Below are 72,089 nucleotides of genomic sequence, written 5' to 3' on the forward strand. Positions count from 1 at the left end.
GGCCACCTGATGGTATGTGGTCACCATTACCCAATGACAATGACGCTGTAAGAAATATTAACTATTCCTTAAATCGTTAATGCGCCATCAACCTTGGGAACTAAGATATTATGTCACTTGTGCCTGTAGTTACACTGGCTCACTCACCCTTCAAACCGGAACACAACAATACTGAGTACTGTTGTTTGGCGGTAGAAAACTGATGAGTGGGTGGTACCTACCCAGACGGGCTTGCACAAAGCCCTACCACCAAGGTGATGGTAACTATTTAAAAGCAACCGAAAGAAAATTTTTGTTTATTTAGTGGTTAGCTCGCGTTCATCTCAACCAATGATTGTGTGTTTGAACCCAGGCAAACGTAACTGGAATTTCGTGTGCTTAAATTTATCTCATTCTCGGTGGGGAAAGAAAACATCGTGAGCTATGCTGAAACATGCCAATGAAATTAGACACATCCACTAACCTGCGATGGTGCAGCACGGTGGGTAAATTACAGACCTCTCCTCAAGGAGCGACGAATATTCACAAGCCGTTTCTATACTTTTTACACTACAATTATTTGTAATCAATTTCGTACACGATATAAGCTTTAAGTCTTAAATGTTTTTTGGAAATATAAAATTGACAGCTGATAGTGGATGGTCATCATCGGCCGTAGACATTGACGCCGTAAGAATAAATTACTATATTAAACCACCACTTTAGGTATTATGTCTGATGTGCCTGTATATATACTGGCTCATTCACTCTTGAAACCATCCATTAACCAACCAACCAATAACTCTTTATTAGAGTTTGGTGGTAGAATATTCGATGAATGAGTGATACTCACCCAACGGTCTTCGAGAGTTTAGACAACGCTATTGTATCAAAGATTGACTGTTGGTCTATACATAAGGCTTCAGATGCTGAGAACCTAGAACGGTTCAAATCGGGATCAGACCAATAAAAAGTTATTGGGGTTTTTCTGTCAAAAATTCTGAGTACGGAATACTCTACCCATTAAGGTTGGATGCTAAATGTTGGAAGTTTTTATATTTCTATGATTGGAGAACACGTTAAGCATGAATACCTAATTGGGATCGTGTCGATCATGATATGATCGATCATGATATCATCGATGACGTCATATCGGTTTATGAGAGAGTGCACCTGTACCTATTAGCACAAACACTTGTACAGAATTTATAGTCAACGTAGTTGGATGACATTGTTCGAGTTTGACCGCCCTACGTGTTTAAGTATAGAAGTTAAATGTGTTTAAATAGTGAAGTTCTAATTTGTATATTTAAAAATGCTACCTTCTTATGGATGTTATCTCTCGAATTCTCGCACGTTTTAGGGGTTAGTCGTTAGTTTTAGATATAAAATGTAAATATTCTTCCTTGATATTTTAGCTTGGTTCATAAAAAAATTGATCTATGATATTAAAAATAGATAGGACTTTTGCATTTATTATATTAGATAGATATCCAAATTTTCTTTATGCAGGTTTTTTTTTATTGTAGGTACAGGTTCGCGGACGAGCATATGGGCCACCTTATGGTAACTGGTCACCATCACCCATAGACAATGACGCTGTAAGAAATATTAACTATTCCTTACATCGTCAATGTGCCACCAACCTTGGGAACTAAGATGTTATGTCCCTTGTGCCTGTAGTTACACTGGCCTGCTCACCCTTCAAACCGGAACACAACAATACTGAGTACTGTTATTTGGCGGTAGAATAACTGATGAGTGGGTGGTACCTACCCAGACGGGCTTGCACAAAGCCCTACCACCAAGTACATACAAAACAAAGCTACTCGGTGGTGTACGGAAAGTCATAGTAGAAAATTATTCTTACAAAAGTCTAAATGCTCTACATTAACAGTAGAAAGCATAAATTCATTTTAGCGCCATCTATCGAACAACATGGAGTTACCTTGTTTAAGTAACGTCACATCGAAGTACGCCACCATGCGGCGCCACTATCGCATTTAAATTAAACTGTAAGTATGTAATGAGTATTGAAATGAAATATATACAAATAAAATAAATACATTAAGAAGAATTTAAATCCTCATTAAACGATTAATTAAAATTACATAAAATAAAATAATCAAATAAAGATTATAGTTAATATTAGATTAAAAACGTTCTATTGAAATTTGATCTTTACACATATTTAAATAAAGTATTAAACATACAATAAACTTTGTTATACCAGCAGAAGTTATAAAAAGCAAATGCTATCTGAATCTAAAATTAATTTGGAAAATATCAAGTAAATGTATCATAAAAATCTATTATTTTCTTAATTAATAATTGTCTACATCCTATTATTAATTAAAGTTATTGAATTGAGCTTTTCAGATAAATTCATAATAATAAGTAATCATTAGGTTTATTTATTCCTATAAATAACCGAAATTTAAAAAAATGTCTATATGAGTATGCGTTTGTAAATACGGGTACGTAGGTACTGTATAAATATTACTGACTAATTATTACTCTTAATATATCAACCAAGCACTTGATTTAAATTGGATTAAATGTCACAAAATTACCGTTTTTGATTAGTCAAATATTTATATTAAAAATCCATTTTTGACAAACTTACACCATAATTCAGTTGGCATAAGTTATGAGAACGCTATCAAAAAATAATCTTATATTATTTATAATATTATAATCTTAATTTTATTTGTACCTGCTTGAAAATTAAATGGTCTAAGTTTTTTGAAATGTAGTCAATTCAAATAAAGAACCTTGATTTCAAGTTAAAGTAAAAAAAAATTTTAGTAACTTACCTTAAAAAATGCTGTCCATAATCGATGATAATGTGCTTTAAATCAGATCACGTTTTATAAAAAATCAAAGGAAGAAAATTTTATCAATCGTAAAGTTTTCTGCTATAAAACTCACGAACTTCTACAACACATTCGCACCCCTCTTTTCCTAACTAATTTCGACCAATCACGAGCAGTCATTTCACGCAAAGGGCCGCGCCCACAGCCGCTGCAATACGCATGCTTCTGATGCAGCGCAATGACAGTGCACCGTCTGTCTCACTCACTCCTATAAGGGAATAAAGTGTGTGAAAGTGACAACACGAGTATTTTCCAGCACAATTACATGCAAATTTTTATTCAATTGCAAATCAAGTGTTGAATTAAGTAATTATGTATTATCTTATGGATCGTAGTCGCTTTGAGATACGGATACATTTGAAATATTAATATTCGTGTCACGATACCTAAAGTTTTCCTTATTTCTTGTTTAGTTTCTCAAACTAAATGTTATTTGTACAAAAATAAAATATTTTTCAATTAAAAAAAAATAGAATGCAAGCAGCTGAAAACGCAGTATTTGTAAAGAAAATAAATTAAATCTTCTATTTAATCACATAATATTATTTTTCAAAACACTTTCAAATATCATGCCTATTAAGAATTGGATAATTATGCAATCAATATAGACCATAAATATAGAAAAAGTAAATTATGTAATAGAGAACAAAGAAATTTCATTCTAAAATATCATAAATTATTACATATAAAAATAAATGAGCTTCTTTTTCCATTAATAATACTCTTTTAACAACTACTAAAGCTTAATCATATTTCGTATAGGTCAGCTTACCGCTTTATTATTAATAATGCAATAAAAACAAGCTGATTATTGATACCTTCCATTTCAGGACTTTATATTGAACTGCACAACCCTTGAAAATAACACTTTTATTTATATTTAGGACCAATGCAGATTAAATAAGATAAGAGATTAAAGGATGTGACTATTATAATTACGTTTGAAATGAAATTATCTGAATATTTTTGCGATTCAACTGGGAAATCCTGCTATAATTCTTATCACCATTCCACGATGTCATGTTTTGTACAGTAAGTAAGTATTTTCAATTCTTATTTGTATACAAGTATACAAATAAGAATTATATTAGTATAAGTGAAATCCTTATAATGTCAATAATAAAAGTTACTTCATTTAGGCCAAATGAATTGTTCAATATCCAAATATAAATTTAATTATATTATATTATTTAATTATATTTATTATTAATAGTTATTTAAGTGTTGCCATGGTTAAGATACTTAATGTTAGTTATAAATTAGTTTATTTTTACTACTAGTGTCATGCTTGTTAGTTTTAAAGTACATAAGTAGGTATCAATCTAATTAGATCTAAATGTTGACAATATTTACAGTCATATTAGATTAGGTACTATATATGTATTGGATTATGTAAACTAATTTAAAAGATCTAATTAGGAAATCATCCAGTTTGACAGTTAGTCCAATGAAACATTATACCTAAAACGTATCAGAAAAATCATATCCGAACAACCAGAAAAAAAGTATTAAAAAATAACCCAAGATAATTAAATACCAATAAACGGTTTTTAAATCAACAATCATCTCTCCCTTTCGTTCTTGTGGCAACAGAAAGGGACGTCTTCATTACCCTAAGTCGTAAATATCGCTGAGACAAGTCACCGTTTGAGTTATGTGTTAGAACATGTGCATGTTTTGTCGTGTGGTTTATTAAGTTGTAATAAATTTTATACCCGCGGGACGTTGTCCCGGGAACGAGGTGAGACATTATCAAAGGACTTGTCATATATTGGTTATTTATAACTATTTTATTACAAGCTATAATGTCAATTAAAACTATTATATTAAAATACTTTTTAAAACAAAGCTTTTATTTCGCAATAGTTTAAAACGATATTTATTTTGAACGTACCTATACTGTCTACCTATATAATTTTTTATTAGCATCAAATAGATAATAAAAAAATCAGATCAAGATTGTTGAAACTGAATTAGGAGATTATAAGCATACACAAAAGTACGATACTTTAAATAAAAACTTGTTATGAAAAGCTGAACTAAAATTTGACTTCGGAACATAACTCTGATTGCGCTCACAGAAGTTTTACACCACAAAGATTAATAAAAATTGCATATAATACATATAAACGTTTACTTACTGTATTTTAATCAACACGTATTAATGTAAGAATTAATGGATGCTGGTTATATAAAAACTATCGTATCGTATCATATGATGTAGAAATCAACTATATAAACTATACTTTTGTAAAATGATTTTATTTGTATGCAGGTATACATATACAGGTATAATTATAATTGCAATTATGAACTGATATTTATAGTAAAGATATATTCATAAATATTTGATTTACATATTCTGATATTCCATAACAATTGATTTTATTTGACACATTCATGGAAGCTTTTTTTACATGACGCTTTCATGTAATTCCGAAGTAAGATAATAGGTACGTATGTAATACAGTATACGTAAGGTACCTATTTATACTATTAGGTAATGCGTATTTATTTCGGGATTGTACCTACCTTATATCATTGGCACTTAATTAATTCGTAAAATATCTACATATTCAGGCAAACTCAAATAAAACATTATAGTATATATTAATTTACCTAAAATGCAATAATCTGACGAATATAACTAGGAGTAGAATTTTCCATCATGAAACTTATAATCCTTAAATACCTACCAATTTATCAAACAGATTGCAATAGGAAATTCAATTCTTAGCAGATACTAAATGTTATTCAAAAAATATAATGACTTACATTACAAGACTGTAATAACAAATAAAATTATTTACACAATTACAATACTTTATTTGACTGATGTTTTTATCATAAAAAGATCTAATATTAAATATAAACAACTGTTTTAATTCTTATATTTATAAATGCTATATTTATTTTTTTGTTTAATAAAGTTTAATAAATATATAATCGGAAGGTTATTTGATTTATAGAGCTTAAATTTTAGTTATAACTATACAACTAGAATTGGTTTTTGTGGAGTTAATAAAGTATTAGTTCTGACTGTCATGAATAGTTTTATTGTAATCTAATTATAAACCAGATATTAAATACGACGGATATCTCAGGAAATTACAGACAATTCAGCAAACAATCAAATAATCCGCAATTTCTCGTTAAACGAGGTCCAAGACTTTTAATGAAAGAATTATTTTTTTTGTTGGTCTTGTTATCGTCAGCGCTTTTAAACCACATATACTACGACCGATAAACTGTATCTTCATCTTCATAGCCTTTGTAAATTCCTATCAATCGTAAAATAATTATCTTGACTATGAAATATAATGATAAATTTCTATTGATATCGTTATCACCGGGGAAATAGAAAATTTGTCACCCGTCTAGGCGGTCGCCGGTTACACTCTTAATACTGCACACAAATAAACTTGTTTAGACTTGTGTCTTTTAGGTTCAAAGGTTATATCTGTTGACGTATATTATTGAAAACTTAAATAAAATCCTATAACATAATATTTCATTTTAATTATTGATATTAACTCATCATTGACATTTTTTATAGGTAAAGATATATCTAGGTACTAACGATAAGGTTGATAATATGTTTGCACACAAATTTGCAAATACTATTGGTGTTTAGAAAATAAGATATATTTACTTACATATTTTGGAATTGTTATAAATATGTAGATTTTTATTTTATTTACAAACTTTAAAAACATTTAACGCATCGCAAAATATAGAGTAATTAGTAGTCTTATATTCCATTCTTAGGATAATTAGCATCGTATAGAAAAGGAAAACAATTTTTGTATATGTGGTGTAAATTTTTAATTTAAATTGTATATAGTTACTAACATGAAATAAATAACACATCGTCAATCGCCTCGCATGAGCATTATTGCATAGTAGGTATGGTCCTGTTATATTTTATTATTTGGGCTATATCTAACTACGTAATTTACTTACGCATACCTTTAGCCCGAATTATAAACTGAAAACTATTCATAAAAATACGTCCAGCTTGAAAATATATTTAGAGATCGTGTATTATTTTTACATACACTTCAATATTTTATTTGATGTTTCAAACACAATACAAAATACACCATAACAATTAATCATCGACTTTCCTGGATCTAGTGCCGTTTAATTACCACAACGTAATCCTTCACATTGTCTTAGGGTGCATAAAAATAGACACATGTACATGTACATGTCATTTATTATGAGTAGCGGTTGGCAATTTTTATGCCTCACTCTTGTCACTCCCGTCACTGATGCATGGAGTGTGTCCGTCCGTTCCGACTTAGATTAAGCACTTGTAGGATATTTTAATACAGTTTTTATCATGTAAATAATTTTAAAACTATTATGACAACATACTTTGACGAGGACCTCGCTTAGTGTTCGTATTGCAGATTTGATTCGATACGACTATAATCAGTTCATAAATATTTGTTTTAAATTTATTAACAAGTTTCATACACCTCAATAAATGAAAAATAACTACACAATCAATCATAATCTGTCGTTATAGTTTAAAAATAATATATCAAATAAAATAAATTAAACCACTTACTGAAACGTAATCGTATCGATCACTAATCCATAAGAAATAAAAAAAACGTCAACACATTAAAACAAATACGAAACAGCGTTGTGATAATCGCTCGAGTGGAGCGTAGAGGTAGCGTGAGCGGGCATGTAGCCAGGTGCGCCCCGCCCCACCCCGCCCGCTTCGCTCAGCTCACCTCGGCGCGCTGCACTCGACGCTCGAACGCCGGGAAAACACCAACGGTTTTCCGCCGCGAGAACACGTAACTTTCGGAAACCTTTGACTCATACTTGCGTCTTCGAATACGATAGCCGTTTTATTAGTGTGAAGTGACGATTATATTGTGGGATGTTTGTGATTTTTGTGCGTTTTAAAGTTTGACAACGCTGACTTTGAAACTAATTAGAGTAAGTATTTTTTTATTTCAGTTCAATATTAATTGTTAAACTGATTTTGTATTAAATAAATAGTTGTCAATTGATCAAAGCGTATCGGAAATAATCTTCTAGGACGGCATGGACTTAAAATGTCAGCTACATGAGCTTAAAAGTTTAAACTAGAGCTTAGATCGTCGACCATGGGAGCAATTAAATTGTAATATGTATTAATGAGAATATTCATTTTATTTTTCAAATTGACGAATTATCTCATTGCAATTGTAGTATTAATTGATTTTATATTCGAATAATCACAATATTTATTAGACTGTTTTGAATTAGTATTTTTAAAATGAAATAGAATTAAAAATTTAAGTATTACGAATTAGCTCAATTAATTTGATAGTGTTATAAATATTAAATTGTATTACATTATAAATTATAATTGTATAGATTTATTTTTTAATATAAAGATTTATAAATGATTACGCTACAATATAAATTAAAAACGTCAGTTAAAGGCGCAATTTGACTAAAATATTCCACTTTGTAATAACAATGAGAACTAATAAAACAGCGTTTAACTAAAATTATAGACATTCCAAATCGCCTCATCAAAGGATGTCGAGGTTAAGCCAGTAAGAAAAAGTAAAAAAAAAAAAACATTCGAATCGTTCGGCCCATTTAATGTGGACCGGACGGGAGTGACAAAAATCTAAACTGAAATAACCTAACACATGTTGTCTGGGTGTCACACGAGAACAAGGGGATTAAAGCCGAATAGTAATTATATTGGAAATAACAAATAAATATATTTTATCTTAATAATAAAAATATATAAGAGTATTCACAAAGTGTTGAAAATTATAAAGGATTCTTACTTGCACTATGATATTTTATTAGTGAATTGATTGTTAATCTAAATAACAAAAATCGAATATTTTCTAAACGTTACATATTTATAAAGATATATATTTGATATGTCGATTATTTGAGTATCACTTTAATTTGTATGTATATATTCATTGACCAAAGTCACAAGTAAAGGTTAAAGAAAATGATTCTTTAGATTTCATTTAATCTTGTAAAATGATAATTCAAAAGTTAGTTACAAATAAAGTATTATTTGGGTAACCTTATTGTATTCAATTTTATTTTTATTGAACAGTATGTTATAAGTTACTTGTAATATTTTACTTAAAGTATGAATGTTGTATGGGAGAAATAGTCTCTATAATATTAATGTTATTATAAAACGGTCATCGAATAATAATTTTATATAGAGCAACTTTCTATGTAACATTCAAACAATATTTCATGTTGCAATATCATTTAAAATTAATTATCTTTAAAATATTGAAAATCATAACAATATTATGACTCGACGTTCAATAATATATCACACTTGCAATTCCTTGACTCTGAAACAAATAGAAGACGTTGACAACGTTCATAAATAAATAGAGCCAAGAAACAAATTTACAAGTGCATTAAAGTGAAAATATTATGATATTAATACGAAACAATTATTCATTTAAATAATAACTCATTTCAGCTCGTCTTCAATGAATAATAAATCTTACGGAGTCGAAAAAAAAATCGAAACACGCTCCACATAAGATGCAGCGTGAAAAATCTGCCAAATGCACAAAATTACGACGCATTTCGGCAAAATTCGCACATTTGTCATTCGTTTCGCGTACGCGACAAATAAATCGAATACACAATGACTGCTAATTTGCTCATAAAGATGTATGCACCGAGCGGAGTTCATAAATCGGCAGAAGTCACATTCGGCCTACCGCTTACACCCATAAACCTCTGTGGACACTTTTATAGCCCTACCACGTGGCGGAACCGAGATTTTTTCCTCATGTCACTTGACATGTGCACTCCGCTTTAAAATGTCTTATATTAATTTATTGTTTAGTAATAGACCCCCTAAGAATGCCAAAATTTAATATAATAGTTGTAGTTTTGCTTAATTTCAAGCAATAATCCTTATAGATTCACAGCAAGCTTATTAGTATGAAGTACAAATAAACAACGTGAACTCATGTGTGTTTCGTTGTTTTACTTAAAATTATTATTGTATAATATCTCCATTATTCTGATATGACTTACCACAAGCTTAAAATTTATATGAACATACTTAACATCAGTTATAACCATAACAAAAATAAGTTCGGCACAATCATTACATGACAATATTTAGCTTTTCAAAAATACAAAATGTATAATTTAAGATTGCTATCTGATACGGACAATATACATTCATCACTAGTAACAAGACGTCGTACTTGACCAACTAATGTGTTTCATTCTATCACAGGTCCATCAATCAAGCTCCACTCTACGAGGACAATTGAGACGGACCGCGAACATCTGTAGCACTTAACATGTCCAACTAGACAATTCAGTGTCCGACTAAGAATGACAATCTTCGAGTAAACTTCAGGGAAAAGATAGAAAGCAATCTGTTACCAATGAACGACCTAAATTATAACGCAGGAATGAGTTCCTACCAATTTGTGAATTCCCTAGCATCTTGCTACGGGAATCAAGTCCCGGGACGTACGGGGACCCCTGTAGAGCAATCTGGCCATCCAGGGCTCCCCACGCCCGGCGCAGATTACTACAATCCAAACGCAACAGCGTCATATCCAAACACATGTTACTCTCCGCCGCAAGTCGGCCATCATTATCCTCAACACCCTTACGCGACACCAGCAGCCGGGGCTCACATGCAGCCTCAGGCTATGATCGATTACACGCAACTACACCCACAAAGACTAGGCAGTGCAGCCAGTCATATGCATCAACATTCAAATCCAAGCCCTGGTGCGCTGTCACCGAATCTAATGTCCACACCACCTAGCCAAGCTGCTAGTGCAAGTTGCAAATTCGCTGACTCGACATCCACTACTGGAGTTGCATCCCCACAAGACCTCTCCACCTCGTCGGGCCCCGGACGAACGTCACCGGGCTTTGGGAGTGTTGGTCAGAACTCAGGTGGAACGACTAGTACGAAACTAGGTCTTACTACACCGATTGCTTCTCCAGTGGAACATAAGGCGAATATAAATCAGAATATTTCAAGCCCCGCCTCAAGTACATCCAGCAACGAAAGCAACGAAGCTAATAACTCGAGTCCAAGTAATACGAAGAATACAAAGTCTGCTTCCAATACGCAGGCGAATCCTCCGCAAATTTATCCGTGGATGAAACGTGTTCATCTAGGGCAAAGTAAGTAAATTTTTCAAAACACTTATTAGTTCTAAGCTATAACGGTTGCCAAGAACGATTTATTAGTTTATTGACTTCGGAAACAATTAATGATGTTAATATCCCGATTCATCCTTTTTTTACTGGTGGCGTGAAATCATTAATGGTTCTGTTTCCTCTTCTGATCAGCGTGACCACGCCTCCATTAAATCCATCCAACACTCGTGTCTAACAAGAAACTATTCATCAATTAGTAGTCAAAGTGGAGACAAAATAAATTATATATCTGTTTATAAAACATTAGCATGCATTAATGTTGGATCAATATGGCGCGCTGATGGATGATGTCCATAATAAGGCATAATGGCTTTGTTGGCGGGCGCTTACAAGTGAACACCCGAAGATTTTTTTCTTTCTGGCTTCTAATGACGGGGAAAGCGCGTCGTCACTGTGATATGTGATTTGACGGATCCTTCTGGTATTGAGCGAGAACTAGGTTCTTATTTAATCGGCTTTAAATTATGCTTGTCTTTAGATTATCTAATAATAAAGAGATATATATTATATATCTCTAGTTAGGTGTTACTTGATTAATGTAAATGACATATTTACAAAAGCTCCGTAATATTATAATAAGGTTGAAAAAATAATTTAAAAAGTAGAACACAAAGGAATACGGTAATAGGTCACGCAATGAAATTAACGTCTTAATTAACTAAACTAAGTACAAATGACGCTTTGAATTTAGCTTTAATAGATGACATAAAATTCTATATTAAAAAGTATAATTCAGAAAGAAAATAGCCAAATAATATCATAATTGTATTCATCAAATCCTTTAAAGGACACTTCTTAGTCCAGCAGTGTATTTATAAGCCGTAACTTCATATCGAATATACAACTTGTAATAAGAAACTTCTATAATTAAGATAAATATTTCAATCTTAATCGTATGACCTAAATAATGACCGCATAACGTCATATCATATTGCACGTTTTAAATTGACTTGACACATATGTACGAGTAGGTAAATGTTTTAAATGTTCGTGTCACGACAAAAAGAATACAAGAACAGATGTCCCGAACACTCTTGAATAATTGTATTGTATTCCTACGTTATTCGTTTGGACGACCTTGCGAAAAATTCCTCTAATTAGTATTTAATTGACAGGATACAAATTACAGTAAGAGTTGTCACGCGTTAAAATGTTTTGATTCGAGAAATTAATTTATATTTTAAAAATACATACATACTTTGTAAGAAGTTATAACTAACGTAATAGGTACCTAACCTATATCTGACAAGGTAGCAATGTTTGCTCCGTTATTTTAATTCCAATTATTTAACTTGTTAAGTAATAAGTACATCGAATATAGATTTAGCTATTTAAGTTATAGATTAATTTATAAACATTTATATAAATTAAATTAGAATAAATACTTTTTGATGACATTAATTGTTAGATAGTTTGGTATGCAAATAAGGGTCGCAGTGCCATGTTTAAGGGTAATAATTTAAGTGTTGCCAACACGAGTATGCGTGCCGTGCTTGAATTTCAATAGTTTTGCGATAGATAAGTATATTAAAAGCAACTCGAGGAGCTATTATTATACTTATAAACCAAATACTATGGATCTAACCATATTAATTTATTTTTGATTTAAATAAAACTGCAGTAAATTCCCTAAATTTCTTTTTGGAATTAATTCTTAACACTTCTATATAGTTCTTCAATTACTTCAAATATAACAGAATCAACTTCCTTAAATAATTGAACTAAAACTCCTCAGCCCTTATCTTCTCAGCAAAGTTTTCTTTTGTTTGGAATAGGATCAAGCTCTATCGCGCCGGTACTGTAACTCAATACATCTCAATATTTCTTCCGACAAATGTCGATTTCCACGCGTTTCATACTTTCACCGCTGATCACGAGATGAATAGAAAAATAACTTTAAACGCTAATTAATCACCTGAAAATTGATACTAACACACTTATATTGATATTAAGTAGGTAGAAAGACAAGTAAAATTATTAAGAAGAACAGTTGAATTGTCCTTAATATTAGACAAAGTCATACAAATAATCTAAAATCGAAGGTTTTTTACTAAATAACGCTTAAACGGCTTGTCGAATACATGTGACATTTGTGATAGAACTCAATTATATCGTAAAACGGGACGTAAGAAAACTTTTTTGACTAAAACTTTTCATAAAAAAGGGGTAAATTTTTATTTGCCTCTACCGAAGTAGACGAGCGTCACTTCTTTATATAACTTCTAAAAAAAATAACGAAATAAGAGTGTAACAATATAACAAACACGGTTTTTATTTTGCTCATAACTTTTATATCACAATGTATGAGTATGTGCGTGATTTGTTTGTTTGTAAATAAAAAAAAAGAAACACTCACGAACCAGTATTTTCTTAGGCAATTAAAAATAAATGTGAAACATAAGGAACTCCTTCATTTAATGTAACATTTGAACACGAAAGCGATACAATTATAGTCCTTATATTTAAAAGAACAAGAACGATAATTGCATTTTATATAACTCAAAGGTTTAAAATGCGGTAAATAAATAAAAATAGAACTAAACGCCTTTTTATCAAATTAATGACGCCATGAATATTATAAGCTTTTATCAAACCGCATTATCGCAAAAAGTGACTTTAAATTCCGAGAAACTATCAAAAGGTATTTATGTAAAGATTACTTCAAGTTCTATTTACTGATCTCAATGCAGTTTAAGTAATTATAGAGTATAATAAATGATTAGATGTTAATCGATGTAGATTGCGATCGGTATTTCAAAACGCCGAGACACATAGAATTATGGTTACTTATTCAAAAGTACTGAATTAATATTCGAGTAAAATTCAACTGAATGTCGGTAATATGATTAGTAGCAATTTATTATATCGTTCTTGATAAGCGCGTGAATTATTTTAAATTACATAATAACCTTTAATTATTATGACGGTGAATTTATTGTTTATAATTAATGTTTTTCACACATAAATATAAAATATAAGAGTTTAAAGGTATTGTTTTGCTTCTCGGTGTAAAATGAAAAAGATAAAACATTACTCTTATTTATTGTCTTTTATAATGGTAAATGAATTTAAAGAAAAAATATCTTGATTTTTGTTGCATTAATCTTAATCCGTCTTAACGTTTGCAATTACAAACAAATTAAAATGAGACATAATTTATAATTTTAGTTTTAAGACTGGTGTGGTTTATATAAACATTGTATGTACATTACTAATATTGTGAATAATGCAATTTAAGTTCTGGACTATCTTGGAGACCGTTATCAACGGGACTAGTCAATTGCGCTGAAGATACTAATCATGATGTACAAGCCTGCGTTTGAAAACATATGTACATTGACAATTATCTCATATATTCTCAAAAACAGCACAATAGTATTGAATATTAAAAACATGAAAACACATAAACATAACTACACCAAAGTAACTTACCAAGTCAACATCACGACTGGCATAAACAAAGATAAAAGATAGTAATGAAACAGCAACCTCCCCTATATTTACTATACATAGATAAGCCTTGGGATAAGCGTTAAGATAAAATGACTACAAGCGTTCTAGACCTCAGGCCCGTACTAACCGGCCACTACCGCGGCGAGCGCCAAAGCATTAAAAAAACTAACAAAACTCAACTGGTTAAAATGCATATACATGCAAAGGGTTAATATAAATAAAATTCTAAGAGTTGAATGGTCAGGAATAAATAAAAGCAAGGGATTAGTGAGGCGGCTGTGGTTGGTCGAATCGGCAGCTATGGCGGCGATGACGTTGCAAAACCTTGCGAAACTTGGGACCTGACGTGCCCATTATAATTTTATGTATAAAAGTCGTATGTAGTTGCCAATTCTAAGAACGTCATATGTTTTTTCGAATTTTTATTTATTTACATCGTACCGTCGTAAGGTAAATCGTAAAAAAATGTTTAAGATACTTTGAAGGAAAGTATTAGTGGATTATTTTTATGAGACATGCACAAAAGTAATACATATTATGATTTTGAAAATATGCATATTTGCTAATTTAAGGTATTCTTTATAAATTTATAAAATATCAAAAAATGTTTAATGCTATTCGTAATATAAATAGCTTTTGTGAATCGATTAAAAAGTATATAATTTACCTTTAATAACATTCTCGCTGAGAATATTAAATAGCGCAAATAGTATATCGTGAGACGTAATCTATAAATTATACGTATTTACTTCAACCTGAGGAAACTTATCATAATTTTAAGCACGATTTAGCTCCAAGTACCTTGATAGAAAATACATACCTTAATATATCATTAAATAATTATAAAATACATTCACTCGCTTAGTATTCACGTAAAACCGTAGAAACTATTACGTGCTAAATCATTTTAAGTACAAGGCATAATTGCACTTGCTGCATTTAACATAAAGTTCATAATGCAATAAATTGAATATATATAGCCAGTATCAGGATTCAAGTAAGCCCTTCGACTCCCTTAGGACTTTCCAACTTCAATTATTGATGGCAACTTTAGCCGCTATAAAATATAAAGGGAAACCGTTATTTTTCATGGTGTTTACTTTTAAATAACACGTAGCTTCAGTTGAACACCTTTGGTGAAAACATGTAATTTGATGTCAATTTTTATAACTAACCTGTAATGTATGCACTTTATATGACTTGCATTTATAATTTGACTGTAATCATATTTAAGAAACAAGGCGGCTACACACGCAACTGCGAGAGGCAGGTGTAATGTCATAATTTTTTAATTTAATAATAACATACAATAAATAATTCGCTATTATTTTATTAACTAGATGGCGCTTGGGATTATTTACGCATAGTATCGATCGATTATTATTTTTTTCCGCTAATTATTGTCCGAAGTTATATTAAACTCGTCATAATATCAAAATAACAATACTTGTACATAAATAATATGAAGTAATTTATGTTCTAAATTTGAAATTATTTTTGTCTTGTAAATAATATTAATACAAAGGTATATTTTTTATAAGGACAAATTATTGAAAGTTATTTTATACAATATATAATCTTTAATATGCTTACATACTCTCTGGTAGTATTTATTTAGGTCGTGACGTCATCAAAATATTATTTTAGATTTGTGTGCTTTCTAACATTTGTGAAAATTACAAAACAGTATGTGCGCTATTGGCAAAATTATATTAAGATAACTACATACCTATAATAAATTACCTTTACACATTTAAATCGCTTAAAATTTAAATAGCATGATTCTATAAAAATCTCGTACCAGATCAAAACTAGTATTGTCTAAGATGCAATTGTATAAATTCCAAAACAAACAATTGTTACTATATGTTATTAATAACAATAATTTGTAATTAATTAATCGTTAGTTTGAACACAGATTTCTGTTAGATAAGCTGTCAGATGCTATCTGTATTGTCGTTGTATGTCTACCTACTCAAACCTTGAAGAATTACAATACTACCATCAATTATAATTTGACTAAATGTCTCTTAAACTTTACATATAACACATTTAAAAAAATTACTTTATTTCTGTTTTCATTTCTTTTAACCCAATTTAAATTAGGTTATAACGTAAATTTAATAAGAATGCATGACATAAACTGATATCTATGTATTTGTTACATGTTTAATACAGTGTTAAAATAGTTAAAGTATATTTTTAATGATATTAGTGTGCGGAGGCAAGTGGGCTAACTGATGGTAAGGAAATATCAACCATTTATTCCATTACCAATGCAGTATCAACATTAGGAACTAAGATGTTTTGACCCTTGTGCCTGTAGTTATACTGGCTTACTCACCTATCAAACCGGAAACAATATAAGTATGGCTGCTTGCCGGTAGAATATGTCATGGCGATGAGTGGTTGGTATCCAGTCAGGTTTGCATAAAGCCTTTCCGTCAAATTACGTATGCGTATTAAACGTTGAATAGATGTGAGTTAAAATCATGAATAATACAGAACATAAATGTCTTATGATAATTTCTATGATAATGATAATCTTTTGATTTGGATTACGACGCTGAACTCGACAGACACCACCCAGCTGCAGAAGTTATTACTGAGCACTAGTTATCGCACATGAGGTGCAATCTTTTCTCTTAGTATAAACTGAGCGGAATGCGCTCTAGTATGACCTAAGAAACTACAGGCAACAACTTTGGATGACTCCCGAGGTATGGAAGTGTCAACTTCTAGACTCATTGAGTCTATTAAGAGATAATTCTCTTATTATTAGTGGCTAGCTATGTAAACTAAACAATTAAAATATCGATAGACATTTTTCATAACGCAAAGTTTTTACTCACAAAAAACGAATAGAGCGCCGTACAGACGTAGAAAAACATTGTAAGCCCTCGGCCTTATTGATAACTTCGATATTTGCCTCGATATCTAACCACCAAAGCAAAATGAATGTTTTATGTATATCGTGAAAGGTTTCCATTTACAAACACAAGCTCTATCTAGTTTTCAGTCATTTGCATTCCAGATCTCATCAATGAGATAAATAAATACCAACTGCTTCAAATATCAAGTCTAGTTATTCTGCCAATATTTTGATTCCGAGGTTCGATTTGAAGCATAACTTAGTTGATAAAGCATCAGTGATGTAAGTAATGTCTGATGCTTCCTAAAGGGCAATAGTATCTTTAAGGTCTTTAGGCAGTTGTGATATCTATCAATAAAAAAAAATTGACATATGCCTTTCGTATATTCTAAACAATGAAGCATAGTACGACACAAATTAGATGTAGCATCGGAAAATGAAATGAAATTGCTGTCGATTTATAAAACCAATAGAAATAGCTCCCTATTGCGCCATTTGACGCTATACGTCGCTATAGATTCTCACGTCAGCTCAACCCGAGAAAACAAGTGCATGTAAATCGACGTATCAAATTAACGAATATATTAGGTTATATGATATTACAAGATATTTCGTTTGTGTAAAAATCATATTCACATAAGAAATAAATGTTGATAATTTGGGATAGCATACTTAATACGGATGTGATCGGTTTTACGAATTTTGCCGATGCTACATCTAAGTTGTGTCGTACTATATCTGAATATTATACAAACTCCTTTAAATAATTCATACTTTTATACAAGAAATGAATACGGAGATCACAATGAAATTATAATCAATATTTTTAAATTATTCTTATAATTGAAATAATTCAACAAGATAAAGGTTAGATTACGAAATGATGCAAGCAGCGTGCGGGATCCCTTATTAATATTACTATTAACAAAATACAGAAAGTTACATTTAATTAATATTTACAAGATGTATAATGAAAGCCGTGTTCGCGTTTTAATTTCATTTCAATAACCCGTGTCGACGCACAGACACTGATTAAGTTCCCCATAAGGGTTCGCTTATAAACGTACACATACATACATACGTATATACATACATGCGCAAACGCAATATTGCGTACTCGGAATTAGCATAGGCATCCTACGTCGTTACTCAAGCGACCGGTTCAGACACACTGAGTTATGAATTTTGAATATTTATAATTATTTTCTGTTTTATATACAATTATCTGACTCTATTTGTTTTAGTTGAAATGTGTATCGTTTAATGAAAAATATAATTTTAATTACGAAATGATTGATTAAACGGTTTTATTTTAAAACATTCACAGTTTACATCTATGTCAATGACATTCATAAATGTATTTCAAGCGAACGAAACAGTTTGATTTAATTAATGTTTTTTGTTAAAAAAAGATACACATTCAATTTTATAATGTCTATTTTCAATTACAGGTATAATATAAATTAATTTAATTGAACGCTCATATATTTCATAAAAAATCATTGACAAACCTTCATAGTTCTCTCTATAGTTTATTTATAATAAAATGATTATGCTAACGTAATATTAAATTATAAATTCAATTCACTAAAATAATATTAATATGCTATCCGAATGTTTACTAAATACTTTGAAATAATCTTAAGATCTTATGCATTTCAAAAAATGTAAAGTCATATTTATACGACTCTTAAAATAATAAAAAGCTTTAAAAACACATGGGAAAATGTTTAGAGCGCTGTCACCCAACGCCCATATATTAAGATCCGCTACATTGATAGTGTAAATTAGCCAGAACCGTGCAATGTGTGTAAGAATCTGAGTCGGCTGCAGTGGAGATGTTCTCGTTGCAAAGGTCATGATAGTAATTTTAACACTGGTTGTAGCGTCTATTTAAATATATGAAAATATCTTAATACATCTTCCTACGAGTTACATGTGATACTAATGTCACAGGGTTGTATGTACATGATGTCTGCTAAGCGATTAACAGCCTTACTTATAAATGTTGAGCGGCTGTTTAGTTAAACGCTTACTCTTTCTGTCATCGTTGATTTAACATTTGATAGAAGAAGACACAAACCCTTTTTAAACAAGTTTAGTAAAAATTAATATATTAAGTTATTATTTTATGTACACTCAATAGGACATCAAACATAACGCAATAGATTTTAGCCCAAAAAGAAAACGGAATATTAATAATTCTAGAAAGTGCCTTACAGGCAGAAAACTACATCCTTGTTATAGGCCTGTATGGTCATAATGTTGTTTCGAGATTAATCTTAAGGACATAAACAAAACTCAACTCACGCATCATTTTCCATCTATCTCCTGTATATATATAAATTTATACTAAAATTCGGACAGCGCCATCAAATGCTCAAGAACAGCTATTTTATCACATAGATTGATTTTGCGCAAGGGGTATTGATAAATTAGGTGCGTGGTTATCATAATTTGAGTAGCATGTATAATTCAATTTAGTTCTTTATTATTTTTCATGTTTTTTAAAGTATTCAAAATGAAAACTTACAAATAATTTGCGATTAAAGATATAAGAAATAAAACCAAGGGACTTCATGAAAGCTCCATGGTTAACAAAATCTTTATCTTACATCTCACTGTCATGCGAATAAAATCACAATCATCAGTACCTATTTCGTAATGTTTTTGTTCAATCAGTTGGTTTTTAATATTTTAAAAAAATTAGACCATTAATAGCAAACAGCTGTCTTTATACGGTTTCAAGACATTTTTAAGTTGGCTGATAAATATAAGTCTAATAAAATGTAATTTCTCAAAATATGGTTCATATAAATTTTAGTTATCCAAACTTACTATTTCTTACCAACACAATTTCCGAATATAAATTGGCTTTAAATGATATTTAGCACTCGTTCTCTATAACCGCTATTCCAAAAAAAAAATGTAGAATGTACACACGCTTCTGATACGAGTGTGACATCTTCATTGAATGTACAAAAAAAACCGAAATAATACAGTTATTGCTGTCAAAGTTGATATAATAGTAACACTGCAATTGTTTTCAAGTCCATAAATATCTCTTAACAAAGAATTTGCGGTTTAGTCAAAAGCTGAACTGTCTGATAAAATTTTTTTTTTCATCTCGAAACCGCCTTTCCTGCGGCGATTCGATGCCTATAAATATTAATACAATCAAATGTTTTGACGTGGACCTTTTTTAAGCTTTTATCTTCTTTCGCTTATTTTTTTGTAAGGATCGATTTCGTTTTTATTTCGTGTTAATTTGGGCAACGAAGTCAGTCTTTTAACAGATCGTAAAGTACAGTCTCAGGGCGCGGCGCCAGGTGCGTATCGGGGGTTTGGCAAGGTATTCAAGGAAAATTATTAAAATTGCAAGAAACGCGATATCTTGTTTGAATATTTTATTTTTACCATATTATTAATTTTTCATAACAATTTTTGCACGAGCCATGTTTAATTTCATCGTTATAAATTATAACCTTATAAATATTTATCACATATTTACCTGTGGCATTTTGAATAAACAATTATATAAAATGGCTGCGCCGTATAAGTCTTTAAAACAATCGTAGCATATTTACAGAGGTCTGGACATCAGCAACAATATTTAGATGAACTTTTAAAACCAAGCATCGGGTTACAAACCCTAGGACGCATTTTAAATTATTTATATTTACGAGCTCAGATTATTTCAAATTAGCATAACGGCGATTACTCACACTATATCATTAATTCTTAAATAAAAACATAAATCTCTACGCCGACTCTAAAGACTGTAGAACAAACACCCACAATTTTAACAATGATACAATCAAAACTAGACTTTAACGTGTAAGGAATAAGCGTGACGTGAGCTTATTTTATCATTGCAGGTTCGGTTTCGACAAGATCTGATCAAAGTATCTAAAATGGTCACAGTTAGTGGGTTAACCACTTTAAATTGTCATCTGTCTGATTTATTTCTGTGTCTTTTGCGGTCAACATATTTTTGTGAGCGTCCTGTCTTTAATTTCGAATTTCTTTCACGTTCCGTCTTGTTTATGTTTTGAACGAAGTGATCTTAAACTGTAATAGTTTGAGCACATTTTGCACTTATGTAATTTACGTATTAGACATATTTTGGCCACCGCCTATTTACAATTTCGCCAGGGGCGTATTCAGTCAAACGCTCGTAAACTATAATCATTTGCGGACCATAAATAATTGCGTAGTCCGGACCAGCTTTTTGTCGGTCGCGATGCGCCCGCGCAGGTAATATAGTCATAAATTTCCATAACCGCCACTCGATCTTATCAAACACGATTTTAATTTGATTTCGGAACCACACGTGTTGAGGTCGTTTCTTCACGAGTTACGATGGTAGGTATAACTAATAAACATACGCTTTAGTAGCACATAATAAATTTATGAAAATATCGCATAAAACATCGTTATGGTTGTTTTATACTAATTTTATGGCTGTTTTTATTGATTTTAAATGACTATTAAAATATTTTCACTTTATTACAAATTGATGAATATCGTTGTTTAATAACCTTTGAGTAGCATTTAAAAATTCTTCTTTTGAGTTATTGGATCAATTTCGTAATCAAATACAAACCGACCATCACAATGACCTTACTATATAAACCATTAAATCAGCACTCGCTTCTCTATATTAATAAAAAATATATTAACTCTTAAGAGTGAGTAGTAATGGATTAAAGGTTGAAGATCATTCAAACATTAGCCTAATTCACATGATATTAAAAGTGCACCACGATTTATTGTCAAATGTAATCAATAACAGCGAGAATCGAATCGTTTTGTAATGACATGTCGTAATAAAATACATCACGCCTTTTAAACTATAATGTGCGACAGACTATACATCATTTGGAATAACGATAGCATAACGATAATCGCTATTAAAAATAAAATAGTTTTTACATAAATGTTTTTGTGACTAAAACAATGATAATGATAATGTATTTGGAATAGCTTGCTTTAATAAATGGCTTACAAATAGAACAGATAGAATACAATGTGTTGAATAAAAAATATATATTAACATATTATTATTTAAAAATTCAAGTGCGAAATGAAAAAAAAATTATCAAACGATAACGAATAAATTGTCAAACTCGAATTTCGAATAACAAAATATTTTATTATTGTAATCGAGTAGAACTTCATACATCATATTAATCGTTGAAAAGTCCGATTCTTACATTGATACACACTGGCCACTGGCCCAAAATAAGTACTGAGCGCTTACGAAACGACGATTTACAACCCACAGTGCCTATTATCTAGTATCAGACTATAATCCATTTATCACCGCTTTTGTTTACGATCCTCGCGTATCATCGACTATTAATTATGATGCGTTTTTCACTTTCGAACTTTGACGTGCTCGCTGTGTGACAGACCTCAGATAAGAATGTTAATGTTATTTGATACCGTCTGTGCCTAATACCATAACAATACAATGAAAATAACAATTTATTTCAAGGTGTTAAGATCCGTTTTGAGTTTTCATTGCTACCATAAGACGATAATCGATTTTGAGTTGTACGAAGTCGAGTTAGAGTCGAATGTTGAATTGTGAGGAATAAGTTTGGAACACCTTAAAAGCAGAATCGAGAATTTTGATGAATGCGGTTATAATTGTTTCTGTATCGATTATGCCATTGATAAATATTTCTACTATTGCTCGTTTTATTAATGACGTGGAAACGGAAGAGCTGGGCGATGCCCTAACGACACGAACGTCACAATTAATATCGGAGCTGTCAAAACAGCTGTCATCAGCCCTGTACGTCTGCTTTACAGCTTGATGTAATTAAATTCGTCATATTAATTTACTTTCAACGTATTTAATGTCTTCTGTGTTTGAACCGTGACCGTAACTTTTTATCATATTTAAGCAAAATTGTTAACGAAATATTATGACAAGTAGGTTAGTATACCATACTTTTTAATAACATTGATATTTTTATATTTAGCATTATGTTACTATTGTTGACTTCTTATTCTTTCCGAATCCTTTTTACGTATACTTATAAACCAAATTATATATGATTTTTGTTTTACAACAATCCTATCAAAAATATATTCTTATGCCTCTCAACGAGCAAATAGCTAAGAAAATCGATATCGCCTTTAGTTCAATTTCTCTAAAATTAACGGCACCGTATAAACCAGCGACGCAACGAACCGAACTGGAATTTAAATAGTCTGAAGACGACTTTAGCGCCGCAGTGTCGATCAACTGGAATCCCTCGATAGACACCTACACTGGACAACGTAAATTCAAACTTAATTCAATAATTATACAGTTTAAAATCTAATAAAACTGTTTTGATGATAAGATTTGCATTATATGGCACAAAAAAATATTACATTTAAAAAATTAAAACATCTATTTTTTATTTTATGAAGTAAATATGTTATTTTTAACTAATGATACGTTCAGAGTTAAATACATAGCCTTATAGAAACCTTAGGAGACCTACATATTTTAGGTCTGCTACTATAAATCAGCCTACCTAAAGAATAACATAAACTTTGGTTATGTCAAATATACTGACCGTCAAAAACGAATATACTTTTGTTCACCAGTCATATCTGATCTTCCTTTATTTCTAAGTATTCACCTTGTAATCAGTATGAATACGAACTAAATTTCTATAACATTCGCAACCTTCACCCATTCCCCTTTGAACATGTAGGCGCATCGACGCAAGACCAAAATTGCTATATTGGAAAAGCCCACACGTTTCTTAGACATTCCTGCGAAAGGTCAGGAGTCAGGATAGGGCTCGACAGCATGTGACGGAGGTCGACATGCCCACTTCATTAATTCCTGAACGTTTGATCAATATTATTTGAACTGTTACACTTATCGAGTCCTTAATGTCCTTAACTTGAAATTTCAAGAGTAAGATTGTTGACGATAAATTTTTTGGGCATATCCCAAAGAAGCCAATTTAACGAAATTACATAAACTACCAATATACAGTATAATCTCTTATATTTTACATATGTATATGTTATTGATTGTATCAAATACGTCAATAAATATACAAATTAAAGTAAAACTCAGTCTAGCTAATAGATGTTAATTCAAAGTTGTAAACAAAGGAATCGACAGCGCAATTGTGAAGTTACAAGTCTACAACTACCCCGCGGTGGGGGAACCGCCTTCTACGAAACAAAACGACAGATATTAATGGTTATATGGAAAAAATATTGTTGCGTTTGCTTTCCCCGGCTTTTAAAGCGCAATAAACAATGTGCAATTAAAACGCCAATATCAGATTGATGGTTTGATTAATAGTTGTTTAGTTTGTGATTAGAATTTGTGAGCGGTTTCCTGCTTTGTACTAAAATATGAAAAATAAGTTGCCCTCACGCATTTCATACCAAATTTTGAAAGGTCATACTAATTATTGGAGGTGTAACTTTTATATACGATCCTCTTACTGTCTTTTTTCAACACGAGAAAAATAAAGTTTCATATATGGCTCTTTCCTTGTCGAGCGCAAGTAAAAAGCTTGTTAATTCTAAAGAAAAAATACGCCTATATCACGGATCAGTTTTTGTTAAATATAAAAACACAGAACAAATACATTTTCATATCAGAATTAAAACTAACATTTTAATTTATTTTGAATAACTATTGTTTTGGGCCAGTTTAATAAAATTATATATGTTAAGTCTGGTCGGAATTATTATAATACAATTGAAATGATAGGTATTCAAAACATATTTATTAGCTATTTATATATAGTTTATAATTGAGATTTCAGAAAAACCTAAATTTCTTAAAAAAATAATTTCGTTCCAATTTTAAGCTCCAGTCTAAATCAATTATGTTAAGGCAACAATTTATTAAGAATTAAGCACATTATATAAGATGTATAATTTATTTGAAAATTTCATTTCTAATTAAAGATGTTAAAAAACATTACATATGAGATTTTAATTCGAGACCAACGATTAAAAACTATAATCCATTGGAGAATACGGCTTCATAGACTAAGCTATACTATATCTAGATATGCATGTTTCCGCAAAGCGCTCAGCAACCCAATTAAAATGGCGGCGATAGCTTGTCATATTGTAATTGGTTAATTATTATCATGGAATGGGAGGGGCGGCCTTGTTCTATCTAGCTCCAGGTAGTGGAGGATACTACATAAGGCTTTAATAAAGCCTGTGCATAATTCTATCTTTAATTATAATTTTATAGTATGAATTACGATATGAGATCTCGCGAAGTTGATTTTATGCGGGATTATATTTTTTCCATACCTATATTTATCGATGAGTAAAAAGTAGCGAAACACGTTATGTCCGATAGTTTAGTTTTTACATGTAATTACGAATCTAATTAGCTCTGCTTATACATGGTATAATTTAATAAACAATAATTATGATAATGTTAATGTAAAGAAAGCTAAAAAAAGCAATAGCAATGATTTATTTAATCAATAAAAAAATCGTTGATTTCAATTGTACTTAGTCTTACTGTGGTTTTTAGTAGAGTTGTAACACAAGGCGGATGTTAGATTTTTTTTTTATTTAACTCACCCCAGTAATAATAACAATAGTAATTAGTTACACTAATACTTAACCAATCCACTAGCTAAGCTCATGAAGTCTGCCTTAGATAAACGACTTTACAAGTCCACCTAGTTATACTTAATTTTAATAAGATCAAGGATAGTCTCTACATCTTATTAAATACGCAACAGAATTTAATGCGATTTTTATAAATGATCACAGTAATTTGAATGAAATGTTTATCACTACATAGTATATTCGCTTTCTCTAATCTTTACAACTACGCAACGGATTTTGATGAGGTTCTTTCACTAAATAGAGTGATTCGAGATATAGCTTTTTGTATATTTATAATACTTGGACAAGTTAGTAAAGAAACACTGATAATTTTAAAAGATTCTAATTTGATGTCGTAAATTAACAAATTCAGTAGTATATTTGGTATCAATATTGTACCGTGTAAGCCGGGGCGATTACAGAAAATCCGAGAATTTCAACATTCCTTCCCGAAAGAAATTTGGATGGTTACGAACACATATAGTGAGAGATAGTGTTGGCAGTTACAAGGCGTCGAGGACTTGGACCAGCTCCTCGATGTACTGGCTTACTGCGTAGAAATGGACTGAGTCGAGATGGCCCAGTGGTTAGAACGAGTGCATCTTAACCGATGATTGCGGGTTCAAACCCAGGCAAGCACCGCTGATTCATGTGCTTAATTTGTCTTTATAATTCATCTCGTGCTCAGCGGTGAAGGAAAACATCGTTTTCTCTTTTACGAAAAATGAATTTTTACGGTGCTCTTAACATTTATAATTTTTCAGTCGTCCGTAAAATTTCCTTTGGCCTACCTGCGAACAAATGTAAACTATTATCAATATGAAGGAAATAATCTTAAGCGGCATGTATATGCGTATCAAAAATTATAAAAGTATTTCTGATTATTTGTAATGAACAATAATCAAAAAATTCACCTTCAGTTTACATTATAAAATATAGTTTATATACAGATAGCTAAAGTCAAAACATATTCAAACAGAGTTGAAATCTGCGAGAAACATGTCTAAATACTGACGTTTGAAGATCAGTTTGTTTTGAAACGTCGTACGCGACGATTGCAAGCCACTCGTTTCACGTCACGTTGAAACGCCCCCGATTTTACGAAATTACTAACATACCGTTATATTCAACTAATATTAGGAAATAATCTGACTTACCTCAGTAAACATCAAACAATTTTAGTATTTATTAGAATCGAATAAAGATAGATTTCGGGTGTAATATTTTTAATGTATGTCACACTGTATTTTATAGCAGATTAATTTTGTTTGTAATTCGAAAGCAATAGCGTAGTGTTATAATTTTAATATATAGTATTTTGTGAAAATAAAATTATTCAACAGCTTTTAATAGCGTAACCAAATTTTTTATATAACCTGACTGTCATTTTATTAAAGTAAGAGAGATACTTATAGAATTAGTAGGAACTAACTTTTATTAAAAGTAGATAAACTAAAAACAAAATCGTTTAGATATTTAACTGAAGCTTTACTTAGAATTCTTGGAAACTAAAGTATATTTTTTTTCTCACTCTAGTTTCAAGACGAAAACTATTTCCGTTAGTTTAACCAATACTATTAAACGTAAAACTAAAACGTATTCTCAGAAACGTCTTCGAATCGTATCAACTTTTTTGTTTTAATTGTTTTGGCAGTACCGCGTCTCTGTCTCGATGAAGAGAGGCGCGGGTGCGCCCCGTCACTTAACAGCGTCTGCGCAAAGCACGTCGGATTTATTTAATCCACTCGCTAAGATGAAAAGTCTTATAAACTAGATGCGATACACCGTAATCGCTTTATTAATCATTTGTAATTCAATATCATTAAAATCATAACTCGATATTATTATTGGGGATAGCGAATGTTCGATTACTAATTGCAAATTTTATAAAACATCTTTGATAGATATATTTTTTAAATTAAGAGAACCCACATGTTTCGTGTAATATAAACTTTACATATTTTTCTGAAGTTAATATACCAAAGCGATCTTCGAACATAAACCATCTCTTTCCCCGCAGTTGGCTCATCAGTCGGCCAACAAATTAGTCGGTGTCACTACGATAATATACAGTAAGCGGCGTGGTGTACTCCGCTGGCTGCAACACGTCGCATAAATCGCTCAACACTGACGAGTAATGTTTTGTATGGAGATTTCTTTCGACGAAACCGCGGCTGCCGTGTAGTAGCCTTTATCTAGTCGTAAATTAACCCATGAAATTGATAAACGCGAGCAAGTTCTTTCTTTCTCCAGCCGCCGACATATCGACATAATTATTCTATTCGAATTTATTACTACACAGGTGCCAAACCTGCGTGGGGTTGCTGATAAAGATTGGTAGATATGTCTACAAATATATTTTGTACATATTTATAAAAGACAATGACCTCTCTTGATACTTCTAACATATCTACACATATAATGACATGCTTAGTTGGTTGGATAAACGATTAGTCTATTTAAGTATAACAGCGCTCCGGTAGCAGTCGTAAAATTTGTATCAAGACATTTTAATTTACCTATCACTTAGATTTCGTAGGATTATACTTTAATATTAAAACAAGTGTGATGAAATAATTATATTATAATTTATTGTTTAAATAAAACGTATTTCATAGAATAATTCCAAGCCAATAAATTAAATAAACTATCAAAATTACTCGCAAATATAACTTTAACTTACTACATAAATATTTAGTCATTCGTATATTTATAACCGATCGTATTTTTTATAAAGTATCTCGAGATTAGTTAAGACACATCGTATCTATTATGATATCATAATCTATTCTTGGACTATTATAGCGCACGTTTACATTCGCGAAGACTTAATACTCCATACTAAAACGTAGGTACATTTGTAGTACTCACATTATTTAAAATACAATAGTACCATTTAATGTATTATTGTCGCATGTTGGAATGCAAGCGTACTTTAACATTACTCCAGCTACACTGCCCTGTTACAAATTCACCGCAAGTGGTATTCTAAAACAATATGGCTCTAACTGAAATTAAACAAAGACTTTTTTGTGACAACTATAAATCACATTAGTGCAAAAAAATCGCAAATGTGTTCAGACCATGCGATTTTCCGACACACAAGGTCACTTCTATTGTAATCGCTTTTTGTCAATACTAGTATTCAGATGTCCGGAGAAAGGACTTTCTTTAGATAGTGAGAATAATTGATCTACTAATGGACATTTACGTGCCTATTATGCTTTTACTTTCCTTGAAAGAGAGTAATAATGACGTGAAAAAATTAAAGATTTGCATGGAGCCGACCCACCAGGCAGGTAGTGTCTTGTAATCGGTCGATTTGTCTTATTGTCGGAGATGTCGTTTGTTTGTGTTCAGTGACCGCGACTGTGCTCGAGATAAAAGTAATAAATTACGAGGAACGGAAGGTGTTTGTAATGGTCGCCGCCAGAGGTGTGGCTCTTAACATTAAACGATGCACTTTTGGTATTTCGAAACGATTACCGATATTATTTTAATTGAATTAAAAAATATGACATTTTAAGCAATTATTACTATATAAGTAGAGGCTGCAAGTAACACCAATAAGCTACTATCAGGGCGGATTGAAAAATATCATGCTGAGAACCGGTTCGATTGTCTTGAATGCACAATCTAATATAACTTACCAATTTTATATCGCATATAAAGTAACTTGAATTTTAACGTCAAAAGATTAACATATTTACTGAAAAATTCACATATGTTTGAAATAATTAGACGTTTATATCCAAAGTAGAACAATTGATTTCAATCGCAATAAATATGTTACGAATAATTTTTACCGACGGTTATGGTGTAGGCATAAAACAATTGTCATTCGTTACTTTAAGCGCGACGAAATATATGCAAATTTTATTTACACTATTCAGCATTTCATAAAATATCGATAATTGACATCTATACTGGTGCATGGTAGCAAACGTAGATTTTTTTTATTATAAAGATGTATTATGGGACAGCAAAACGGTGCACCAACGCCAATAGACTCTAACGCTGTAAGAAATATTAACCATTCCTTACCTAGCAATATGTTGTCCTTGGGTACTAAGATATTATATCTCTTGTACTTATAATTACAATTTCTGAAACCCTGAAAACACAATAATAGTAAGTATTGTTCTTTGACGCGATATTAACCAACCAAGTAAATTAATAAAACTAATTTTCTTTAACATAAATAGCTGCATCTATAAATGTTGCGTAGAATTTATACAATAAAGAAATAAAGAGAGCAAACAGTGTTTAACTAAGCAAATAATGTAAATTATATAGCCATAAATTTGTATGTTCATAAATATACGACTTATAAACGATCGAATTAAATCTTTTGCGCTTTACTATATCTGAATTATATCCAGTACTGATATAAATTAAATTTAAAAATCGAATACGCTGATAACCGCCCAAGTTCATTGCCTCTATAAAATGACCGTCAATTTATATAATTATCTTTTATATTCAAACAAAATACGTAAAAAAAAAATAATAATTTATTTCAACGACGTAGGCGTAAATTATACTAATGAAACGTATATAAATATTAAATATATCAACGGCGTTACACTTTCGAGATAAGAAAGAGATCTATAGCAGTTATATATCACGTTTTAGGGGTTTTGATATTTAATGTCGTATAATCAATTACCATATCTATTTCCTTGAACGTTAGACTTAAGTTATAAATAAAATTCAATACCTACGAGACTCGTTCGACCAGATTTATTATAAAATTAATATTCAATTAGCTTTCCGCACATGATGCCCTGACTGGGCGTGCGTATTATTAAGTTTAATTTATAGCATCATTTACGAACGATATTTTTAAATTATTACCGGTTTTTCGTCCATGGTAATTGTGGACACGACCAATTTGAGAAGCGTCCGAAATATTTTCGACGGTTTTTTTTTAATTAAACATTAAATAAGTATATACAATTTAATCTCAACATAGGATGTGGTTTAAAATCGATCGATGATATTTTAAACATGTTTTTGGTTCATAGTGTTTTCGGTAATTGATAATCATTATGATATTTATCAATAATAATATTATTATTATTTATCTATGAGTTATGATATTTATTATTGAACTTTGTAAAGTACATCAAGATTATACACACGTTTGAAATGCACCTTAACTTGATATTCAGCTTACTTATAATCTACAGAGACTTGTATGGCATCTTGCACTGGATAGAATAACTATGAACAACAAATAGTATGATAAGTTACAATTATTATTACCTACATTTATAATATATTTTGTCTACTGTACATCACTTACCCTTAGATGATATATATTATAAAACAGCTGGAAAGAAAATAGACGAAATTGTACCTACATGCTTAGAGATGCAAGTGTTAAATTAACATTTCAAAGACGAGACGCTAATTCTCAAAAAAAAACATCAATAATTAATCTATATAGATATAAGATTTCATACAGAGCACAAGATAGCTACTGGTAAAGAGATCGTTAAATATTATAAACATAAGTTTGAACATTACGCATTTACGCAATCTTTTTATTTCCACTCAGGGGCTTAGGAGACCACCCGAGAGAAGATTCTATATATAGATTAATAGAGAACTTTGAGATGAAATTGTTTTGTCTTCGATATCAACGATTCGATATAAATGTACATTCGTACGAAGCAGAAGTTCCCAAACATTTTTATCGCGTGTTAGTAGGAAGTAAAGTTTTAGAGGAGGGCGTTTAGTATACAATTTAAAATTAAGTCGGTATGGCCACTTAGAAATAGACCATCGGAAAGCTCCAATAGGAATTTATCAACGGCGCCGTCTGCGCCCGCGCACAGATTTATTGCGCGTTATGTAAATGTGTACAAGATATTAGCGTCCCTAATATTTCTACGTCGTGATTAGTTCACCACGAACTTGAGAAATTCGCTCTTAATGCTGAGTTTGTACATTCGAATCCCGATCAGATACCGCTTGATTCACATTTATGTAACCCACTTACCATTCGGCCATTTGTATTATTATCCGGTTAAATTATATAAACGATTGTCAACGTTTATTTTCTTACAAGCTTTGAGTAAAGCGACTTCGCGAGCGTTCAAAGTAGTGATAAATTGTATACGAATAAAACCGGATTCAACTACGGGATTCTAACTAACCTTTAACAATACCTGGTATTAAATAACACCATTGCTCTCTTACTTCTGAGTACTGTGAAGGCGATTATAATATTAATATATCATAATCGCCTTCACATTACTATAATTGTCTCATAATATATAAATGACTGTAACTGTTTTTCATACGCTCTTTAAAGAAATTAATAACCCCAAAGAGTGAGTTTCAGGAGATTTTTCAACACTATCAGTCACCCGCGGTTTCGCTCGCATTTTGGGGTATTGGTTATCATGTGCCAGGCAAAAAAGTAGCCTATGCCCTTTTTTGGAGTTCAAGTTTGCTTCATATCAAATTTTATCAAATTCTGTTCAGCGGTTCGGTCGTGAAAGAGCGACGTACAGACAGAGTTTCTATCACATTTACAATATTAATATAGATAATAAATAATATTAAGTGATTCCAGTCATTTTTGTCTCACGCTGATGTTAATAACTGAAGGCAACGAGCCAAATGATAAGTGGCGACGAACAGAAAATGACGTTTGAAATAACATGATTCGGTTCAGCGGACGATGACAACATGTAGGGCAATGTTTAAAGAAATGTAGTAAGTATAACTAGTCAATGCCAGTAGGTTCCCGAGCATTTATCTAGAGAAGGTGACAGTGACATTTGTGTATTCTCTGACTTATAAACTTTCCATCGAAAAACTGGTGAAGATGTGTTAAGACAAATCAAGAGGTAAAAACAACAAAACCTAGGGCTGCGAAAATATTGAAATGGTCTCGGTACTGTAGCGGATCGGCTCGGAAAGTCTTCTTTCTAGGAATTCTCAATAGCGTTTAGAAGTTTAAAAATGGTAGTCCTACACTGCTATATACCGGAATTCAAATATATCCATTGCCCGCTCTATAGACTTGTGGATGTGAGTGCATATACATATGTATATTGGCACGCACACTTGTGCACTTACTACATCCAGATTAGGTGATCTGTCCTTAATATTAAACAGCGAGGCAAATATACATTCACAGCGACTTCTTAACTTACACGGATTGCAGGTTCTTTCTCGATTGTGGCTTGAATATCAGAATGAAATATACAACACATGTTACATACGTGAACTGTTTACAAATGAATGAAATTACTAATATCATTATGAGTCAATAACTTCTTTCATTTTAATTCATATATAAAAATATAATCCCAAACGTACATTCGTCTAAGATATATGACATAATTAATGAATTTAAAAGACGGTTCGCTAAAATTGGAAAAATCGCTCGTTTATATATAAAAGATGGTAAATTGGCTTTAGGCTACCTCTTTGTAGTAGAAAACAAAATTTGAAATACGTATTTTTAATCCAAACCATGTTTTTATAACTGAAAATCCATGCTATCTTATTTATATTTCATACACTATCAATAAATATGTATCAACAATAAAAGGTTCTGATAACTTAACATTTTTGAAATAGTATAACAACTAGAATATTTCGTACAATTTTTTTCACGTATCCAATTTACTTTTAAGAATTACAGCAACCATGTGGTACAGATAAAACAAAAAAGCTATGTTAAGAATTGGACGAATAAAAGTCGAGGCACGATGCGGGTAGCGTTTTAAGTATACCCGCGATAGGTAGGCGACAAGTTAAAATAATTACTCGCCGACTAACTCGCGATAGTGGCGGGCTTAAAACAGGACTTTATCGTGAATACCTTAAATATCATTTCATACCCACCTGAGCTATCTTTGCGATTATTCACGCCGGGATTAGTAGCCAGACGGTGTAACCTTTACGGAATTAGTGAGGACTATGATTAATTATATTAAATAGCTCAAAGTCGGCGCACCTTTTTAGTTTCCCAATAAGCGTAATTAATAAAATAAACAAATACTAAATAAATCGTTGTATTTAAGCTACCGGACTGATATTGGGTAAAATTTTATATCTCTATCTCTTTTCAATTGTATTAATATTTGTGAGAAAGTCATTAACATTTTACAATTTTAGAATTTAAGTGACCGTTTACTTGAATTCGAAATATAAAATTTCCGCATGATGAAAGCACAAACGGATGCACAATGTGTAAAATTATTGTGTTTCTCTATCTATAATAGTACGAGGCAATTTTGCGTTCTATTGCAATTCTATTATATGTATTTAGAATAGTATCCTAAATGAAAAATAGTTTTATCCGCTATGGAAAAAATCGAATTTAGATTAATGTATCAGAAACATGCTTCGCTAAATCTTGAATAATTTGATGCATACAACCGCATCGATGAGGGCGTCGAAACTGAGTGGGCGGACTCTATACCGTACTCACTGGGAACAACCTAACGCCATTCGGCATTGTTTCACTCTAATGAATAAAAAAATCTTTGTTAACCTATCGGTACTTAATTGGCGATAAGATTTATGTATATTAAATAGATTTTTTTTAACCGAAATCAAAATGTTCTTTACTCAAGTAGGCTTTTGCAAGTAGGTACTTTTGAATCGTCATTTAAGGTACATACCTATAGTTCCTTAAATGACGATTCAAAAGTGCTTGCAAGGTAAGCTACCGACGGTTTGGACTTTAAATTTTACCGAGAAGGGCAAACAATAAACTCAGTAGTTACTCCTTTTCAACATTTAATAATACAAAGTTATATTTGGTAGAACTTCATACAATTTATCTATGACTATAAATCAACATATACTTACTTAATATATTTTGAAGTACTGTACACATCAATGGCACCGAATTGAAAATATTTTTTAATTCGATTAAGTTCTTACTAGTATTTTTAAACGGACACTATACAAGAGAAGTTACATTTAAAATACCATTTAGAATATAGATTTCACAAAGAAAAATCGACAAGAATCCTATGTATGAAGCCTATTTTATAAAATCTTATTTTTTAATTTTTTTAATTTATTGGTAAATATTGAATTTTGAATGTCTAAGTGAACTCTTTGTTGGCGTCAATGTATGAACGAATACGACCTCTTTAATCAGGTGGCATGTTTATATCTGTTCATTTTTGTATAATTGAATATATAGTACTTGTATATTTTTTTTAATTCACGTAGATAATTGAATAGGTTTTATAATATAAAAACTTTTTACTCAACTTCCGGCACGGTGATAAGGATTTTTTTAACTGGCTTATTAACATTAAAAAAAAACTTGTTCTATTTTAATTGCTCTTTAAGCAAACAAGTTAAACACATTAATCTACATACAAATTAGATACACTTTGATTTACACCTATTACTTTTTTTTCATAATTTTTTGTACGAAAATCGTTCGCAACATATTCCAATATTTTATTGTTGTCTCTGTTTACAATAAAACGCACTGTTTTTATCCTTAGGACAACTTCTGAACAAAGTTTTGAGTATATATTTTCCTAGCCATTTTTTTTTCTTTTTTTATAATACGAAGGCAAAAGGTAGGGCTCATCACCGCCCACAGCCATTGACGAATATAGATTATGAAATACCTATCCCTTACATCGTCAATTTTCTACCAACTGGAAAACAAAAGCCTATAAAATGCCTTGTGTTTACTCTGGCTCATTCCGATTAAGCTAAAACACAACAATACTAAAAACTGCTTTTAAAAAGTACAATATTTTTTCATTGGTTGCTACTCACCCCAACTTGCTTGTATTAAGCCTTACCAAGTTAAACTTGCATATAAATAATCTACATGTATTATTTGAAGGAAGTTAAAGTTAAGCTATGCTATTAACAATAACTTAACATCTACGTAACTGTATGTGTTCGATTCGATACTTTATGATGGTCATTAGCATGTACGGAATCAGTGACACCGTAATTGGTAATAACTTTTCTAACCCTAGGTATTATAGAGAATTTAATAATCGGTATAAAAAAAACAACAAAATTTTCCTGCTTAGGTTTAGCTCAAAATTCAGAACACTAGACTGGATCTAAATTTAAAAATTCACCCGCTATTCATGATTAATGTGTCTGTTTGAATTGAATATTGCGGGATGACCTGTTTGACGATGCACCGACTGCTTGTAATGGGCAGATGTTATAAATAAGTTTGTTCTACGGTTGCATGGTAACAACTTTTTGTTCTTCAAAACGTTGGATATATCACGGTTGTTCAGGTGCTTTATGTTTTTTTTTTTTCCTTATTTCATGTATTTATTCGTACCATCAAAAAGTGTACATAGAATAATTTTATCGTATAATATATCGTAAGTCTAGAATAATTATGCAAATTTAAACAATATATTGTATCACTGAATATGCATTCAAACAGATATACAACAATAAAGTACGTACATATAGTTCCTTTAATTATCAACGCTTAGAAGTTAATGTATGATTTTATAGAGAATTGAAAATAATTTTATTGGAAACGATATTCGTTGAATTCTATCCAGGATTAATTAAATTTGATTATATACATATATAGATTATAATGTAATTACATATACATAGTCCCGAGTTTCCCTTCTTGGGTGTTTGCCGGGGTTCTTTTCCGTAAGAATTTTATAGAGCTAAAGATTTTAATTTTATTATATACAAATACATTTGCATCATTTCTTTATCATTCATTTTTAATTAATCTTCTGCAGTAAAATAACTAAATTGACCAAATTTCCATTGTCTTCTCGCCGCTCATATTACTGTTCAAACTCTCCGTAGAAACTACCTGTGTTTTCTACTCTATTACGAGTTATTTGACATTAATATTTTTAGGATTTCTTATATTTTCTCACAATCCTTTACTGCTCAAAATGAATTATCTACATAATTTAAACGTATGAATTGTAGTAGGATAACCTGGTTGGTGGGTTTGTTGTTGTGTGTAACTACAAGCTCAAGGATGTTAATTCTTAGATCCTAATATTTCTTACATACGATAATCTATATGGGAGGTGGTGACCACTAAACATCAGGTGGCCTATTTGCCCGTAACTAAAAAACTGTATTCAATCTCGTTTAAAAGCTAGCATTAATTATTAACGTTTTTTTATTATGTCATATGAATCAGGAATATATCATCACTAAATATCATATTCAGTTAAATTAATGAAAACTCTTACACGTTTCCCTTCGCTATGGCTTCACAAATGATAATAATCGCTCTTAAGAACAATAGGAATATTCGAATTTTAATTATTTCATTACACGTTCGAATTAATTTCTGATAAATGATAGATATGCGTAAATTAGTTTAGAAACGGTATTGTATATATATTTATTATAAAAGTAACTCTGTGACCCTTTTACGGCCAAACTACAAAACCGAATATGATTACAGTCCAAACTTGAACTCAAAGGAAGAAAATGCACTACATATTTATATACTCGTATATAGCTTAAATTTAATAACCGACACCTAAATCCGGTAAATACAGCCGGTAATAATTGCAGACATTTTCTTAAACTCTATTATGTTATTTTTGTTTTTAGTTTTGCATTAAAGTAATGATTTACTTCTTTGGAGAAGTATAATCAAATTGAATGCATTATATTTATGTGAATATGATGTCCTTGCCGGTTGCGGGCAATCTTAAGGGAGAATACCTAACCTACGCAGGACATAGAACGGCCGGAAAGTGTTAAGTTAAAAGAGTAAGGCTTTACGTACTACACAAGGCTCGGGAATGTACACATATTTAACTTCTAAGCTCTAGATTGTACTGTGAATTATTCTATAGAAAAACCCAATATATTTTTATCGGTCTTTTTGTATCCACCAACCAGGCATCATGTACTTAAAGTATAATCATGTAACTAGTTCAAACTAGAAAAACTGGATAGCATACATACACAAACACACCAACACCAATAGGAATTGGTTTCTGTATACAATGTTGTTAATTTCATACGAGTATAATAAACAAGGGGCATACTTCTTTAGTACCGAGGGAGTTAAGTCTTACGAATATCACTGGAAGGAACTATTACGTAACAAGTAAGTCTGCAATATTCTCAGCGGTAAGGATTGGGACTATCATAAAAATATGTAAAACCTTCTTGGTTCAATAAAGATATTATTTTTATTGTCAACTATTACTCGGAAGCCACATCATCTGCAGCACTTATCTTTCTCGTGATCATAGAATTGACCAGAGCTATAAAAATAACATGTGACACTTTTATTACATATATTCTGTTTTCATCTAGATGTCATTAGTCATGTCCACTTTGATGTTTTATCGCTAAACATTTTTATGTTGGCATATCTAGAGGCCTCGTTAAGTATCTACGTTGATGGAAAGATATACGTTCGATGGGAAAAAAATATTCGAAATGGTTTCTTTAATCATTTTTCATGTTCAGATTTAGAGGTATGCTGTTGTAGAAGTTTATTATGACTCAACTATGAAAATTGATTTCGTTTTTTTTTTTAATTCATACAGGCTTAGGCGTTTCTCTTAACATCTAGGAAAAGATATATTTCAATTTTAATGGAATAAATATTGAAAGGAAAATAATGAAAACTTGCAATCATTTGTAATGTAAGGTTTAATAAAGTAAACCTTGCACTAAATGTCAAATGGATACATAATTAATTCTTGGAAAAATAATTAGTAATCAATATCATGGCACTTAATGATGATCTGGAAAACATTATAAATAAATCTCTATTAAGTATGGGTTAAATTACAAATTAACTTAAGATGCTAATTTATTTATATCACTTGGTATATTACGAATAATTAACTAAAAAAAGAAAAAACAAAAAAATAATCGTCAAATATAAAGTGCATATTATATTGTTTCATTTAAAAAAAGGATCAGGCATATTTGATGTTACAATAAAATTTTAGCAGCATCCAAAAAAAACGTATTAAACCAAAATCGTCTCCAGACAGAAGCTATTTTAGTTTTCAAATTTCTCATCCATAGGTATTACGATGTCATTCGTTTAAAATTCGACCATGCAATATGTCTAGACTCAGAAAATCGAATATAAATTTTTTTTGACCTAGAATTACCTACGCTAGGTAAAAGAGGATAAATTTTGATACTAAGTATTGTACAGAACATACAATATATATGGATTTAAATTACATTATTATTATATGTGTGTATTATTATATATTATACACATATACTGTGTAGTTTCTCGTGGATTTGTTCGTATTAAATTCGCATTGCATTTTATATCAATTGAGATAAAACAGATTTTTTTTGTTCAAATGGCTGAGTGATGTCTCAGAAAGGTTATCATATTTATATAATTGCTAATATTTTTAGAAAACAAAGTAAACGTTAAAGGGAAGCAGTAATTATAATATACTTTAATTATAAATAAATTAAGGAATTAATTTATCAATTTGAGTACTTACTTTCACCTTAAAAAATTATATATTACAATTAAATGCCATTCACAAATTTCACATAGATTACGTATAACAAAATAATAATTAAAGTACTTTCTAATTAAAATTACAATTTTACATTGAACAATTAAAAGCTTTTTCCAAATATATTTAATATTCACTATTAAAAATATTTGGAAAATATACTGATACCAAAATTATTCAACGGGGGAACATTTTTGTAAAAAACACTAAATACTTTAAATTAAGAAATTTAAATTGCTGCAATATCAGTTCTTACTCAATTATTAGTTCATAATCTTGCTAGCGTTCGTGTAAAGGAATTATTAATCCACGTAATACACAAGTAATCTCCCATATTATATGAATACTACTTGTATTAATAAAATCAACTAACTAAAAAGCTATTTGACAGCGCGGCGTATCCACTGTTAGCGGAGTTTGAACGTCACAATAGGTATCTAATGACACCGCGAACCTTGATGTATTGCGAAATAATGTATCAGGCCGTTCGCTTGTCACGATGACATATAGAGTATACCTGTTCTGAAATATTTTTCTCCATTTATAGTCATCTGCACTTCCTAATCATATCTAATTCAAATTAGTTTTTTAATGTAAGCATTTCATCAATATTATCATATTTTTGAATTCACATTGAAATTCATATGCCCTCGTATTGTGTCCATTCGTTTCGTCTCTGTACAAGGATTATGTTAAAATAATGCTGCCAGTCAGTTGTTTGTGCATCAGACTGTCACTAACATTTCAATCACGAAGGGTTTTTGCTGCAACATCACTTGTTGTACTTCGGACGACATCGAATATTTATAGTTTTTAAACATCTTTATCGACGCGAGTTTGACATCTCGAACGGAATAAGGGAGAATATTGAACGCGTGTGCTGTATTTATTACCATCGCCTTTCTTTTATGTATTGATCGTTCCGATTCTATTAATAATTTCTGTTTCTGTATTTTATAACGTTCATTTTAACTGATAGCAAATTTCTTAAGTGACGGGAATTGTCAATAGAGTTGATAAATAAACAAACGGTTAATAGTCGCTTATTTTGAAAGCGATTCATTAGCGAGCGAGGCTGCTTAAAGAAATGTAACAAATGACACAGTTTAATTTGGAAGACAGAGTCAGACAGGCCGCGTATCGATCAAGACTGGACTGGCGGCGGTCCAAGCCGACCAAGTGGTGGGCTGCACCGCCGACATACCGTGACAGGTGCGCCGCACGGCATGCAACCCATGACTCGGCCGTCTGTTCACACCGCTGTCTATGTCTTTCCCAATTTAACATTATCATTAGAAATGAAAATTATATCCATTAAAGCAATATCATCGCGCACTAAATGTTATCGATAGCATATTGTTTCTTATGTAAAATTTAACTATATGCGCTTTACAAACATATAAACATGACGATAAAATAAAACCTTTACATAACAATAAATCAAAATATAATAAAACGAAGAACATTATATAAATTATTAACAGAAATCTCGCTTTGAATCGTGCGCATTGCCGCAAGCTGTACATCACAATCGAGCAAGCGTGGCAAGGCACGAAGTCGATCGAGCCAACTATTCATTGGCGCTCAAACGGGCATTCAGCTCTAAATATTAGCGGTCCTTATTTTAAAGTACTATTGTGAATAATTATATCTTATAGCAATGAAAGTAGATTTGTGATACGAAATATTAATAAAAACTTGTTTCCTTTTCCAGGTACAGTAAATGCAAATGGTGAAACAAAACGTCAGCGGACTTCGTACACTCGGTATCAGACGCTGGAACTCGAGAAGGAATTCCACTTTAACAGATATCTGACGCGGAGAAGGCGGATCGAGATAGCGCACGCGCTGTGCCTCACCGAGCGCCAGATCAAAATCTGGTTCCAGAACCGGCGCATGAAGTGGAAGAAGGAACACAAGATGGCGTCGATGAATATCGTGCCTTACCATATGAATCCGTATGGTCATCCCTACCAATTCGATCTTCACCCGAGCCAATTCGCTCACTTGTCAGCATAGGATCAGTGGAATTTTTCGAATAGTGGATAACTGATTTATTAAATTAATATTAGTCGACCGTACATTGAACGGAGTTGTGTGTAACATCTTCATAATGATATGAGATGTTACAGTAACTAGACTAGATCAGTTATTCGCTGTTCGAAAAATTATCAATCAAATATAGACTAATTTGTTGAAGTTGTTGTTGTGACATTCAGTGACGTTTTAAATAAAAGTGCTTCTGCTGTAAGACGTGCGAGAGAGAATCCAGGAGACAGTCAAGACCAAACAGGACAATCAACTACATTCAATCTTGAACTATCTGTATTTACATAACTGGTAAAAAACATACATTTCTATACATTGAATAATATGTAGCTACGTTTATTGTTAAATTAAAATCAACAAAACTATGTCAAATTGTTGATTTAGAAAGAATTTTGCCTAGTCATAAGCTATAATTTGATCTGCATACTATTCCTAAAATTGTAAGATAAAAACGAATAATAAATATTAGTGTAAATTGTGATGGCTAGTTAGATTTAAGCTAAGGCATGTTTGTTAGATTCGAACTTTAAAAAAATCATCTATAAAAATATTCAAGGAACATTTAATATACAAATTCTATGATTATAAATAAGCCGTCACCCCAAAATAACAAATTCGGAAATGTACAGGGATAAGATAAAATTTGGCGAATACAAAAATGTAATATTGAATACGCATGATTTTTACTTAAAACATTTCATTACTCTAAATAGCAAGGAGTAAAGTTATTTTCTAGATTAGCGAGGGCTTGTAAAAACGCTGTGAACTTAAAAACAGGATATAAGCTCAGTTGATATCTGTGAATAGGTAGCTATTTGATCTTAAATTGTAAATATTAAAACTGTCACTAGTAGGTATCTGAAAAAGTTTAATATATTCATTATAGTGTCAACTTTTTCGATGAACTGTTTTATGTTCCTGTTCTTAGTTGTATATAACAAATAATACAAATATGATAACAAAAACATGTTTAATAGCATTATTATTTAGATTATCTATGAATAGAATTAAATGTCCACCAACGATACCAATTTAATAATTCATATGACTATTGCGTACTTTAAAATCTTTAATGTCGTATTTGTAAAATGTACTTAAATTGTAGTTAGTGTGTAAAGAGTTTTAATTTCTTCTTTAAAATATTCTAATGTTACTTTCATTCTTTTATTATCCACTTCCATTCAACTTCGTACATACTTGCTTAGTTTTGTTACTTTTATATAAATGTCGTGGTCAGCTGTGATATTTTGTTAAATTTTATTGATAAGTGGAACAAACTTTTTTGTTTCATATTTTACATCAATCGTTTAGCGTTCGTGATTCTTTTTTATCTGGTTTTCTGATCTGTTTAATTTGTTGCTTTATTTCTTGTTTGTAAATAGTAGATATGTCACTTAGTGTAACCGAATTTATAAAAATTCAAATATCTCAAAGCAATCGTTGTTTCTCTCGTAAACTTTTCTACACTGAAAATTGTATTGTGCAATAGGATGTGCCCTAATTTTCGACTTTTCTCTATTATTTCCTATTTTTGTATAATATTATTTATTTACTTGCGTTATTTCTTTATAATTAATAAATATAAATATCTTTATCGTTCATTCCAATTAAAATGAGAGCTCTAGGGAAGTATGCTACATGATCATTTAAATTATTGTATTGTATGAATAAAGTGTATTAAATTTGAAAAATTGGTGAAGATGATAAAATAAATTATGAAGATAGACATGAGTTTCATTTTATTAACATTTCACATTATAAAACTTTAAAATTGAATTATGTTACTAATTCGAAAGCACTTGTTGTACAATGACTAGATGATATTTTATGGATTTAGAATTACAGTTTTTGTATGTAATTCTAAATCCATAAATATGAATAAAGATTATCATTACTTTGAATTACAAAATTGATACTTATATTCTTGTTTTATACCGAAGCCAAGCTTTAGATGGTTGGTTCTAAGCTAGGATCAAACAACTACTAAGGTTTTTATTTACAATTTCAAGTTTCTATAGAAATCCTTTATGTTTTATGCAAGACCAATATAGTGAGACTAAGAAATTGTATTCGAAGATCGATATACCAAGTTCATTTGAAACATTTGCTGCAACCGCCAGTTCGACGCCTTCGTATCGAGTGATGATAAATGATAGAAGCAATGACAACCTGCGAAGGGGTGCCAGCGTACCACGTGCCAACAAAGAGTCGAAAAATGTGAAGGTTGCCTTAGTTTGTAGGTCGCGGGCGCGTATCGGGGCCTAAACCAATAAATCATTCCGTCCGATTATTTTGCATCATACAGTTACTACCATGAAGTAAACTGCCATGAAGTTGTTAAGTTTGAAATTAAATCGTTTACATGTTTGAAGACACACAAATGCGCACATACACACACGTGCAAACTGATAGGAATTGAAATATTTAAATTACGAATCATGCTTTCGTGATTGTCTCGGATTTTCTCCGTAACACAGAAGATTGCAAGCGATTTGCATCATTTAACACTCTTTATTATAAATCGTGTCTTCTTTTACGAATCACGTATTACCACTGAATATACATAGTATAATAAAACTGAAATGTAATGTAAAATAAAAGACTAACTGTCTTTTACGGTTCACGTTTCCGGAATGTTAACGTTTTGATATTTAAATGTTATTTGACGTAAGTTTCCTTTTACTTAATTATGTAAATACATTAAAATATTTTAACATATACTGTTCAAAGAAAATATAATGAAATAATAATACAGTGAATAATTTTCAAGCAAGTAGGTATTTCAAATTAAATATAGATACTATATATGTGTTATTGTATGAACTGAGATCTAAGCTATGTCCTTTATCTATATATAAAGCGAAAAGATTAATCAGAGGGCCAATTCTAATTATTTATATCAGCTAGTAGACGATCAGATACGATACGATTATATTCCGAAACAATTCAGACCGAACCGAATAATTATGATCGTTGAATATTATATGTAAACCATAATTAGTTAGTAGACTTGCGATGCGATAATGATCGAATTAAGATCAACGAGACTACTAGTTCATGTAACTAAACAGGCTGATCCACTGTTTGAATTTAAAACTTGAATACCTAATCATTTTCAATTGGTGATCCTGCAAAAATTCAAACGTCCATACAATATTCTGTTCTCATAATTATACACAATTAAATCATACAATTCTATATATATAAGTTTTTATTTATATAAATGGATGTTATAATTGTTAACGACATAATAAATACATTTTGAAAACGTATCGTACGTGGCGTTTGGGATCCACGAAATCGATAATTACTCGTAACTCATAACAATCGATTATCCATCGATCGATCGATTTATATATCGAGTATTTCGAGTCATAATATAGAAAACGAGCATGCGTCAAGCTAAATATAAATATATTTTTTAAGTGCGTTTTTGAATTCGATGTGACATTTCACAGGATATACACAATACTCCAACGTCATAAGTGCTACGGTATGGTGTTGAAAATGTTGATTCTACTATGTGACTTGGTCTTGGAGTAGAGACCGCAATTAGGTGATAGATGTAGACTTGGTAGGGTTGTATGCAAGCTTGTCGGGTGGCGGCGCATGGGTGTTGTAAGTTATAGTCAATATTTCTTATGTGGGCGATGTGACCATATACCTTCGGGTAGCTTTCTCGGTCGCCTGCTCTTCTCATCAAAAATATTTTTGACTGTATTTCATCCACGTGGACTGATGTAAATGTATATCCAATTTCTCAATAATTATTAAAGGACGTGCGGAAGGATTTAGGTGGAATTATCTTAATAAAATGGGCTAAAAAATTCACCTACCAATAGTATTATAATGTTAGCCATTCTTATCATTAGCAATTCGCCTCCAATCTTTGAAGTGCAGTTGATGTCCCTTGTACGTGTAGTGTACTGGCTCACTCACACTTTAAACCGGAACACAACAGTATGGTATTGCTTCTTAGCAGTAAAATATCTAATGTGTGGGTAGTGCCTACCCAGATGAAATCCCAAGTAAATTTAATAATAAAAATAAGAATGAAGTTTTCTTATATAATATTTTTACTCTTAGCAATACAAACCTTTTAAATCACAAACAAAATCATCTATCGGTGCCTAAACTCTGTTAATATTTGATGAAACTAAAAACGCTGTACATAATATTATTGACTGTAAGTATAAGAATGCCGAGCTATAAAAAAAGCAAAGAGATTTCGTTGCATGACACATTTTGTAAAATGAGTAAGAAATGAAGCGAAGATAATCTTCACTTTTATGTAAACGCTACTGAAGAGGAGTTTACTAGTAGAAATACGAAGGACGATGAATTTGACACATGAAAATCTGTTAAGCGGAATGTACTTTTATATCTTTAAGATAATTGATAATCGAGATGGCCCAGTGGTTAGAACGCGTGCATCTTAACCGATGATTGCGGATTCAAACCCAGGCAAGCACCGCTGTTTCATGTGCTTAATTTATCTTTATAATTCATCTCGTGCTTAGCGGTGAAGGAAAACATCGTGAGGAAACCTGCATGTGTCTAATTTCATAGAAATTCTGCCACATGTGTATTCCATATACCCGCATTGGAATAAGGTGGTGGAATATGTTCCAAACCCTCCCCTTAATGGAAGAGGAGGCCTTATCCCAGCAGTGGGAAATTTACAGGCTGTTACTTTACTTTTTACTTTTATATTTTTGTGTAACTATGAATGTAGAAAAACGATGTCTTGAGAACATTATTATGGTAATGTTTGTATGAGTTGATTATTTCTATATTTAGTTGTAATACACATTCCGAGCTGTAACTTCATACTTCTAACTTCATATAAAACTGTCTCAGCTGATTTATAAATCGATGAATCAAACGTGTTCTTTTTGTTTCGTCAATTTGAATTGAATGAAATACATAACATACGTTTTTATAAAATATTACTCGCAAAGACGCATCCTGGTTAGTTTTATTGAAGAAATAGATATAGTATTGATGTTTTTTTAAAAGCAACTGGTACCGAAGCTAAGCGATACGTATCGTACTGTGTCACATTACAATGAGTAATATTATTAATGTCGGCCTGTCCGATCGCGGTTACGATGGCAAGATACCTTACATTAAGGAGAACTCGTGTGTCGCGAATCATTTTTCATCTGATGCCCACTGTGTCGTGTACGCCGTGTATGACATTGTTTTGACGACCGATAAGATACTATTTAAGGTACAAATCACAAATCATTTTCGGAAAACAATTTCTCTTATTACCTAGAAAAGATTAAGTTTTTGTAAGAGTTAATTTACGTTTTTATTAAGGCATAATTTTTGCAAAATTAATGTTAATATATTTTGAGTATTAATAATATTTTTTTCACGTTACCAAAAAGTTTACGTTCCTTACTTATTGATAATATTATTTTATTAAATTCAAAATTATTAAAAACGAAGTAAAGCGTGTGAAAAAAAATTCAATTTCATAGATTTTTTTTTTTTGATTATTTTAAGCAACTAACATCAAAATATTTAATATCTATAGCTACATAATTATCTATTAATTAATGACATTGAGAAATTTGATAATTTGCCAAATCTCCATAATATATGGGAAATAACGTCACTACGAGACATTTTTGTTATTAATAAAAGCAAACTCCTTGGTAATTAAATACGTATTATTGGACTAAGGACCGGATTTTCTAGATTTTAATCTCCCAAATTTTAATTTATTTAATCATTATATAATAATAATTAAATTGTTATAGGTATTTAAATAACTACAATCAGAATTTGAAACACAAATTATCTGAACTACGTATTAATTTTTTTGTAAGAATCTGTTTTTTTTATTTATTTTTAAGTGTATATAATAGCTTACTTGATGGCAGGGCTTTGTGCAAGACCATCTGGGTAGGTACCACCCACTCATCAGTTATTCTACCGCCAAATAACAGTACTCAGTATTGTTGTGTTCCGATTTGAAGGGTGAGTGAGCCAGTGTAACTACAGGCACAAGGGACATAACATCTTAGTTCCCAAGGTTGGTGGCACATTGACGATGTAAGGAATAGTTAATATTTCTTACAGCGTCATTGTGTATGGGTGATGGTGACCACTTACAATCAGGTGGCTCATATGTTCGTCCGCCAACCTATAATATAAAAAAAGCTAGCAGACTTTTTATGATAATGATATCTTATTAATTACGAGTAGAAAATTATAAAAGCCTTTATACTACTAGTACTCTGTTGGTTACTCTGTAGTATGATAAGGGTGTTCCCTTATTACTACAAATTTATGTTCTATATTCCTACAAGCCAAATATTATAAAAATAAAAAATGTAGTTTCATCTAAAAATTAAAATTTGACATATAAAAAAAATCAAATTTTAGAGCGACATCTAGCATTTTTAATTTAAACTGAAATGACAATTTAAATGACCCCGAGAAGTTAACAAACCTGAGGATAGAGTAATATGAGAGTTCAAAATGTTCCGATAGATGGCGTTCAAAAATCCTATTACTTGTTAAACTCTAATAAGAATTATACAATAAAAATATGCTTTACTTTTTAAAAATATACTTTTTATTCTAATCGATTGAGGGATTTTTTTTAATGAAAATAAATTTTACTGTCAACAGTACAGAGGCGCTTTAGAAGTCTAAGAAGATTATTTAGTCCTTCGTGTTGGAATTTCCGTCGTAGCACGTACTAGTTCCTTCTATCCGATGCAAGATGGCGTTGGGTGTAGGGAATTTGTTGGTAAAGCAGTTCGTATAGGATTTTCGATGACATTGACTAAGCTTTGAGAAAGCTCTACGGTAGCTTTGTAAGACGACGCGTTTCATGACTGCTTTCAGTCGATTTCTATATTTTTCCTTGTTTTAAGCCAACGACGACCTTGGCGGTTACTTCAAAAGGGTGAGTGAAATATTTCTAATATAATAGTATAATAATTTTAACTTAAATCGATTCCAGAAGCGTTGAATGTAAAAAATCGTTACATTTGTGAACGAGAAAGGTAATTACGCTTAAGTTGGCGCAGTGAAGATGCGCCCTGATTTTATTTCGGTTTGAATTGTTTGTTTTTACAAGTGATATAAGTGTTGCCTTTTCGTTTTTGTACTCAAGTTCATATAATTTTTATACTTCATATGGAGAGGTAAATTAAAAAAATTAAATTATGTATTAATACAGTGTTATGAAACAAGTGTCAAATCTTTAAAGATTAGTAAAACTAAACATTTCAAACTGTCGATACCGTTACTGCGTTATTTATTTGAATAATAATTTTGTAAATTATTTTTTGATCAGTGTTACAAAATCATTTCATTAAAATTAAATGGCAAATTTGGAATCACAAAAATCTGGGTAATTTTTTTTTGCGTTAATATGATGCTATTACCATTTTCACAAGCTATTTTTTATATTAAATCAAAGACAAATTTATATAAAAAATATTTTTTTTGTGCATAAAAAAATAATGACAAGTATTTTCAATGTGAGTACTGTTTATGTTAGAGAAAACCATAAAATAACAATTCAACTAGTGAAAAGAAATTTAAAGGCTCACTTCCAACAAAAATGCCCTCGTAAAACTAATCGTAGTAGCGCGCTTGTTAAAAGACGCGGCATAAAAACTGTTGACGTGAAATTTATACCTGACTTCCATGAATGGTGATATTTTTGTTTAAAGGTTGCCCGAAAAAAAGCAATAAAATATGGCCGCCACAAAGGCACCTCTGGTGCGCCTGCGCCGACTTGGGACTTGCGCATTTTGATTGAACGAAATTGCCGTTGTTAGGATTCGATCCTGATCGAACATATTCGAAGTTTAAATATTTTAGACTCATTAATTTGGAAAATAGTTTTTTTTTTTTTCATACAAATATATAATTATAGAAACAATATAAACGAAAGCTATTACGAACTTACTTCCATTACTATTTCGATTGGTTCATTTTAATTTTTATATTTATTCAAATTTCTACATTAGACTCAAGATATCTTTAAAATGATAAAATTGTAGTTTTACCGCGATAATTAAGTAGCTCTACGTCGGAGCTGTAAAGATTATTTAATTTTATCAATGAAATTATAAAAAATAAAAATTTATTTGAATTTGTAAACTATATACACAATTGATTTAAAACGTAAAAAACAGTCAATTTATTAATTTATAATAATTTATCTTATAAAATAAATAATTCCTTTCGGCAACTATGCAAATCGTTCATATAGCATACGATTATAGCAAATGCAATTAATTTTTTTTATAGATAAATCTTTGAATAGAAAATGATATTTTTAAGTCAATTTATCTTTTAATTAAGCAAATATGCATAATGATAAATAATACATTTTCTATAAAAAAATATCTTGATTCTTATAATGATAACAAATCCATATTTAGGTATTTCTATTTTTTAATATGGACATATGCCTCTGGTATTACAGTCAGATTCGTATTAAAGAAATATTAATATGGCACAAGATTCCGACCGCAGCTTCGCCCGTGTTTCGAATAGGGGAGGGCAGGTGGCCCTAAGTTCTGTAACCCGGGACAATATGCATGGAATTTGATGATCGGTTTAATAGTTAAGCGTAACAAACAAATAAACAAGGTTAATTTTATATTAACAATTTTAATTACTATCCTTTAAGTTTTCAACGATTGATTAAAACATATACATAATATATGCAATGAATAAAAAATCATTGATTAAATCAAAACTAGAGGGAAATAAATGTCTAGAGAGTGAAAAAACTGGAATCAAAATTAAAAACAGTATTTTTTGAAAGAAAAATATGTTTAATGTAAACTTTAGAATAGTTTTAGTACGATACGGGTTTGAAGAAAACAAGCACAACTATAAAAAATATAAACTAATTATTAATAATTCAGTAAATGCATTATTATAAATAAGAATTCAGTTCATTTTTCATTTACGACGTTCGTTACGATTATGCTTCAATGACTTAAATGCTTATAAGGATCCCGTTGATGTATATTTATTTTTATCTTGATCGATCTGAATATTTATATGCTTATACTCAGGTTATATAATTAAAGTGTATATACTTATACAATATATAAATACAAACATACACAGCAATTCTTTAGTGACTGTTCATAAAAAATAAATAATATAGTAAATCTACTATTAAAAATTAATTATATGAATTGTTTACGTCTGAGTAACATATGTATATGGATCTTAATTACATTATCATAATGAGAAAAGCAACAATTTTTTTAATTAAATATTTATAACTATTATAAATATTTTGTATAGGAAGGATATACTATACAAAAAAAATTATAATGAAGAAGACCAATATAATTTATTAATATAAAAAAAATGTATTTCCGTTTCAACTGCCATACGATGAAGGCGGATTTAAATAATAAAATTGTTTAATAAATAAATCTTTTGAATTTTTTATTCATTTACATTATTTAAATTTATTGTTAATATTTACGCAAATTTAATTTGGCTTTTGTTGAATATAATTATTTATTTATTACTTATTTTAAATTTGAAAAAACATAAAATCCTTTTTTTATTTTTAACCAATCAAAAAGGACATTTAAGTGGAAGCATATTTTTTGCAAAATCATTTGTTTGTTTATAGTATAACTCTATATAAAAAATATATATTGAACAAGTAATTAAAATCTTCAGCCCATAATATATTACACTGATTGTTTTCTGCGACTTATGTCAATGAAGTTGTAATAAACAGATAATTATGTTATTAACGCGCAATAAGTGAAGACTAGAAAACGTCCTAATTGGGACGTTTGCCTTTATTCGTTTTACGTAGTAATACGTTACCTATAATACATCATAATTACGTAGTAATACGTTTTGCGTGATTATAACATCTAGTTATCCCTTTTACTTATTGTTTTTATCAAGCTATCCTTTTACTTTTAACGAAATGTAAAAATAAACTAAAATAAACGGTCCCCGGCGCGGCGCACTTTTTTCTGTTGTTTAGTATGGATATAACATATCTGTTTATTAGAATATCATTGACTTATGTTAATATTAAAATGACAGCATCTATGTTTTTTTATTGTAACAACTTTCGATGATATAATGAACACATTATAAGATAGATATAATAAGTTATTTAATATGAGTAAGTAGTACAGCTGACTTCATCATTCATTATAAAATAGAGCGATGAGTCATGCTAAGGGAGCATATTATTGTTGATAAATTGCATTATATTAACCTTGCAACACCGCCTTAACTTTTATTATAGATTTAATTTTATAAAAAAAAATATTAGCCTGGAAAATTAATAAACAAATATAAAATAATTCCCTTTTTTAATTTAAAATATACTAATTCAATAAATAAATGATTATACATAATAATTCACTCATTCTTTTATGCTTGCATAATTTATTGCCTTATTCTGATTCTGATTAATAAAATATTATTATTGCTGGCCATGTATAAAAGATTATAACCATATTTGAAAAAAGAGAGCATTTAAAAAAGGAACACTCAATTGTTCGGCAACACGGCTCACTTTAAAGAGCCGCCTGCCAGCTTATACGAAGGGGAGCGGATTAAATTGAAATTCTTTTTAAAAATTCACCAATAGGGGGAAGGGTGAAGCAGGATTGGCCCTGCGCGTCCGAGCAGAATAATCTTTAGTTAGACTGATTGACAGGGGGCTTCGCTCTTACTAGACTTCATTCGCTCATTGACATAAAAAAGATAAACCTGTTTCAACAACACTTATATCAAATATTGAAGAGATGCTTTGAATTTATTTGTAATCCGATTGTGATGAAACTTTGTCGAGTTTTTGCGCTAATTAGCGAATTTTCCTGGCATTAAAAAGCGTAGAGACTTTTTTTACTACTTTTTTTTCTATTGACCAGTATAGCTTGCGAAGCTAATAATAATTTTGTTCGATAAAAAATCGTGTAATTAGAACGCCTTGATTTTCATGTTGTTTGGCGATCACATCTTTATTATAATCTGCGTGTTTAAGTAACTTCTGAGTTTCTTCCCAATTATTCCAGATTCTTCAAACATTCTTGGTCCGTACTGTTTTAGTACAATGCAGTTACAGATACTTATTTTAATTTATATGATATTACAGTTATCGGTAAGGAGGCAACTTGTCGTATATTGTATATGTACGAATCTCCATATTTGTAGAACAAGAGAGGGTAAATCAAACTATCTATAATAATCAAAGAACTATTGGAAGTAAAAATGTTGACTGCTCTTCTTTATACATTTACTCAAATGCAATTTATGTTACTAAAAATATTACTCAATTCCTGAGAATATAATAATTGTAGCATTTTCATTACAAGGATGAAACACTAATGACTCTCCGTACTAGACTGTATAGAATATCTCTTGTGGGGCAACGTATACGGGTTTATGTAAATCTCATAAACAGTCCAAGCCGCCTCTGTTGTATAATTAAAAAATAAATATTTAAGGGATGTTTGTGTGGAAAAATGAGTTCATAGATACACCTTAGGAATGAAGCGATTGCTTCCTACTTCAGTACGGTTAGATAAGGTTATATTCCTTATCATATTTTATCAGGTAGTAAATTTTTAGTTATTAAATCAATTACTTGCACACTTCTTGATTCAAAAAGAATTTTAAATTTGGAAACGAGCCGGTTGGTCAGCTTATTAATTTTGTAAAAATTACCTACTATATAGAAAAATGTGGTTTAAACGTATGTTTCTAATTAAACCTTAACAAAGTCCAAAAACAATTATATTGATATGAGATCGTATTGAACAAACCGCAAAAAATATTCAAAATGGTTTCTCATATAAAAAAGTTATACGCAACAAAGATAAAAAAAAATGGCGGACGAATCGAGAATACACAAAACAATGTAACAAGTAACTAAAAAAAAAAATTAGGTGGTAGGACTTTGTGCAAGTTAATCTGGGTACCACCCTTTCTAGATATGACACCGCTAAACACCAATTCTAACTTTAACATATTAGTTCCCGGTTAGTGACGCACTAGCGAAGTAAGATGGTTAATATCTCTATACCATTTCCATTTCTTTCTTTCTTTTTCTTTGAAATAAAAAATAAGGGCCTTATATCAAAATCGTTACGTCATAAAAAAGACATTAAACTTTTTTTTATTATTTTGATTTTCTACACATAATATTACGAAATCGTTAATTATGTATATAGACTTGTTTTACATCTGGTATTTATATATATTTTTTTATATTTGTATGAATAATGAGGTCTTGACAGGTATAATAATTTATTGGCTGTATTTGACATAAAACATACTATTTGTTTACTATTTCAGTCAAATACCTTAACTTTAACCTTAAAACAGCTTAATATATTATAGTTAAACATATTGTATAGACATACCGTGATATAAACAAGTTTTGTCTCGAATATGCAAGGAAACACAACATAAACCATTCATGTCATTATAGAATTTATTGCTAGTGATATAAGGACTAAAATCGTTTACACGAATTTAATAGAATAACATAGAGTAAATTTAGTTTATGCATTGTACACGGCACCATATGGTATCTTGTTAGTTGGTCATAGGCACCGGATGGACGTTTTGCGGCGCTAAAGCCATGTTTATAATGAAACAATAATTCTGCGTTTTCGTAACAAACGTTAAACTTAACATTAATAATAATTAATTATTATAGTAGCTAATCATTTTGGTATAAAATTAATATGAATGATTAATGATTTTTGGTCTCTCTTTATGAGATTATTACCCGCTGATATCGTTAGGCCAAGTACCATGAAAGTTGCCGATGTTTTAAGTTACCACAAGATGGCGCTACAGTACTATAGCTTTGTATTGTTCGATGTGCGCAGATGTTGTTCTATCTCCTTTATCAAGTCTAAAATAAATAATAACGGCTTCTACCTACATTGAAATTTCATTGAGGCATTTTATTCTTGCTTTAATTATATGTTTTATAAACAATATACACTTTAACTATTTAGAAAACGAATTAAAACATAATATACAAGTCATCAATGCATTGTATTTGTATATAGCGGTATATTTATCATAATTTTAAGTAATTTAGTTAGTAGTAAATTCAGTAACTTGAAATAAACACTTCTGTCGCTCTTTATGTCACAATTGTATACCCTCCTTTGAATCCCGTTCAAAATAAGAGGCCGTATTCTTTAGGTATTATGCGTCGGTTTTTTCGCTCAAGAAATTATTATTCAGACAGATTGCAGATATGATCAGACTCTAGTCGCTTTTTTTCATAGCCAGTTAAATTAAAACCATTATTAGATGTATATAAATATACATGTTAACTTCTAAAGTCATTATAAATATTAGCCAACATATTATCAACCGCTCAAGAAAGCTGATAAGAAATCAAATCTGTATTAAAAAGTAAATTATTGTGTCGTAAAGCTAATCGTCTTGTCTGCAAACGTCCGTCAAGCTCGCCTTTCGTGTTACATAATACACTCAAATTGTCAACGGTTAACTGTCAATTGTTTTTTGTTTATAACAGTTAGAACCTACTTGTATTTATGTAACTTAAATGTTGTGTATTACGAAATAAAATTAACTCGTAATTTTATACTATGAAAATTCATGTGTTACAATTCTTTGAGATCGTAATTTATAAAAAATGATACATATAATTATATTTATATTTATTTGCCAGTTCTGCATATATGACTATATCATTAATCTTTTTTTTTTTCAAACTTTGTATATTTGTATACTAGCTATTTGCATCGTACCACAAAATTTACTTGGCGCGAAGGTTTTATCGAATAATTTGAAGTGTCAATCATAGATTTTAAATCGTTTTATGGATCTTACACATATTTTCTAACATTTCTTTGATCGTATTATTATATAAATACATATATTATATAACACTATTGACAAGCGAGTTAGTTAGAAATAAAAAAAAATAAACTCTATTGTAATTCGGACTGGAATTTCTAGTTGTATCCAATAAATTCGTTACTAAAACTAAAAATAAATGGCAAATATTTAGTAACACAATTGTTGTTAATTATTGTAAGTTTAACAAAACTTGAAAATAATACTTAATTTATTCAAAAATCCATAAATCAAAATGCATTTTCTCAAACGTTTGTCACGTGACACAAAACGCTCCTTATTCGCCGGGCTTTTGATGAAGTCACTTTCTTGTTATCCTTACTTTTCTACTATATGTACCACAGATTAAAATACAGGAAAGTGACGTCACCGACTCCATTGCGTGCTATTTAAATATGGAATTTTAATTTGATATTTTTTGGCAAATATGTACTAGAAATAAAATATTAACTTTTACTGGGCTCCTTAACTTGTACTAAATAATATAAAATGAATTTTAAAAACCAGTCAAATAACCTATTTAGGCTGTTTATACGTACTCATATAAGAACAATTTAAATCATTAATTCAGTGCTGCTGTGCTAGACCGCTTGTTATTTAGCCATTTTGTAATGAAATTTTATTAATTTTATATAGGTAATATTGTTATCATTTGTTTAATAACTCAACATTCCTTTACCAATTTCGTATGGTATCTTTAAGAAATTATTTCTTACATTATATTTTACATAACATTATACATAACGTTATTATAAATTATTCGAGTCCTCGTTCTTTAAATTGTGTTTAAGTCAATGGGCTATCTGATGGTAAGTTGTTACCACCGGCCGGAGATTTTAGAGAGAGAGAGAGAGAGCGAGAGAGACAGATAGAGATATTTTAACAATTTTAATTGTATTATTTATCGCCAACGCATTATCCACCTTAGTAATCAAGATATTATGATCTCCAACTAAATAAAAAAAAAATCTAACTACAATTAACTCAACGCAATAAAAAAAATACAATGTAATAGAGATAATTGAGGTAACAACAAACAAATAGGTATTTTGCATAACTCATGTCCAGAAATTACTACAAAATGATTAACTCAAGTAAATTATTTTGTAAGAATTTCACATCTATTAACAGCTATTAAACATACAAAATCACTATCGACTTCACATTTTTTGATTGAATACTTTGGTTATAGAATTACTTTTGTACTAAAATAATGTCTTTGTTTCAAATGTAAGAAGCAACCGCTCAATTTATTTAAATAATTAAGAGCAAACCTTCCCGTGACTTCTTGTTAAAGGGTAGTTTAGGTAAGGCGTAGTAGGGCGTAGTCGGGTGTAGCGGGGAGGGTGTTACATAGTCTGTCGCCGGTCGCACTCCACAGCGCGCAGCTGCACGACGCCTTACGTTCGGTGAGCCAATCCTTGTTCGATTTCATTTTTATCCTAGTGTTCTATTTTCAAATTATTTTGAAACTTTTTTTTATACTTTAATTCAGTCAATTAAAATTTATGTTTGTAATTCTATGGTTACATTGTTTATATGATTTAAAAAATTACATAAGGAATTTTTAATAAAAAGCAGAAAGGAATACGTTATATTGAATATCCATGTTACATTTTTTAAGTGATTTGATCGCTGCCTTTATATAGACCCATACTTTATCTTGTCAAACTATATAAGGTATCGGGACTAGGCGCCAACTTGATTTTAAACCTAGTTTTATTTGCACACTTGATTAATGTTTAGACTAAGATTTATTTCTTAAAGCAAATTATAGATCGCATAGTAACTGTCTTATAAAAATCCAATTAAAATCTATAAAATCAAATCAATCTGCACAAAATTAAGGTTTATTGCGTATTAAAAGTGCAATTTGTTAAACAATTAAAATATAGAACGTGTAAATATCGTATGAAAAACGTAAATCTACGATATAATATCTTACGAGACAACACTTAAATTTTCTATTATATTTTTTATATTGCATTGATTTATTTTCTGCTTCTTTCATTAGTACCATTCAATTAAGATTGACCCGAGAAATAAGATGCCACACCCAAATTTTATATAATTAGTACTGAATATCTTAGTATCATTACATAATACAAAACAAAGTCGCTTACCGCTGTCTGTCCCTATGTATGCTAAGATCTTTCTATCGGTTTTTTTTAATAGATAGAGTGATCCGACCGAAAGGTTCTTGTATATTACATGGACAATATAAGAAATCACTGATAATTTTTGAATTTTCTAATGTAATGTCGTAAAATAAACACATTCTGTAATATATTTAGTATCATTATTACACCCGAGCGAAACCGGAGCGGGTTGCTAGTATATTATAAGCAGACTCAGACGATCTTTCTAAAATCTGTGATTTCGATTACTACATTTAATACAAGTTAAAATATACTAATAAGTACACGTAAGATTTTCAATATATTTCTTAATCATATCGAATAATAATGAATAAATCAAACATTACATGAATGTTTTGATGTAAAAATCTTTAGTACATTTCGTGAGATCCATAGTCAGATTAGTAACGCCTTCCGGAAACTCACAGATAATAATAAAATTGACCTACAGAATAACGATAAGATCGGCTGTTAAAAACATTACACCGGCATGTGTCTCGCATTTATAATAAAAATAATTTATGCGCTGTATACAGTTCTTTTACGAAACAAGTAACCGTTTTTTATTCCGTTACCGTACGTAATCGTAGAACAAATTAATTTTGAAAATCGAACTAAATTGGATTCCCTATTTACGCATTACAAAACAATTAGGTATGTATCTATGATACAGTAAATAAAAACTTTTTCTCATATGAAATTTTAAATTCCGAACTGGAAAATATTCTTTCAAAATTATGTTCCAAAGGAAACTTTAACATAAAAAAGTAAAAAAAATATAAATATAATTTGTATAACGACTTTGTACAGTATATAATTATCGTTAATTATAAATTCAAAAAATGTTCCAATCACAATTATTTCTCTTGGTATCATCTCAATATTTTCAATCAAGAGACATATGTTAATTTTAAATAAAAATATACTTATGTGCCGACTATTATAATACTTTAATAATCTGTTGAAATATAGTCCTTTACGTGTTAAAAATATTTTAATATCTAGGATGGTTATAAATACAAACATAAATGTCTACATTATACATACATAATCAATACTCGTGCCTAAAAGTAAGTAAAAAAAAAAAAAAAATTTTAGCATCTGAAGATAACAAGGAGTTTATACTTGGAATTAATCTATCTTACAATTCTGAATTATATTTGCATATATATGGGTTATTAAAAATCATATCATGTCCATCGAGAGACCTTCTGGCTTAGAATATGTTATGAAAGGCCTCTAGCGAACGTATTGTGTTACTTCTTTATTATATTACAACGTACCATATTATGCACATTGGGGACGTAACCAAGGAGTCTTTACTATTATATTTTTCCCGATATTATAAAGATTATAATTATTATGCTACCAAACAAAAAAGACTTGAGCATAGTTTATGACTATAGAATTTGGATATATCTGCATATGCTCGGATTAACAAATAACCATAAATAATATTAATCTGGCTAATATTCCATTAGGTTTTTCGTTGTTCGATCGTATTTCGCCGTTGATTTCGAATTTGATTAATTTTAAGTAGTTTTACTAAAAGATGGATTAACTTTTTTTTTATTTTAGTTTGAAACACAAACGATATTGGTAAAAAACTTTTCAAAATCCTACAATCTTGATATGACTTTGTTTACGTGACGGATATTGTCTTCTTGAATCGTCCCAAACTTGATTTCGTAGCTTTTGCAAGATACCTACCGCTTTATAATGAAAATTTTACTTTCTTTGTATTTAATCCTAAAAATGCTCAATAGGATTTCCATCCGGAATCCGAACCGGAATGAACATTTTGGCTGCGCCAGATGCATTACATTTCTGTAACAAACCCTAGGCCAGTTAATATGCCAATGGAAAAACCTGTATGGCATTGACAACGTAACTGGGTAGTACAGTACAGTACTAGCAATAATAGGTTTACGTCAAAATGACAAGCTTAGTTTTTCATCACATTTTTTTTTATTTAGTCTGATCCACAGCTTCGTCATGCTATAATAAAAACTGTAATAAAATTAAAAATGTTTTATATAGTACATAAACATGAATTACCTTCATAGATATACTCTTTATATATAATATTCATAGAATTATGTACCTTTATTTAAGTATGTAGAAACAAATCTTCTATTATAGTAGACTTGGTAATTACAATCCTAAAATATTTTAATATCTGAAACAAGGTCGACGGCGATCATCAATTTTATTATATCGTAAAGATATATAACATCGCCCGGCCGTTACGAGTCTATGCCTACCAAATGTGGAAGACATTCAAATCGAGAGGAATTGTATTATTTTTATTGTATTATTTACGTAAGGGGAAGGTCGGAGTCTGCGCGCCGGGGAGTTATGCTCATCGATACTGTAACCCCTATTGCGCATGTGCGGAAACCTCGGCTGATAATATTCTGATTTCTCATTTTATGAATGCTAATGCGCGGTATCAAAAAAGGCCTGACCTTTCTATGCCCTCCCTATTAGTAGCGTAATATGTATCAGCTCATCATTCTCTCATAATAATTTCATTTATTTCACGTTCTTTAATAGAAACTCAACATTTTTTTTTCGAAATACCTACTATGATCTAATCTATGTTTAATGATGTTGTAGGTTTTACTACAAAACATTCATATAAAGATTTTACGTACATATATCACAAATAAAAAACTATAGACACAAATTTATATTACTCCCTACATATTTAACTATGTACATACATATTTGTATGTAATTAGTTTCGGTTGCATGAATTTGAAATATTGTTTTTTTTTTCCTGACATAGATAAGTATTTATTTGCTATATTTTACTATTGTACTCATATCTTATTGTGTTTAAATAGAATCTATATAGCACGAAAATGTTTTCGATGTAATTCAATCGACATTCCTTCAGTAGATGACTCGCGTGACAAAATTGTATTAAAATTAATGTGTTTTATTACTCAGCAAGTTATTTTCGATGTCATTAAACTTCTGAAAATCATAAACAAACTTCTTAATATCAATACGTTGAGCTTGCGTGTCTTCGCTACTTTTATTTTGGAGACTTTTATAACGATGTTAATTTAGAGACATTGTGTCGTATCTTCATTTCTTTTTAACGACTTTTATATAAATATCACACGCATATATTTTATTTCGCATTGTCATCATTATCGATGACTACGGATTACTTATAAACACCGGTAGTGTTTGAAGTGTGGTTAAGCCGTCTGTCTTCTTTTTTTTCAAATGTCAAATTAATAATGACAAAAAGAGACAGCATTAATCTGACGATACTTAACTAAATATTCGCTGTATATTTTTTAAGTGAGGCATTAATTCCCTACTATGAAAGACTATTGTCTGATTATAAGAGATAAATAAATGATATCTATTTTATGTAATATGGGAAGGCAGACTATTAATTTACCCCCTGATGGATACCAATGTGTCATAGACATTAGCACAATAAGGATACCGTAATTTTACCGTCAACCATAAATACGAAGATGTTCTCATATATAAGACTTCAAACCGTAACCATTAATAAAATAAAAATAAAATACTTTGTAGTAGTTTAGAAATCGCACAAGGCGGTGAGGCCAAATTAAATGACTAGAAATATGATTGTGCGATACTTCTTTACATAGTATAAAACAAATTCGCTCAACGCTGTCTGTTCCTATGTATGCTAAGACCTTTAAAATTACGCAACGGATTTTGATGCGGATACTTTTCACTATCATGATTCGAGAGGAAAGTTTTTGTTAATAATACATGGACAATATAGTAAACAAATTTTGTAGTAAGTATATTTATTATCAGCATTACAACCGTGCGAAGCCGGGTTGGATAACTACTAACAAATATACCATAGCTAACAGTGCAGAGGTGGGAAATTATAAGACGTCTCATTATACTTGCTGCTGTATGAATAATTCGATATTTTTATGGACCTCATGAATATATATAATAAATTATGTACTACTTATAATATGACAGATATAATAAACAGACAGCTATCCCACAGATAATTATATTTTAATTATAGAACTGTCAGTTTGACAGGACAACTCTTCTACCGTGTTGAGCTTAACTTAAAACTCTATATTAATTAATATTACAAATGTGAAAGTAACTCTGTATGTCTGTTGCTCTTTGACGATCAAAACGCTGAGTCGAATTTCATGAAATTTGGTATGAAGCAAGCTTGAACTCCAAGAATGTACATAGGCTATTTTTTCCCTAACAACCAACACCTTAAAATCCGAGCGAGGTCGAGGGCCACTGCTAGTCGAATATAATTTTATTATTTTTTCCTTAGTTTATTAAGAGCCCGGTTTACGTCGTTGATAGGGTTTTATCTATGTTAAATAAAGGTTTATCAGCTGCTACCTGTTCGGATGACAAACAATACTGTTAATCTACCGTCATACTAAATTATATTAATGTAAACAAAAGATAACGCAGCTACCTCTAATCTTTATCTATCACACTATTTTATGAGATAAATCTTAAGCTGAATTGGGTTAATGTGATAAAGTTTATCATTTAGACGAGGTTTTGGAAAATTTCACATAATTAGGTATTATGGTTTTGGTTGCGTCTTTGTCCATGAAAACAATTTGACACTGTATGAGTGTATGAACAGCAAGTCGTACTGGGATTTATACCGAAAGCCGTCTTAATCCTGGTTTGAGTTGAAAGGGAGGTATTTCCTCTTAAAAGATTGATTAATAGAAATTGATCATCATTACTCAACCCAGGATTTGCGAGAACGCTGTTTGCTTTCTATTTAGCCTGTCTATAGCTTGAGTGAAAAGTTTATAATTTAATTGGGTATCTGTTATTCTTATAAATTTTATAGGAATTCTACAGTTTATTTAATCTGTAATTTAAACGAAAATGTTCGAATGATTGTTATGTAAAACACAGGTAATATAATGTCTGTATTTGGTCGACGTTCATATCATATGGTTTATATAGAAAAACAACGTCGTCTTAAACAATGTATGTACAGCACATACGCACATAAGATTTATATGTACGAAAGTTTCTGATTAAATCAAATTTTAAATATCTCGTATTCTTTTGTTAAGTCTATAGTCTAGAATAAGTGTAAAGTAATTTTATTAAAGTTAAATTAATTTATTTATTTGATTGAAAAATTAGCATAATTTAAATATTTCGTAGCAGTTTATGTAACCAAATGTACATCAAATTTTTTGTAAGAAAAACCAACTTAAAATCATTCAAGACCCGATATTATAATACGACGCAATAGAATAACTTCTATACCTACGTTTCTCAATAAAATATTGTTTGATATTTAATTTGTGTTGTATACGATAACGTGTATTATGAATTAGTATTTTGGCCTTTTTTTCTTACAATGGCGATCGTGCGTTGATCGAGATTAAAAGAGATAGGTGAGATTCAAATTTAATAAATGACAGATTCGATCAGAGATTCGGTCACAGATTCTCCTAATCGGCGAAAATATTTCTCCATAAAATTATTATATGTATTAGTTATGTTTATGATATTTGGAATAGAACAAAACATAAACTTTAATGAAACGACAGGAAGCATACAATAAATCCTATGTCAGTGACCCCGTGACTTGAATACGTATAATTCCGTTATGCGAAACGCGTTTTGTTTGAATAAAAATAACGATCCCTATTAACTATCAACAGAATTAGCATGATTAGTCACACCTCTACTAGACCAATGTAGCCAGCATTTAGACTCCATTCAACAAATATAGCAATGAATACAAACGTAAAAAATCAAACATTAATCTAAATTTTCTATAAACGAAATAGGTATTTCATATATTTTGGTATATTACGTAGTTGCAAATATGATTCTAATATTGAAGTCAAAATCTGGTTTAGCCGAAAGGGCTTCATAGCAATGTGGCAAAAATGCCGTTCAATTTATTCCCAAATTTTGTCCCGACTGGTCCCTTTTTGTTGCCATCTGCGTTCCGAAAGTCCAGACAGCTCCACCCTAAAAACCGTTTAGACGAGATTCTTATCCTTTCACTCGCTTGTCAAATCACATATTGTTATCTCACTCTAAGCGCTGGAACGGCCAGGACCTGTCTCCCGTCTCTTTTTTGCACATGCGTTTAAATTGTTCCATCCTTTCTGGCTCGTAGTAATTCGTGTATTTCCGCTTCCCACACGAGTGGCAGCCATGTTTGGCGGGACTGTCAAGTCAACGCCAGTTTGGCGCGTATCAGGCAGGATGAACAAGGTCGGTTTCCATCAGTGGAAGCTTATAATATTAATAATTTGTACGTTGAGCGATTACATCATACGGTCATATAATTTTTTTACACATATTAACATTATATAATGACGATTTTCAGATGCAGATCGTACTTCTAAGGCAGGGCGTGTGTTCAAACGGAATGACCTTGTAAGTAATTTTATATTTTTAATTTTAAATAATAACTAGATGTTATCTTTTACTATTCATAATGGACGTATCATTTACATTAAGTATATTATTCATACTAGCTGACATTAAAATAATTGACTTACAACAAAATTAAGACACATCACAATGCATATTTTCACACGGTCTATGAGAATTTAAAATATATACAATTATCTAGGTATTTTAATAATAAATATTAAAACAATTTTTTTTATATGTTACATAGTAAGATAATAATAGTAGGTTTAACGGTTTTTATTGAATAGTAAATAATTTTATTGATCAGTGTTAGTATATCGGATTTATATTTAAAAAAATATATAATGATCAATATTTAAATATTTTCGTATATACATATCGCTAATTTTATAATTAAATATCAAAATAAGTCATATAGGATATAAAATAATAAAAAACGAATTTTTAATTTAAAAAAATGTGCGTGATATATCCGTAATATAAATATGCATATAATATATCGATATAATATTTTAAGATGTTATCACCCCTAACTTAAGAATGATTTTACAAGCAAAATGTAGAAGTTAGAAATCGTTCGTTCTGCATTCACAAGGTTTAAACAAATTCAAACAAAACAAAGGTGTTTAACCTGAATAGGCGTCATAGAGATCAGACAATGCGCTCTATGTGCAGCACCAAAGCCTCACCGATAATTGTTTAACAGATTTTACTGGGTCGGTATTTATTAGCGTATACACTTTCAAAGGTTTAATTGTATTACTTATTCATATCCCTTACATAATAGATTCTTTAAATAGAATAGCTGTTAGGTAGAAAACGTGTTTTTGTTAAAAGATTTTAACGAAATTATTGAGAGTAACGCAATGTAACTTTCCAGTTCAATATTAGTATGGATAAGGATTATCAATCATACGCCTAGTGATGTCATTCGAAGATTAATTAATTTATCATAGCTCATAGGAATAAATTTTATTATATTCACTGATTCTAATAAAATTTGCATCAATAACAAATGTAATTACAATAATAGTTAATGTTTTAGTATGTCTCACAGCTATTGTTCGAGCTGATGATCTAATAGAACTATTGCATTTAAGGCAATATCAATTTATGTATTGGAGATCATAGCGATAACATAATAAATAATTATGTTTGAACGTTTTTCTTTTGTTCATAACTAATATTGAATTGTACCGTGAGAGCAAATATGATGAGTTAAATTGTGTAGGATATTTTGCGATCTATATACATATATGCAGAGGAACAAAGCGTTGGCATAAAATATAAAAGCTTCTAAAGTTGATGATGCTTTAACCTAGGCTATGTTAAAATAAAGAAAACAGAAAAGTACTAGATTTAGAAACCCTTTTTTTATTTACATATTTTTTTTCGTAGTATAGTGCTTATATAAATATACAAACATAATATTATAATCAAAATACAAAATTACGTATTAAAAACAATTGAGGCTTATTATCAAAATATAACTTTGGACATTTTTTTTAATATTAAGACTAGTCCACACTGCCCACTGCACTATCAAACTGCTAGTGCAAGAAATATTATGTAAATTAATAAAATTAATAATTACGACTATAAATTGATCTAGGTATAGCTATTAATTATGAAATATACGCTGTTCGAAAAAAAAGGTAACTTACTGGAACAAAATATAATTATAAAATATCATTTACAAATATTAAAAAAAAGAATCTAATAAATGGGTTTGATCATATAACTACGACAAATAACTATCCATAGAACATAAAATCGCAGTCATCGATAAAGATTCCAAAAAATTGTTCGACATTCAAATTAATGAGTATTCCGATAACTACGAACGAGAAAAAAAACAACAACGCCAATGAATCATCTATAACTGTAGAGTCATAAAAACCGTCGGTCTCATAAAAGTTATAAACGATCATATTAGCACTTCGTATATGATCTACCATTCCAGTTTCCAGTATAGGAATATTATATTCAATTGTATCACCGGAGGCACATTCATATCTCCCGTGTAAACAGTCAACAATTATGCAGAGCGAACTAACAAAACGTGTAAATGGGGCAATTACCGCCGCCTATGTAGGCTGCTGTACAATTAGTGACTGGCTAATAGTTTTTCATCACCAATAGTCTCATGCGATACGTCGTGTGGGAGCTCTTCAGAGTGAGATCGGCTGTCGGTCTGGTCACATCAGTTCTCCGCTTTTAATTTTACTATCCGATCGAAGTATTTTATAAATCGGTTTGTTTCAAATCATCTTTGTTCTCTATTACAAGTCACTTCTTTAAAGTAAGTTTTTTTATCGCTATTTTTTTTATAATATGTATTTTTATAAATAATTTCCCGGTATTGTAAAGTCAATATGGAAGATGTTACCATATTGAAAATAATAGTGACGGTCGTTTCTTATATATTTTGGACGTGTTTTATATTTCTTAATGCGCAAGTTTTTTATCGTAATAAATATTCGTTGAAATCTTTTGATTTAACTGTTTTAATATTCATGTTCATTTATCATACACAAAAACACGAAACAAAAAAAATAGTATTGACGATAATAAATATTATTAAATTACTGGAAATAGCTATTTGTGTATGCTAAAAATATATTTTTTATTATGTTACATTTTCTGAAAGAGATAAATTTGCGTATATTATAATATATTCATTATTTAAAATATCATGCAAAAGCTTCATCATAATATCAAAGGGAACATTTGCAAAGAAGGCGTCGTTGGATCAATAGTCTGGTAGCCGGCAGTTATTACATACAGTTGCTAACAGTAACGAAATGTCTCGTCCACAAGTCTAATCAAACACCCTCAACACAGTTTTGCAACTAGTGGGTTGAGCACTCGAAAGATTTGTCCAACAGCTGCTCGATTACACGCCCAGTGTGTTAGAGCCTTGGATAGGCGGCAGCTCTATGTATTCAAGAGGAGAGGTTAACGAGAAGGGGGGGTCAGGTTATGTTGGTGGTAAAGTCATCGGGTCTGGGCCGGGGGCGGCGCTCATTGCTCGCGTCCGGAGTACGCATGCGCTTGTCCCCTGACCCACTTGCGTCGCGCTGCCGCCGGGCGGATGGCGGCCTCGATACGCCAAGGTTGGCGAATCAACGAATTTCGCCCGCAGACTTAGTGACGCGCCACTATGGAACAGCCCATCCGAAAAGGGTCGCTCTGATAAAAAGCGGCTTTATTATCTCACTTTTGATATTGTTCGCGTATTAAAATAGTTGAGTGTAATGTTTTCGTATAATATTGAAATCGATTTTACGTAATAGGTTGTTGCAATAATTTCCATGACAAGTGTCGATAATAGGGAAGAAAATAATATCGTTTAATAGAATGATATTGAAAAACTCAAATGTGTGAATAAATTACTTCTGAGTCACGATGACGAAACACTCGCGAAGCACATTATTACGTGTCCGCACGCACTTTGTATCATATTGATTAGCATACTCTGTCTAAAATGCATTCTTCGTCTTGTTATCGTCGGCTTCCTTCCGTTGTCTTTGCCTGTACGTAATGGGGATTGACAAATTATATATCACATTTTGACTTGTGACTTTCTTGATTGTGACCATCTAATTAAACATTCGCTGTACGGAATTACTCATCAGGACCTTCATTTGTTTGAATAGTGCCGTCCTCACTTGTCGCGTATGTTTATTTTAAGTGTATCATAGATAGCCTAGTTCAATTACGATGATCGATTACGACAGGACAGCTACTGTCGCTAGTTACACGCTTTAATGAATTCATTGTGTCTGGCGTGCGCGTAGTGCGCGGTGATTCTACAACAATCGATAAAATATTCCGCCGAGTGTTGACATCACTAACATCAATTGTGATGGATGTGTGGTGTGACTGTTCGTTTTAAATATAGATTAGAATTATATTAATCATTCGCTGTGTGTAACGGCAGGTAAATGTTTATTTCCTCTTTTGCAGATGCCGTCGAGCTTCGTACTAATCGCGGCGGATGTACTGAGACTTCTCGAGTAAATTTTCCAATTATTATGTACTTTTAAGTTAATATAGTAATTTACACTGATTGTCTATTATGTAATACGCCTTAGTATATATGTGTTGAAGGGTTTTATGATAATAGATATAATGTTACTGTAGTTTAAGAGTTACTTTTCAGCTGTATATAATTGAAGCAACACTGTTGGTGCCTCCGGCATCAATATTAGTGCCCTACATCTACCCTGTAGATCCGAATTTGTTTGAAGTGAGGCGACAAATTCGGTTCTAGAGAGGTTTGTGTGGTGCATGCACTGCAACGTACAAGATACAAGAAAAGGACGTGAAATATGATGAAGAATAACTATAAGAATACTATCTGTTCTATAACTTAATCTGTAATATTCTTGTGCATAGGCATTGTTATATAATTATGTTATAACGTATATGTAAATGATACCTTTTACTATCTTATGTTTACTTCGACTTGAATATTGAAGATTAAATTTTTATTTCCTTTATTCTGGATATTATTTAGATAGATGAAATTAACCCTTCATTTCATTTAAAATTAATTTATAAATATAGAATTAGAAATTGACCAAACGATGATCTTAAGAAGTCTAGTCTAACAAGGAAACCGACTCTTTTTTCATAACTCGTGAAATAAATAAAGTAATTCCTTTATTCCTATTAGGCTTAAAAGGATAAAAGGAAAAAGGTGACAATTTACAAATTCTCTGATAATTTTTATTATAATACATACCTATTCTAATTTATGTAGACTTATTTAATCTTAAATATCCTACTCAATGTATGTCGCATGTGTTAAAGCATTTGTTCTATTATATACATGAAATAATATTCGCAATCTATTTCATAATCAAATAAATAAATATTTCAACAAATAATATGTTATGTTTTTTTACCTTACTGTAAATTGTAGATAATACCAAATAATAATTAAAGATATTTTTTAGTACTCGTAAATAACCTTCTAATTTTATAGAACATGGTTCAATATTCTTACAATTTCATTTGTTTTAAACCAATAAGCCTGTAAAAGTACAATAAATTTCAATATTTTGACTAACAGGCGTAGACTTGTAACATTTTTATGATTTTATTCTAAAAAGCTTAAGAATTGAGTTGTTATCCCCGCCGATGAATCTTATCGAGACAAATTTTAAGGAAACTCAAAATCATTTACCTTATCATTTGTAATAAGTATAAATAGGTATATGATTAGATTGTTTCAACGATTTTATCTTACATTAAAGTTATCTATATACTACCTTATTGATTATGACAATACAGCATGACTTAAGGACGAAGCCACATCTAGGTGCAATATGCAACTTGTACACTAGGCGACGCTCTTCTCATAAAGCTATTTTAACATTATCATTTGATATGCTAACACATTCTAGGAGATTAATCTGTTAACTCTCGACCCTGGACGAAGAAAGTTTGGCTTTCGTTCGTAATTTAAAAAAAAATTGTATACTTAGTTGGTTGGAGATTAAAGATCCAATGGTACATAACATCTTAGTTTCCAAGGTTAGTGACGCATTGGTAGAATGAGGAATTATTTAGATATATCAGTTACGTTGTCTATGGGCAGTGGTCTCCACTTATCAATCCATTACTTATTAAAATTATAAGCCAGAATATAACTAAATTAAATTATATATAGGAGCCAGAATATTTTTTTACTCATTTGCAACTTAGCTTTAACGACTATTAAATTTTTCTAAGGAACTTCCTTAAAACATGCAAGGCAAACAAGTTTCTTTCTTTCGGTGGATGTAGGTGAGGATGTTGTTAATGGTGATTACAAAAATGCAGTTACTAACAAATTCCACGCTTCCACGGCCCTGCAATTCGATTCTGTAAGAGCTCAATTGTAAAATTTTTACACCAAAAAAAAATATTATTATTATAATGAGTATCACATATAATCTGACTTTTCACGTGTTCTACTTCGAATTTCGAGTTTTTGCTAACATAAGATGTATTGTGTTAGCAAAAATTCGAAATTCGATGTCGAGAATCGCTGATTATTGAACACCTAATAAGGTTCAGATCTTTTAATTGTATCATGATATCATCTTCTCCTTTGCAGTGTTAAATCTCATCATCTTGCACGAATGCTATTAATTATTATTTAGAGCAATCATAATTTCTTCAAAAAGTAATCGTAAGTGCTATATGAAAAGGCTTCAAGAAAAAAGTATTTATTATCTATACATTTTCTTTCAACACAAAACGTTTATAGACCTAGATAATCAGATAGCCGTTTATCTATTCTACCCATAGAAAAATAAATTCTATGTACATGTTTGTGGAAAATGGGGTGACAAGGTGAAGGAAAACCTAGGTACCACCCACTCATCAGATATTCTACCGCTAAACAACAGTACGCAGTATTGTTGTGTTCCGGTTTGAAGGGTGAGTGAGCCAGTGTAACTACAGGTACAAGGGACATAGCATCTTAGTTCCCAAGGTTGGTGCCGCATTGACGATGTAAGGAATAATTAATATTTTTTACAGCGTCATTGTCTATGGGTGATGGTGACCACTTACCATCAGGTGGCCCATTGTGCTCGTCCACAAACCTATTCCGTAAAAATAAAAAATCCACCAACCCGCATTGGAACAGCATGGTGGAATATGTTTCAAACTCTCTCCTCAATAGGAGACGAGGCCTTAGGCCAGCAGTGGGAAATTTACGGGCTGTTAAAAAAAAGTAAAAAAGACTTTCTTTTTTTACTTTTAAGGTTCCTCTCCAATTTGTATAGCCTTGATGAAACTGAAGTAGTTTAAAGGCAATCTAAGGCATCTAATGAGGTATCTACGCAGATATAGAGAAAATGAGATATACAGCAATAAGGGGAAAGGTGAAATATCTTTAATTTTACCGCTTTTTTAAAACAATCCTAATAACATGAAATGCCGTAACTTTCTTCGTCCTTCACACTAGATTTTTAAATATATCATATTTGATTTTATATAACTTTTAAGTAAAGTTTTATACCTTCTTATAATATAGGGATTAATTATAATTAAGTAAGCACGTATATAGGGAAAATTCTGTTTACTTACTCAGCTATTATTATGAAAATTCAAAGTGTACATATATGTTAATTTAGAAACATTTACCTATGCCCAGAATATTATATAAAATTTAGCTTATATAAAAATATTGATCATTTTTTTTATTTTTATTTTTGGTAATAATTTAAATCAAAATAAAATGACATTGTACATGTATGTATATAAATATACTATTTTAATTTTATTGTGACATATTTTTATGGACAGACTTTTGATAGAGCTTCCCATATTGATTTCTAAAAATAAATTACATAATTGAATTATTGTATTTCTATGACTATGTCTAGATATCTGTTTCTACACTTTGAAGAACAGTAGCAATATATCAAAACAAGAAGATAATATTTGTATCAGTCATTTGTTCATAATTAAATAAGTATATCCCGCTTATATTTCAGCCAAGGTAATAAAATATAAAATTGGATGCAAATATTTTTGAATGAATTACCAAATAATAGCTTAACAAGAAAATTTAAAATAATATTGCAAATGTCATTTTTTAAAATACAGAAAAGTCTATCCGCCAATAGATGGCACTTTTGAATTTGTACTACGGCTAAACGATGAACTAAACGCATTATTTTGCAACCACATATATTAGCTACTTGTCAAGAGATGGCGCTACTTGTCAGTAAAAATAAAATTGTGATTGTTATGGTACCTGAACCTCTCAAAAATCATTAAACTCGAGTAAGTAGTAGTAGCATCGAGAGTCAGCCGAATATATTTAGTTATACATATGTTAATTGTTTATAGGTAAACGTACATAATAAAATATAGAATAAGCAAATAACCAAAAATGGTAAGTGGGTAGGTACTATAGTGGTTAATTTTATTATTTCGTTCTCAAATTTTACGACGAGGTTAGAAAATACAGACTATTTTATCAAAGGCGGTATTATTGTTCCCGAACAGTCTACTAAAAGGTCACATTATTTATAAATATAAATCAATATTTCTAAATGCAACAATATCGTATCTTGGAGCTGATGGTACCAGGAAT

The 72,089-nt window shown here is 30.6% G+C and overlaps 1 protein-coding gene across 1 annotated transcript; it reads left to right on the plus strand.

The window, feature by feature from the left end:
* Positions 1 to 7,630: 7,630 nt before the first annotated feature.
* LOC124535360 (homeotic protein Sex combs reduced-like) lies at positions 7,631 to 43,255 on the plus strand. Its single transcript, XM_047111558.1, has 3 exons — positions 7,631 to 7,814; positions 10,117 to 11,030; positions 41,203 to 43,255. The coding sequence occupies exons 2-3, from the start codon at positions 10,271 to 10,273 to the stop codon at positions 41,505 to 41,507; spliced, it is 1,065 nt and encodes a 354-aa protein (XP_046967514.1). The 5' UTR covers positions 7,631 to 7,814; positions 10,117 to 10,270; the 3' UTR covers positions 41,508 to 43,255.
* Positions 43,256 to 72,089: the final 28,834 nt, after the last annotated feature.

Source organism: Vanessa cardui, chromosome 14 (assembly GCF_905220365.1).
Source record: "Vanessa cardui chromosome 14, ilVanCard2.1, whole genome shotgun sequence".
Lineage (NCBI taxonomy): Eukaryota > Metazoa > Arthropoda > Insecta > Lepidoptera > Nymphalidae > Vanessa > Vanessa cardui.

Excerpts from the sequence above, each read along its gene's own strand:
- LOC124535360 (XM_047111558.1), top strand. The coding sequence starts at position 10,271 with ATGAACGACCTAAATTATAACGCAGGAATGAGTTCCTACCAATTTGTG. Across the intron at positions 11,031-41,202 it reads ACGTGTTCATCTAGGGCAAA|GTACAGTAAATGCAAATGGT; the intron begins GTAAGTAAATTT and ends TTCCTTTTCCAG.